Here is a 72,089-nt window from a genome sequence, read left to right as displayed (position 1 = left end):
GACGGTGCAGGGGAGGCCTTTGAAATTGACCTTGAAGGGGCCGACATCCCCTACGAGGATATCATAGCCACTGAGATCTGAGGGGCCTCCTGGGAGAGGGAGACCCTGGGACCTGACATTGGGAGGCAGGGGTACAGAGCCTGTCAAGGAGGGGTCCTCTTCCCACTACCCTGCTCAATAACTCATGTCTCCGAGAGAAGCCTTCCCCAAGGCACAGACCTGGGACCCAACAGGGGAGGAGAGAGAAGGAGAAGGACTGCTACATGACTTTTCCAACCCTTGCCCACATTCCAGCATTTACCATCCCTCCAGCCCACCAGACCTCTAGCTTTCCCAACAGATGCATCCAGGGATCTCCATCATTTGGTTAATAGATCCCTAAACCTTGTCCTTTGTTTAAAAATATTTAGACCCTCTCCCAGGGATGATGGTGACTGCCATATTGGCCAATGGCCACCCCATGACAGAAACTCCATTCTGTGTGTTCCCACAACTACCTTTCTGCCCCTGGACACATTGGGATGCCTTGGAAATAGAAAGAAGCCATCTGTGACCATAAGCCTTGGATCCTGACCTGTTTATAACCTGAGCTATTCTCCTGTGGTCTCCGAATTGTAGGGCTTGTAGTCAGGTGTGGGGAACCTTGCTTAGCAACATCAGAGCTGTCCCAATTCTGGACAGCCACAGACAGGAGGGGAAAGCTGGGGCAGCCCAGGAATGTCTAGAGTCAGCAAAGCCCAGAGAAGGTTAGAGGGAGAAGCCAGGCAGTAATGACCAGACCCTGCTGGGCCCTGCTAACTGGAGGTGAGCAGCCTTAGACAACTGGTAGCCCAAATTTGACTTCAGTGACCACTCTTCTTAAAGCCATAGACACTGAGGCCCTGGGGAGGGGGAGATTAAAAGCACCTGACACAGGGTGGGTGTGGCTTATAGGTCAGGAGCAGTCCCCAGAGCCCCAGGCAGAGAGAAGAGGCACAAATACAGTCTTAATGAACAGCCCCAGGGCCACTGGCTAGCCTCCCTCCACCTGGGCCCCATAGGAGCCCCCAGCTGTAAAGAAACCAGAGGGCTTCAGCTTTCTGGGGGCTGGGCCAGTACCTGGCAGGGGAAGGCAGAGCGGGGAGGGGGTGCTGGTGTTTCTCTTCTAAAGATGTGTAGAGCTGGGGGGAGAAGAGAATGGTAGAGTTTTTCAGTTGCTTGGTTCAGAGAAAAAAAAATTTTTTTGGTCTTCTTTCGTCTTTTTTTCTTTCTTGTCTTTTCAGAAGCAAGCCAGATCTAGCAGGCAGCCAGAACTGTTCCATGTTCTATTTTTGACTCAAGCTACAGCTGCTGTTCTTTCTTAGGACAGCCAAGCCTTGCTGGATTCCTGAGCTTCATGCCTGCTTGCTGAGAGGGGTTCACTGAGGTAGGAGGGATGAGAGTCTGGGTATTTAGCAATCTGAGACCAAACCCCTGGTTCTGCCTCCCTGACCACAGTCTTTTCAAGGACCCAGAGTGGGAGTGGGAGCTGCTTCTCATCACCCTCCCCCCACCCCAACTACAGCCCCCATTCCTCCAGAGCCACCACGTTTTTTCTGAGTTGGGCTGAGGGCAGGGCCACCTTCTCTGCAATTGGCTCTGCCTTCTAGTCCCTGAGGTTAAACTGTGCCTGTCCTGCTGCCTTCATGTGACAGAGAAGCTTTTCTGGAATTTCAAGCAATTGCTCTTAGTCATAGGCTAGATTTAAACCTGAAACGGATAGATAAAAGCCTCCTTCCTGCCTGGAGTGCAGTGCCCTCCATAGGGCACAGTGCAGACCCTCAGGTCAAAGATATCCCATTCCCTAAGCCACACTGTTAGAAAGTGGAACAGGGATGGTATACTATCTCCCAAACTGAGAAGGCACTTTGAGACCAGAAAACAAAGCAGGTGACTCCATTCAGTTTACACAGAATTTTATTCAGGGTAATGTACTGACAGAATAGGGTGGGGGATGATCCAGGCACTCTACACAGCTATTCTCCACAAAGTCTGGACCTTAGTCCACAGATTTTATACAGCCACGGAACACACAGAAGGGCATTATAGTAATATCAAAGGGTTTGCATGCACCTAATTGACAGCTAACCTTTAATTAGATCTTGTGGCACCACCTGTTCATCAGGAAGAGGAAAGACTGTGTTCTAACAGATTCATGGGAGGCTGAAACAAGCCTCCCCCAATACCAGCCTTGGAAGGCATGTCTAAGGTACGTATGTTAATCTCCGAGGGGCCCAGAACACGTATTCCCAAGAGAGGTCATCAAGTGAACACGAACAAGATGGAGGGCCAAAAATGGAGTCTATATTGTCAGCACTCCTACACACGGCCCTCATTCCCTCTATTTTCACCAGCCTGTGCCTTGTTTGAGTCCTTTTTCTCAGTGAGATTGCCACGAGATAAAGGGGCTGCTGTTTCCTTCCCAGGCTGGAGATACCCCACCACTCCCCACCCCCAAAAAGCAGCCAAAAGCCTGGCCGGCACTCTTCGCTCAAGACCTTGCCTGAGAAGAGGTGTGTGCTAAGCCCAGGGGAGGGAGCTCAGGGGCAAGGTTTGCACTCCACCATGGTGTGACACTGCCCTGCACTCTGCATCCTGACCTAAAGCCAAACCATGGATGCCCTACCTGGTCTGCCACCAGCCCAAGGCCCCAGAGTAGCCCAAAGTGGCACCAGAGTGCAACAGTGTAACATAGCGACCTCACTGCCATGTGGTTTTTCTTCCCTTCCCCATGCCAAACTCAGCCTTTCTGGAAGGAGGCTCTGAACAACAGAGGCTGAGCAGGGACTGGGAAGTCAGATGACAGGGCTTCAGAGCAGAGGGTCTGGCCCAGGGCCAGCCAGCAGGAGCTGGCTGCCCTTTGCTCTGAACACTCCTGCTGGCATACTTGCTCATTCAGTCAGATCCACTGGCTCTGCTCTTCCAAAGGATGCTTGGTCTGAAAATGCTCTGGCTGCCTACAAAGAGATAGCAAGCAGCATCCAGCACCACTTCACCAAGAAGGGGACTCTGCCTCCGGGCCTTGCAATGACCAGACTCTCTCAGGGTTCCCCTGGGGGTATTTCTTCTGGCTGCTGTGTCCTGCTGGCTGCACTCTGGCCTCCACAGGCACTGAACTCTACAGGGACCGGGGAGAGCTAGCTCTCCCCTGAGAAGCACTTGCTGAGCCTCTGCTCCTTGCCCTGCTCTTGCCCCGGCCCAGCTGAGAGGGATACCCAGGGGAAGGCAGGCTGGGGCAAGCAGCTTTGGGGGAGGGCTTTCCCCATGGATCCTGAGTTCTCCTGAGCCAGAGCTGCTGTGGCAGGAAGCTGTGAACCCTGTACAGTGGATGCTTCCCTCACCTGTTGTGTGGTCGGTCTTGTGCTGAGTCCACAGGCAGAGCTAGAACCTCCAGTCAAGGCTGGCTTTGGACAGACTGGCATTTGGAAGAATATGCACATAGTTATTTTTCTCTAGGTGGTTTCTTGTTATTTTGTTTGTTTGATTGATTTGCTTTTGACAGCTTTGTTTTATTTTTGATGCCCAAAAATGGCCATGTAAACTATTTCTGATAATTTTATGTTTCTATTTATGAATAAAGAATGCCATTTCTCATGCCCTCTAGAACCACTTCTGTCTACTCAAGCTACCCTGCTTTTCCAGGCTGTGGCATGGCAGCTCCTTGGGGCTTCTCCACCTGGAACAGGAAAGGTGACATCTCAACCTACCAGTGAGAGAGGTGCAGACAGCCTTGATGAAGGCAGTGTTGGCTGGTGGCAAAGCACGGGCCTTGGCATCATGTGGACTTCCAGCCAGTCTCTACTACTCTCCAACCCTGTGATTTTATCTATGAACAGACCCTGGACTGATCCTGAGGAAGGAGAAAAGGAGACTAAGGGACATGGTTGTCTGCAAGGCACAGGGTCCTCTCCAAAAGAGAACCCCTCCACCAACCCTAACCTCGGCCTCCCCTTTCTTATGTTCTAGCTGCTCACCTCACCAGCCAATTCCTTGGCCTATTGAATCCAGCCTCTTTGGCAGGAGACCAGGGTGGCTCTTGTTGCTACTACCTCAGAGTCTCCCAGCTGGGAAGGTGCAGTCACCACAGTGGCCATCTGTCTAGCCTTCTCCAAGCCAACCTGCCTATTTCACCTTGGCAAGCATTCCCAGCTTCTCTGGACTCAAATCCTACACTCAAAGGGCTTCTACTCAGATGGCAGGAGACAGAAGGGACATGTAAAAAGAAAATTGAAAACACAAGGTAGCCTGTGGAATGCATGAGGGGTAGATAGCAATGCCTCAGAGAGGGGACAGATCAGGGTGTCTGGGAAAGGAGGCAGGCAGGAGAGTGCCTGGAGAGCAACCATGGGACATAAGAGGCACAAGCAGAAAGGGAAAGACAGGAAGCACATCCCAGGACAGGTGTTCACACTTGCCTGTCTATACAGGTGACAGGAGCAACACTGAAGGTTGGAGAGGCAGGAGGCCAGGGTTCAGTAAGCCTCCAAAGCCAAGGAAGGTCAGGCAGCTGAGAAGTGACCAAGCCAGGATGGGAGCCTACATCTATCTAATTTCAAGGCCCAGTACTGGAACAAAGGGGTCATCTCAGGCCTGGAGTAACGCGTCTTGTTCTTCCTCCTAGATCTGACTCATGTTGGGTAGGCTATTGCATTGGTGACAGCCACTGCAATATGCCTTCCCCTAATCACACCCTGGTGGGGCCCCTCCCCTTTAGTTCTGGAAGGCCCTGGGACTCACTTTAACCAATTAAAGTCAGCAGAAGGGATGCCCAACCCATTCTAGCCTAAGCTTCAAAAGCAACCTAAGCTTGGAAGCTTCCAAATGTATATTCCTGGGGGCCCTGAGCTGCCAAGTAAAAAGCCCCTCTGGTATGCTGGAGAGATCATCAGACTGGGTCAGTCATCATCCATTGAGCAGGAGTAATCCTGTTGTCCCAGCTAGGCTCCAGCTAAGTGCAGCTGATCCAGCAGACCCCCCCTTTGAACAGGGGTTTGCTTCCCCCCATCCTGCCCTTCCAGAATCCTGACCTCAGGACCATGAGCACATTAAATGGCAGTGTTTTTAAGCCACTAAATTCATGGTGATTTCTTATGTGGCATAGAAATAGCCATTCTCTAGCAACCCCATTACTTGCTGCTCCAACAAGCCTCTCTCTGTCCAACAGGCTAGGAGTAATAGAAAAGCAGGACTCTTCGAAATGTGTGGGGCTAAAGACTGCTTTAGCTGTAGGAGGGGCAGCAAAGTAGAAAGCAAAGCCTTCTTCCTGCCCATCTTCCCCTGAAGTGCTGTTGAGGACACAAGCCTTTTCTTAAGCCCCCAGACCTACTTATTATTTTAGAAAAAGGGGGGGGGGGTGAGAGAGAGAAAGAAAAAGAGAGAGGGGCTCCTCCTCTCCAGAAAACAAGCAGCTGGAGCCTCAGCCTGTCCAGTACTAGGAGCACAGTCTCAGGGTCCTCATAAAACCAGGAACATAGTGTGCACACTTGCGCCTGTGAGGTGGGAGGCAGAGCGGCCACTGTCCCCAGGCAGCCTCTGCATCAGGTGCTTTCTGAATTATATGAAGAAGGTCACACTGCCTCCAAACTTCTCCCCAACCCAGGCATCGCAAGTCCTGAAATTTCATCATTTCATTCATTCATGTTAACATACATGTATTTATTCAACACACATTTATTAAGTTCTACTTTATGCCAAGCCCTGTTCTAGATACCAGAAATACAGAAGTGAACAAAAATAGTGAAGGGCCTTTCTCCTTATGGAGCTTATACTCTGGAAGTAAATCAGATGATTTTCAATTTAGATAAGTGCCATGAAGGAAATTAACAGGGTGATAACAGGCATTGGTGGTACTGTATGGAAAGGCAGCACGGGGGAAACTGGCATAGGAAAAGGACGGTTGGAAAAACAAACTGTCCTCTTATGTCAATATTTTGGGAGACTGGGTCATCGTTTCCTAACTTGGACCTCCCATGCCCACCCCAGTTCCCTCTCCTAGGAATCTCCCCTTTCCTGGGGGCCTCCGCAGACACCTTAACAGGGGACTTACAGTGCTTCTCCCACCTCACCTTCTCTCTTACTGCCCCAAACATCTCCTACAACAGCCCTCACCTTCCTCTCTGTCAGAAACAGTTCCTCCCATCACTTCCAATGAAGATCACCAAAAAGCCTGAAACATCAAATGTCCTTCCACACATGAAAATTATAAAGGAAATTTTGGGTCAGGGCGCCTGGATTGCTCAGTTGGTTGAGTGTCTGACTTCAGCTCAGGTCATGATCTTGCGGTCTGTGGGTGCAAGCCTCACATAGTTGGATAAGTTACTTAACTTCCCTGTGCTTCAGACAGTTGTTTTTGACAATTAAATGAGATAATGCCCACTGAAAGTTAAAGTATTGCTATTATTTTTATTAATACTATAATTTATTGCTATCATTATTTGTTAGTATAATGTCACTGCTTCCAGCTATGCTGAACTACACTGATGCCCAAGACTCTTAGCAGCCTCAGCAAAACCCCACCCCTTGAAGAACAGCTGTCTCCCCCACCCTCAGCTTTTCTCCCCAGCTCTCAACTCCAGAAAGCTGGCTTGTGGGGTAAAACCCCTGGGAGAGACAGAGGGCACAGCTGGGAGAAGAAAGGAACAAAGAGGGAATTGCTAGGGGGTGTGGTGGAGCAGGTCTGTGCTGGAGCCAGCCTGTGACACTGACCAAAACCCCATGCCCAGGGTACTCAGTTACAATCCTATTCACCACCCCACTAAGGGCAGCCTCTCCAGTGCCAGCACCAGCACACATTTATGAACACACCCCAAGTCCCCATTGTATTCTCCCTTCAGGGCCCGCCACCCCCTACCACCTCAATAAGGGCTAATTGAGTTGTAAGTAGACTTAAGATGGTGTTTGTAATCAGTGACAGGTGAGACAAATTAAATTCCTTAAACCAAAAGTAACAGGACAGTTTGAGCCATCAAGACCCATCAGCTGCTGGCACTCTCTTGGCCAGTGGAGGCCCAGAGCCAGGCAGTACACATATAGCCTGAGTGTTCAAGGTCCAAAGTTCCCTTTGCTTGACCAGTTCTTCCAGGCAAGAAGACAGAGGTACAATAGAGCAGGCTAGGGGGGTTAGGGCAAGGGGGTGCTGCCCATGTTAAGCAGAAGGGAAGTTAACCTTTACTGGGCTGGGGGCTAGATGGCTTCTCAAGCTAGCATCTGCATTTACCACTTATAACAACCCTGTATTTTACATATGATAGAATGGTGGCCCCCAGTGTGTGGGACCTAATTGTAGCCACAACACAAGCTCTCACTTTTTTTAAAAAAAATGTTTGTTTTTGAGAGACAGAGCATGAATGGGGGAGGGGCAGAGAGAGAGGAAGACCACAGAATCCAAAGCAAGCTCCAGGCTCTACACTGTCAGTACAGAGCCCAATGTGGGGCTTGAACTCATGAACTGTGAGATCATGACACAAAGTCTTTACTCAACTCCCTCACCTCCATCCTAGTCATCACCTGGGGCCCCCTTAGAAGAGGTGTGGCTATGGGCTAGGAAGCTATCTGGAGCCAAGAGCAAATCTCAGAGAGGGACTCAGCTGACAGTTGCAGCCACTACACTCCCAGCAGGTGGGAAATTATCTTCCTAGAGGGGGGTATCTAGGCCATCCACCATGGTCTACATGTTCCCTACTCTGTCTTCTCCCTCTCTTCCCTATACCCTTATTATTGCCACCCACCCTCCCACAACACTGCACCACAAGCAAAAGCATTATGGATGGCGTGATATCCATCCTAGTTCTAACCGTCCCACCCTCCAAGCCCTCATGGATGACACCAAGACCAAGCTAAGAGTGCTGTGTAAAGCTGAAATACAGGCTACCTTCACAACTCCCTTCTTCCTGATTCCAAAATAAAATTGTAGAGATGCTCAGTAATGCTTACTGCCAAGAACCAAACTTGTTTATGAAGTTGGACAAATTACAGAGGAGAAAAGGAACATATGTTAAATATCTCCAGTGTGCCTAGCTGACATACACTTTTTATTTTTTTTATTTTTTTTAACTTTTATTTATTTTTGAGACAGAGAGAGACAGAGCATGAACGGGGGAGGGTCAGAGAGAGGGAGACACAGAATCTGAAACAGGCTCCAGGCTCTGAGCTGTCAGCACAGAGCCCAACGCGGGGCTCGAACTCACAGACCACGAGATCATGACTTGAGCCGAAGTCGGCCCGCTTAACCGACTGAGCCACCCAGGCGCCCCCTGACATACACTTTTTAAAGATCCCTGGATGTCTCCAGCAATTCTCCAGTGGTGGAACTTTAGGCATATGCAGGGCAGCTGGTCCAGCCAGAGTTAGGGTTGGCAAGGGAAGGAGGTCTAAGGGGGATTGTGCTGTGTTGTGTCGTGTTGTGTTGGGTTGCATAGAGCCAGGCTGACAGTTCACCTGTGGTTAACCTCTGAGCAGTGGCCTCACAAGCTGGCCCAGCAGCAACATGGCCACAGTGGATGTGGCCTGGATGGGGAGTCAGACTTCCCATGGGTCTCCATTGCCAGTTCCCCCAAATGACCTTGTGCAAATGTCTTAACTCCAAGGACCCTGGCTTTCTGTACCCACATGGTCCTGGAGATCTGGAGGGTACATGGCAAGTCTCTTACCCTATGGCTACCTGGTAAAGCCATCCCAGGTAGTAAATGACAGGAAGTAGACATTTCCAGACTATTGTGCTCTACACAGAGGAAAGGAAAAAGGTGTAGAGACAAATGACTGTGACAGTGGGGAGGCTGGTCTGGGGAGAGCTAAGGGCTCTCCACCCAACAGCCTAATTAGGCAAGCAGAAATCATTAAGGCTGCTTCAGCATCCTAGAAAGAAGGCTGGAGCAGGACTGGGCTGGGGAAGGATCTCCTGCTTTGTGTTCCAAAAAGGGCAGGCATAGTAACTGTCCCTCCTTTCTCTCAGAGTCACAGAGATGAGGGAGCCCAGCAGCTCTGAAGCCTGTGAGGAAAAGCACATTGGCTTACGTGGCTTCAGGTCCATGTCCCACAGGAGCCATGGCAGCTGTGATATATGGTATCCCCATTTCACAGGCATACTGAATGACGGGGACACCGCAGAGGTCCCCCACATGGCTAATGACCTTTGGAACAATACTTTCTCCTGGTTCCCCCTTGGTTGTCTCTCTCCCTCTTGTGCTCTAATCTGTATCTCCTGAGCTTACCCAAACTGGCTTCCTTCCCTGGAATGCTAGTGGCCAAAATTTCTGAAAGGAAACTTCGATGAGGGCTGTTCCACAGTAACTAAGGGGGCCTGGGTTGTGGGTGGGGAGGATGTCACTCCCCTACCCCTTGGATCCCAGCACCCTCACTCTGACCTATTAGGACACCCATAGCAGTGGGGTTGAGGGGTCTTACAGTAGTCATATTACAGCCTGCAAAGACCCTCATGCCCCAGGTCGGCAGTGCTCTTACTGCCCCATTTCCTAGAGGCCATAAGAAGACAGCCACATTTCAGCAGCGGGGACAGAAATGACCTCAGGGTCTGTGCTCTGGGCCAGGACATGTCTTGGTACTGCTGCCTTCCTGCTGCTCACGAGCCTGGAAGGAGTCAAAATACATCTTCCTTCCTGGTCTCCTTCAGACTGTAAGCTCCTTGAGGGTGCTAATAGCTTTCAAATCCAAACCACACCCTGCATAAGAGATGAAGTCCGTTAGCATTTACTGAGTGGAGAAAGAGCAGGGGAAGAGAGGGAGGCAGCTTCTGCACTCAGGGCCAATGTTAGGCTGAGGAGACTGACACAGGAGTAATCATGGGGCCGACTTCACAAACAGCTGGGGTAGGGGGGATCCTGGGAAAAAGGAGATTGATCTGTCTAGTCTTTCCATTTCATCATGTGGTTTCAGTGCCCTGGTCACACCTTAATTCCCATGGGGTTAGTCATGGTGGTGGGGGTTGTGGAGGTGGCACCAGGGCTGGTCTCCTCTAGTCACAACAGACTGCTCTGGGCTTATAGGGAGGTCCTTGTGAAACTATGCCTAGAAGAGTGGTATGTGAACAACAGAGGCCACACAACTTCAGCTTTGGTCCCCCAGGGAAGTCCACAAAGTCATGGTAACTCTCCAGCTTGTTTCCTGCTTAAATAGGGATAATGCCACCCACCTTTTAGGGGTCTATTACTGTACTAGGGCTGCCTAACAAGCACCCCGAACTGGATGTCCTAAAGGAAAGGAAATTTATTTTCTCACAGTTCTGGAGGCCAGAAGCCCGAAATCAAGGTGTTAGCAAGGCTTCACTCCCTGTGAAGCCTCCAGGGGAGGATCCTTCCTTTTTTCTTCCAGCTTCTGCAGGCCCCAGGTGTTCCTTAGCTTGAGGCAGCATCACACCAATCTCTGCTGGCATCTTCCCCTGGCCTCCTCCCCTGTGCCTTCCTGTCTGCACATGTCACTCTCAGTGTCTCTCTCCTCTTGAGGACACAAGTCATATTGGATTAGGGGTTACCTCACCTTAACCAATTACATCTGCAATGATCCTATTTCCAAATAAGTCACATTCTAAGATACTGGGGGTTAGGACATTAGGACGTCAATATCTCTCTTTGGGAGACACAATCCAACGCATAACAAGAGGTGTTGGGAGGACTGCGATCAAGGGCATTAATACGGGGTGGGGGTGGGGGGGTAGCTAATCACCACAGCCCTTCATGCCCAGCGAAGACCGAAACAGACCCCAACCAAGAAGAGCTGCAAGACAGAGGAGGAGGGTTCTGGGGAGTGTTTAGGGAGTGCGCTTTAACTCCGGGTGTTTAAAACCGCCCTCCCATTAGGAAGGGGGTGGGCCCCAATGGCTAACTCACTCAAAGCAACTTGATTTTCCCCAGAACAGACACAAGTCCCAAGAGTGGGGAACTGGGGCCTGTCCCTCTTTGAAGTGCAAATGCAGGCCCCACTGTGCAACCCCTGCCCTGAATAATCAGTGCCTAGCATCTGCCACAGCCGGTTCTGCCCCTGCCGGAAGTGCGCCCCGGCCAGCTGCTCCTGTACTCCCGGGTGCCCCACTGACCGAAGTCAGGTGGCTGGAAGGATCAGCCCCCAGGCAGTCCGGGTAATCACCACTTAGTGGGAGAGGGAATTAAAAAAACAGCATTTAATGTGCTGGGCGGCAGCTGCGGTCCTGTTTCACCATTTGCTTAGATACCTGCTGCCCCCGCAGGACTGTGGTGACGGGGGAGGGGAGGAAGGGCTCAAGGGACTCTTTGTTTAACGGGCAGTTTACTTCCAGGCAGACTTGGTGGCATCTGAGCTAATTTATAAGATGGGGACAGGATATTTGATGGTTTTGATAAGAACCAATGCGTGAACTTGGGGATAAGAAGGCACAGGGGGCCCTTTGGCAGAAGGGGCGCTCTAGGGACACCATTTGGCTCCACCTCAAACCCCAGGGCCAAAGTCAGCACCCAAGATAAGTCAGGGTTCTGCTCCAAAAGCCTGGGACTGGGAATCCGCACAAATATGGTGACCGTTGTTGGTACTCAGCTTCTGTGGAGCTTTGGTCATGGTTAATTCATTTGGGCCTCAGTTTTCTCATCTGTAAAATAGGAATCAATGCCTACTGATCGATCATGAGAAAGCATATATAACACAGTGCCCATCAATAATAACATTTAACAGACTTTTTCCCCCTAGGACAAAGGTTTAAGCCCCAGAACCACTGTTGCAGGATTCTTTACCTCAAAACCTGGGGTTCCTTGTCTTGCCACTTCGAAGAATGAGGAGGTGGACACAATGAGCAGTAGGCCGAAGTTTATTAGAGTATAAACTCAGAAAGTAAGAATAATAGGAAAGCTCTCCTTAGAGAGAGGGGGCGTTCGAAAGTGAAGGCCCGTGACTGTAGGTAAGTGTCTTTGTTTTATAAGGTTCCGATCAGCACCCCTTCCCTTCTCCCTCATTCCTTCTCAGGTTCTAGCCTTACTGGCAGGATAACTCCAGGTGCTGGATTATCCATTCCTGATTGGCTCTATTCCATTGTGTGAGGAGTCAGACTAGTCATACTGTCCTTCTTATAAGTTTTATGGTTTACCTTTTTTAGCTAGGTATTCTGATTGAATTCCTGAGGGGATCCTGAGTGGGAGTAGGTAGTGTCTGTTACATTCTGAAGAGGGACCTTATGCCTGAAGGTTTGGCTGTAGTTAAACGCTCCCAGCATTGTTCCAAAAATATGTTTTTCCCCACCCAGGGACCTCAGGTCCTAACCTTTCCCTCTCTGTTTTATCCTATCTTTCCCTATTATACCACCCCTGGAAGGTGGGCTAAATAAAGTGTGAGGAAAACATGAGGCAGTATAAGGCTCAGGCTTGGTGCTGAGACATGCAGGAGACATGATTGTTCCCTTCCTTCTTTCTCCTTCCATCCCCTTCATCTGTTCTTTCTCTACCCTGGTCACTTTACTACTGCCACTACAGATGGCAGGGTCACTTGCCTCTTTCAGGGTCATCTGTCTTGGCTGAGGTTAACAGGGCATGGTCCCCTAACAGCTCCCAACCTGAGGGTGAACCAGGCATTACCTGAAATGCAGGGCCCACCCAATATTTTACATATTTGATGATCAAACCATGAGCAGTAGTGGCTGGGCTTGTGGTCTAAGGACCCGGCCAGAGCTCGGAAGAGGACTCCCTCTCTTAGGCTGTCCAACTGCTGCCTAGGGCTGGGCCAAGGCTGTCTTCTGAGAACTTCTTCTTGGGGAAGGGCACCCTCTCTTGGAAGGGACAGTGCTGTGTCACTGAAACTCTCTGGAGCCTATAGTGTAAAGCCTTCTTGGAGCTGATGATACGTGCTTCTGTGCCTTCCTGAGCCCCTCAGGAGCCACAGGATCCTGTCTTGCCTTGAGGTTATGAGGATTCCCTAGTCACTGCCACCTCTGCCTGCTGAGCCCTGGTCCTCAGTGGGTATCACTAGCAGAAATGAGAGGTTTTCTTGGTCAGTGGGATAGTTGGACCTCCCTGGTCCCACACAGCCACCCCCATGGCAGCTCTCTTGAGGTTTCTCTGCTGTGGTGGTGGGTGGGGAGAGAAGGCAGTACTGAGTCACTATGCTTTGCTATTTTGTTTTCCTCTTTTGCAAAAAGTTGCCAGTCCTGACCCCTCTTCCCTTAAACAGTTTTATTTAGGAATGCAATCCTAAACAAGCCCACTTAGAAACTTGCATGACTCACCTTTATGGCTATAGGTCTCATTTTTCTAATAAGACTTAAGGTCTTATTCATGACCTTCTTACCAAAAAAACCATTGTCTTTGGAGAACAAACTGTGAATTAAACCCAGGTCAATTGTGTACTATCTATGTGACCTTGGGCAAGTTACTTAATATCTAGCTTCAGTGCTGACATTAATAAAAATGGAAAGTATCTCACCAGCCATACAAGAGATGTATTAGCTTCCCCTGAACACTTAAGGCTTAAGATCACAAATTCTTTTAAGAAACATGGAGTCTTAATATTTCTACATTGTTTTGAGATCATGCACTAGAAAGTAGTTTTCATTTACTTTTGATTTCTATCACCACATGATGGTTGTAGGGATGGCCCTGCTCAGATTGATGTACAGTTGAGGAAGCTAAAAGTAATTGATTTAGTCATTGAGGTGTGGGCATTCAATTTCTCCATAGCTGTGAATCATTTGATCATGAAAAAAATGTTTTCCTTTCCTTTCCTTCTTTCCTTTCCTTTCCTTTCCTTTCCTTTTCAAGTTTATTTATTTATTTTGACAGAGAGAGAGAGAGAGCGAGAGAGAGAGCACATGCACACACGAGTAAGTAGGGAGGGGACAGAGAGAGAGAGGGAGAGAGAGGATCTCAAACAGGCTCTGGGCTGTTATCTGACTTGGGGCTCAATCCCATGAACCATGAGATCATGGCCTGAGCTGAAACCAAGAGTCAGACACTCAACCATCTGAGCCACCCAGGTGCCCCTTTTCTTTTCTTTTTTAAATAAAAGATGTATTACTATAGACATAGAAATGAAGGGACAGAGATAAAACAGTATTTCAATCAGTAAGAAAGGCGCACAGCCAGGATTCAAACCTAGATATTCTGCTAGGTATTTGGGGGTGTTTTCACTTAATCCAATAGTTTAGAGTAGGTATCATCCCCATTTATATGATAAACAGGGTCAAAGATGGTAAATGACTTGCCTAAATTCTTGTAATTTTGTGGTAGAACATAGATTTCCTCTTAGGCCTGTTGTTCTCCAAAGTCCATGATTATCCACACTAGGATGCCAGAGTCTGAGGACTCCTAACCATAGCAGAGGTACAGAATGACAGAAAGTCACTCAACTAGATTTCAGGATCCATGAGTTCCTGTTCTACCAGCAAATCCAAGTAATTGTTTAACTTGCTTGCTTCCTGGATAAAAGGGAATAATGTTATCCTGCCCTATCTTGGGATGGTTGTAAAGACCAATATGATATGGTGGGTTTAAGTGGGCTTGAAGGATAGTGCTAAAAACAGCAATATACTTAGATCTTCCAAGAATTTCTGAGGAAATCCCTATTTCTTATTCCTTCTCTTTACATGGCAGCAGCAGAGAAATGCTCCAGTCTCCTGAATTTTTGGTGACATCATTTGTGGTATGTTAATTCTTGGGTGTCAGTGTAAGAGGAAGACCAGGAAACAGAACAGATAAGGCAGGGCTGGAGAAAAATGCCTGATCTTCTGAGAAAAGTATCCTATGTTCTCAGACCTGGGAAAATAGTTCTTCCATTCCAGGCTTGTGCCCAGGTCTGTGGGGAAAGAGCAATGGCTTCCTAAGATACTTACTCCATCCTATTTTAGAAAGGAGTCACCACTTATAGAAAAGTTGATCAGGGGTAGATCCATGAGTTTAGCGGTGGTCTTATCTTGGGTAAAATGTTTCATTCATGTGAAAATTCTATTTCTGGCTTAGAATCCTGGAGTGGTATCCTCTGGAGATTGGCTTGATGATGTATGAGGGGCATCATTACCTAAGCAAGATGATAAGAAAGTCCCAGTGGATTCCCAGGAGGGATACGGGACATTAAGAAGCATGGCACACTGACCCAGGTCAAATCTGAGATCCTGGGATTTAGAAATGATATGGCTGCGTTGTTTCCCACCCAAGGTTTGAACTGAAAATAAGGAAATCTATCTTTGCAAAGTATAGGACCTAGATTTCTGAAAGAAACACAAATGGCTAAAAAGGTTAGGGATTTGTGGTAACTTGATTTATTATAATATACATTTTATATGAATTAAATTAGCATAGCTTCCCCACACTCTCTCCATGGTATTAGAAGTTAGGATAGTGGTTTTCCTGGGGAGTGAGTGGGGAATGGTTGGGTCACTGGAAAGGAGCATGATGGTAATTTCTCAGGTGCTAGAAATGTCCAGTCCATGGAGTTGCGTCTGGTTATATAGGTGTGTTCACTTTGTGAAAATTCATCAAGCTATACATTAATGATTTATGTAATTGTCTATATGTTACCTTAATAGAATTTTTTTTCTTAAAATCAAGATGCTGTTTTTGATTATATTTAACAAGGAAAAACACTCAGGTGAGTGTGGGCAAAATGAAATGAACACTCATACACTGATGGTGGGACCATAAGTTGTCATAAATATGTTTTAAAAGCAGTTTGCCAGTATAAGTCAAGAGCTTTAGTAGTGTTTGTACTCTTTTTACTATACTTTTGGAAATCTCTTAAGTAAATAGCTCACAATACAATTATTTATATACCAACAAATGCATCACAGCATAAGTGAGAGTTAAAACTATCTCAAGTGTTAAACAATAGAGGAAATATGGTCTATTTATGATAAAATATTATACAGTCATTAAACTGTCTGAATGCTTGATAAGTGCAGCTTCACAGGCAATTAAGTAAAAAGGCAGGCTGCAACATTCATATATCTTCAATTTCAACTGTATTTAAGCAGTTGGTCTCATAGTAAATAAAGGTCTAATTTTAAAAATGGCATTAAATACATCTTTAAAAGCACAGTAAGTAAGATTTCTAGAAGTTACTCGCTTCTCAAGCAAAACGTTCTTTGGTATTAAAAATCCCACCCTCACACACTGCTGGTGGAAATGTAAACTGATGCAGTTGCTTCGGAAACAGTTGTGTAGTTCCTCAAAAGATTAAACAGAATTACCATGTGACCCAGTAATGCTACTTCTAGGTTTATACTCAAGAGAAATGACATATATGTCTACATAAAGGCTTGTACATGAATGTTCATAGCAGTATTATTTAGAAGAGTCACAAAGTGGAAACAACCCAGATGTTTATCAACCGATGAATGGATAAATCAAAATTAGTATATCCATACAATGGAGTATTATTCAGTAATAAAAAGAAGCACGATACATGCTTAGACATGGATAACCTTAAAAACATTAGGTTAAGTGAAAGAAGCAGTTATAAAAGATTACATATTACATAATTCCATTTATGTAAAATGTCCAGAATAGGCAAATCCATACAGACTGATAGGGTCTGGGGAAAATAGGGAGTGCCTTCTCATTGGTACAGGATTTTGGGGGGGGAAATATCAGAATGTTATAAAATTGATTGTGGTGATGGTTGCACAACTCTGTGACTATACCTAAGAACACTGAATGGCAAGTATTCTAAGTAGGTGAATTGTATGGTATGTAAACTCTATCTCAGTACAGCTGCTATTAAAACACACACACACACACACACACACACACACACACACACACACAAGTAACCATTGTCCTGCATGACCTACAACCGCATGACCTGCAACAGTCCAGGGCACATTGAGTGCTTCAGGTAATGATCTGTCAAAGCAGATTCTCCTATAAACCATGGCATGCAGCCTGAACCTGTGATTAAATTTCTCCACACCAGCCCTTATTGGCTTAAAACACCTTTCATACTTGTGTTTTTTATCTTTCAGAATGCTTGGCAAAACATACAAGTAACTGCCTGGCATTATTGAAGTACTCAGGGGTACATTTCAAGGGCCAAGTCCCTCTCTGGATGGCCCAGAAATGAGCATACAAACTTTCAGGTTTTACCCTGCCCCTACCCCTGACTTCAAGTAGAGTGGGGGCTTCTAGCTTTACTGGAACCTCAGCCTGCTTTCCTTCTCCACCCTCCCACAGGGTTCAGCCTGACCACCCTGGTTTCTGAGGTCTCATGATAGGAAAGGGGAAGAGAGCATAGAAAGCAGCATAATGAGGGGCTGTCTGGGTGGCTCAGTTAAGTGTCTGACTTTGACTCAAGTCATGATCTCACAGTTTGTGGGTTCAAGCCCCATGTTGGGCTCTGTGCTGAGAGCTCAGAGCCTGGAACCTGCTTCAGATTTGGCGTCTCCCTCTCTCTCTGCTCCTCTCCTGCTCATGCTCCGTCTCTCAAAAATAAACATTAAAAAAAAAATTTAGAAAGCAGCATAATGGAAAAGTTTCCTCAGACCTGACTGTGGCCTTGATCAAAGCCACTGAAGGAGATAGAAGTAGTGGACCAATAAGAAGGGGCTTTTAAGAAGTACTGTGTTCATGGTAGTTGAAGAAATCTAAACAAAAGAACTTTATTTTGAAATTATTTTTGTTTTACGTGCCGTGTTATTTTAACCACTCAATTAAAATACATAGCTGTTTTGTAAGTGTATGTATTAAGAGTTTGTAGTTTAAACTTCCATAATCTGGTATACATAGTATCTAGGGAAAGAAGCCATAATTGTTAAGGGATTCTATATGACAAACTGTAAATAGTTTCTTCTGAGTGGTAGGATTATAGGATTCTTATTTCTTTTTACTTACCTGTACTTTTTGAGTCTTATCTGTACAATGAGTATCTATTAGGTAAACCATTAATGAAATTCCCTAGTGCTTGGGTTCCACCTGAGTGCTACTGAATAAGCAGATCCTGGGGGAAAGTACAATAGAACCAGAGAACAGAATGTCTTAGTTCAGAGCATATTGAGATTTCCAGTAGCCTAAGCTTGAATCAGCATCCTAGCCTCAATGGGAGTTAGTCCCAAAAATCATGTTTAGTGTTTTCATGATTTCAGTTCCAGAGACTACTTGATTCTCATGGGCTGAGCCTCTTGAAGAAACTTCTTATTCTGGGGACAACATAAAGCTTAGAACAGAAGTACAAAGATTCCCGTTCTAGAAGATCAGATGTGGATCCTATTAAGTTACTGAAAAATTCCATCACCCATAAAGTGAGGGGTCAACTAGAAAAATTTGACTGAAGACGACTTAAAATTGGCAACTATCTTCAGAGCAGTGTAGGGTTATCACATGGAAGAGCCCTGGTGGACAGGCCAAGATTTAAAAAAAGAAAAGGTAAAGTTATCCAGAGGCAGTTTACCTTGACTTGGGTGCATCCCAATCATCAGAGAGGCTAATCCTTGAAGTAGACTGCCTCCTGAGACAGTTCCATGTTCACCGGAACCGGGGTTTCCATGTTTCCGATGCTTGAAAGGGCCCTCAATTATCAGGAGAGAGTTGGACCATATAGGCTCTGCAATCTTTCTAATCTAGAACTTCTGAGTCCAGTCAGAAGTTGCTCTTTGCACCAATTTTGGTTTTGGTTTATTTTTATTACAGCATGTTTCCTTGTAGCCCCCAGGCTTAGGTGTAGCCCCCAAAACACCATTTGATTCAATGAGTCATTGATTGTCCTGCTGCTGCAGGTGAAGTGTCCCCATTTCTGGGGCTCAGTGTTTAGCCAGAGCATGGCTGTTGAAGAGCTGTTGCCCTCTTGTGGAAGTGAAGAATATAACTGGTCAAAAGTAATGAAGATGGACTTGAGGTTCTTGTCAGCTCCTACAACCCCGTCTCACCTCCCCTCAAAAAGCTTAACTTTTGGTGTAAGCCCTGAAATTCCTAACTCTAGCCCTTCAGGGCCACTCCTGCTGAGGATACAAAGCTCTGTGAGTGATTAGTCACTGAAAGAGATTTCTCATTATTTCTAAACACAGAGTCACCTCCTCAACTGTTGCAGGGCTTCATATAGAGGATGAAGACACCACACAGTTCGCTTAAGCACTAGGTAGGTGTTCAGACCCAACTTGGTAAAAGGATATGGAATAAATTGGTAGTAAGTCACATAACTTTCATTTTTAAAACCTAACACACAATGCTTTGTTGACCTCAGACATTTGAAAATAAAACAGCTTAGTGAGGTATTTATTAGTCTGAAAACATCTTTTTACTTCCATGAAATCTCGCAAAGCGAAATGACAATCAACTAAAAGCAATGTTTAATTTAGAGTCATCTAGTTAGCCTGGCCTTTGAAAATACTTTTTCTCTTCCCAGAAGTCGACTGAAATATTTCCTTTTTTAAATTACATAATCACAAGGGTCCATGTTAAAGTCTCATTTTTAACTGGTCCTTTAATTAGGTCTTATCACTGGCACAAAAAGGTACGTTAAGGGGCACCTGACTGGCTCAGTCAGAAAAGCATACGACTCTTGATGTTGAGGTGGCGAGTTCAAGCCCGTGTTGGGTGTGATTATCTAATTAAACTTAAAAAAAGGTACATTAATGTTTCCACTAAAAAGTAAGTAACAAGAGTTGTACTAAGTCAATGTTTCCTAAGTATTATGTAAGAATACTCAGTCAAATCTGCCTCAGTAAGAGTTTGTTAATAAAAGTGGTCTACAACGAGTGCCTATCAGGGACCGGGCACCAGCCATAGTCCTTTTAACAACCCTAAAAGGAACACAGAGTCAAAATTTTTAAAGACTAAACAAGGTCCCATGAATACTGGCAGAACCAGAATTAGAACACAGGTCTACCTAGTTCTTGCATGATTGGGTCCCTTCCTCCTCTATTATCTCCTAACAACTGCTTTGAAGAAGGGAGAGAAATGGAAGCCTCCATGATGCCACACCTTTGTCCTTAACCACCATGTTTTCTTTATATTCTGGATGTCTATTTAAGGTATTATTTGAAGCAAGTTTTGGCATGCTTCAATATGTGTTTCATTTTCTATTTATCATCCTCTTTCATCCATTGCAGATAGGTTCTAGAGGTCTTGAAAAATGTTTTAACAATGCTGTAAAACACTTGTAGTAACTCTCAAGCTTGAATCAAAACACAGTATGTTGGAAGATATATTACTGTAGAAAGAGCTTGGAAGGTAGAAAGGTCAGCCTGAAGACAGAAGGATATAAAACATGGGCCATATCCCTATAACACAGGATGCTGGTGCACAACACTAGTTATGATGTTCAAAACTAAATCAGAGAGGTGATTATATATTATATATCCACTTGTTATTATTGTTTTTCTGATTAGAAGATACAGAGTCACTCTAGGTAACTTCCATTTAACATTTATTTTCATTTTATATCCAGATGTCACATTTTCTACATTAAAATATAATCATGCTGACTCCCCCCACCCCTACACCCTCAGAGAAAAAAGAACTTTACACAACTTGAAAGATGGAATGCACAGAGAAGTTGCTATTGCACCCAAGTAACAAAGAACACAAAGAGACTAAACAGTAGACATGGCAAAAGTGCATAGAAGACAGCTCAGGGCTCACAATAGGAAGGAGCGAGAATTAAAAGGCGAAAGCTTTTAAATGCTATCACTTGTATCACAAGATTAACCTGAAAAGGCAGAGATGGGTCAGAAAACAGGACCAAATAGGGGGTCTTCCAAAGGCGGCTGTCAACAGAGTTTAAAATATCCATACACAGAAAAGCTTTCTCTTCCCCACCTTGCCCTCAGCGTCTGGTAAACACTTTAGAAACTTAAGCCACTGTCAGCATGTCAGAATGTAGAATGAATATGGGTTTTTCCTTCTTCTTTTATTATACCCCAACTCTTTCCAAGCAACAGTTCTATTAGTTATTTTAATTATGATTCCTCTGCAGGGAAACCCAGTAAGGATCATTAAGACAAGGCATCTCACTACTATCAGAGTGATGCCAGCTGTGCAAAAGCTGCAGGATTCTGTGTCACTCAGAGGGAGGGAGAACAGTAAAACACAGGATTCCCAACTCATATGGACTAAAGAGAAAAAGGAAACTCCTTTTCTAATCTAGTCATTAAGTAGGAAAAAGCAGGTGGACAGTTAAACCATCTGCTTAGAGCAGCAGCACATACCTACGAGCACAGCAACAATCCAAAAACAAATGCTCAGGGAAAAGGCTCTTGGCTCTTCAGACAGGAGGCTTCTTTTAGACCTGATCCTGGCCCTAACTTGGAGATCAAAGCGTTATAATTTCAGACAGTGATACTCTTGAGGGGGCTGAGAGATAAGGTAGAGGAGACCCAAATAATGAAGACATTATTAGGCAACTAACTGTACCACTATGTACAAACACACATCAGTAAGAAAAATTCACCTCCATCCCTGAAGCTACTTTAAAAAGAGCACTGATGACCTGGGTTTTCTCAACAGGGGATATTTTAAAGTCTGTTAGAAGTTTAAAACATTGCAACACTGGCACAGCATGTTACTATTCTTTGTTTTTAATTACAGGGTAACAAGGCAAACTCCAACACAGAGATGGGGGATTAGGGAGTGCAAAAGGAATAAAGAAAACAGAACACTATTTCACAAGTGTATCGAGCCAGCGATAAAGTAGCAGCTAATGCTTTGCAGAATCTCGAGGATAAAATTCACTCAGGGTGCTCTGAGGGATTCTCTTCAGCATTTCTTTGGGGAAGATTCGGAGCAGTTGCCAGCCAATGTCCAAAGTCTCATAGACAGTGCGGTTTTCGTAAGGTCCTTAGAAAAAAATGAGATTGAATGAGTAACGGTAAACTACTTACCACTTATCAGTGTTATTCATTATTTATGGCACAGTAGGGCTGTGAGCATCGAGTATAAACAAACAAACAAACAAAAAAAACAGAAACAAAGCAGTTAGGTCTCCTAAGACTGAAAGCAACCGAATGTGTAAATGAGGATACAGTTAAGTACCATCAGGAATCAGAGAAAAGGGAGAGAGGCCTGCAGGTCAGAGAGGGCAGTCTGGTGTGTGGGGGGACAACTTTTTGGATAACTGGGTAGGATCCTAAATACCTGGAGCAATGGAAACTAGACCCAGTATTCTGTCCAGAGATTACAAGAAAGGCACTTTTCTAGAAACAGAGGATGAATTTGAGGGAGGGTTGTACACACTGAGAAACCCTAAATGTCAACTAAATACCCTGAATAGGTCAGTCATTTTCAAAGTTGTTACTAATTATTTTTAATAGCAGAATCACTCTTATCCTCAAATAAATTTCATTTCTTGCCTGAAGAATCAGAGTGGCTGAAATTCTGGGTTCTTTTCTCTACTAAAAGAACTTCATTTTAATCTTTTTAAGGTACTATGATTCTGCATTAAAAAATTATCCACATTTTTTTGGGTTTAATGTTAATAAAAAATGCATCACATACATAGAAGAGTGCACAGGTCCTAAGTGTATAGCGTGATGCATTATTCCAAAGAAAACACATTTGTTGTAAGTACCACTGAGGTCAAATATAGAGTATTAGCAGCATTAGCAGGTGGCAAAGGAGAGACCAATCAAAACAGCTTGAAAACCCTACATGTGCTATTTGATGAAAACCATTATAGAGCCTTTTTTACTAGAGGGACAATCAATAAAATTAGTAATAAATTTATTCTAGCAATGAGACGAAGAGAGTCAGGAAAAGTGATGAAAAAGCTGGCACTGATGACTAGGATGATGGGAAACGGGTATGGACTAGGCCTTAAGATGCAAAGTGTGGTCAGAGATCGGTAGCATCCACATTACCCAAGAAGTTGTCCAGATACAGAATCTCTAGCTCCATCTAGAACTACTGAATCAGAATGTCTAATTTAACAAGATCCCAGTTGATTCAAAAGTGTATTAAAATTTGAGAAACATTGGACTAATGTACTGTAATGGAAATGAAACCAGAATAGGATATCTTATTTATTGTTTATTTCCATTTATTTTGAAAGAACATGCACAAGCAGGGGAGGGGCAGAGAGAAAGGGAGAGAGAGAGAACTCCAAGCAGGCTCTGTGCTTAGGATATTTTAAATAAGAACACCACAAATTAATAAATATTTGGTCACTGGAGAATAAATGAATAAAAGTGAAGAATAATGCCCAATTACTGAGCTTGGGCTCAGTAGGACAATGCTCATGCAAGAGATAGATAAACTGAAAAGAGAACTGCTAGGCAGGTGTTCAGCAAAAAAACAAAAAACCCCAAAAAACTCTGGGTTCTGACCATGCTAAGCCTGAGGAGATGGCAGCATAAACAAAAGTATCCTAGTTGGTGATGTGGGATTAGAGCTTTAGAAAGAGGATGAGGATTCTACATAGCAATTTAGTCAACAGCATAAGAAAAAAGTTAAATCTAGAGGGAAAAAATAGCTCAGAAAGAACAGGAAGCTAAGCCTCTGAGAAGGAAGAGGAAGATAAGATATCAGAAAAGGAGATGAAAATAAGTGAATCAGAAAAGCCCCAAACCCCCAAAGCAAGAGGAGATCATTGCAGAGGGGTTAAGAGGAAGGAGAACCAGCAGTGGAGGCAGCAGAGCAGAAAGCCAGGTGAAAGAGAAGGAAAAATTCAGATGGGAGCTGAATGGATAATGGAGTTGAAGGCAAAGGGGAAGGAGCTTGAGGGCTAAGTGCAAAAAGACATGATAGACAATTGGAAGAACCTCTTCTCTACTCAGAAGGAAAATCATGTAGAGACCAATGTAAATTGTCCAGACTGGGAAAGAAGTCTTCAAAACTATATATGAGGTTTTTATATTTGTGAGAAAACAGTCATCTTACCCTGAGCAATAAAGTTCCTCTCAAACTTCTGCAGAAATTCCAAGTAAAGAAGATCATCTGAGGTAAGGGCTTCTTCTCCAACTACGGCTTTCATGGCTTGTACATCCTTACCAATAGCATAACATGCATACTAAAGAGAAGAAATGCTTATATGAATAGGGATAAGATTTTATAAATGTTAACAGTAATCTGGGCTATATATTTAGGAGTATTTCTATACCTATCTTCATGTAAGAGACCACAGAAGGAATTTCACATTATTTACAAACATAATTCACATAAAGTTCATATGAAAGTATAAGAAAAATTTTATTATAGTCTCACTGAGAAAGGAGTCTTCTGGCATGCAGTCCATAGGCACTACTAATATTCTCTAAAACATACACTTCCTCAACATTCAATGAGCTTACATTTTAATAGCATGTGAAGTCAGAACTCATACCACAAAGAAATCCATCTCAAAGTTCAGAAAAACTATTTGCGGTATGAGGTTTGCTTTTTTTTTTTTTAAAGTTCACTTATTTATTTTGAGAGAGAAAGTGTGATCAGAGGAAAGGAAGAGAGAGAGAAGTCCAAGCAGGATCCATGCTGTCAGCACAGAGCCCAATGTGGGGCCCGAACCCACAAACCATGAGATCATGACCTGAGCCAAAATCAAGAATCAGATGCTCAACTGGATGAGTCACCCAGGTGCTCCTAGGCTTACCATTTCTACTTTAAGGTCAAAAGTATTTTTCTTTATGGTGCTTGGTGTACAATCTCATACAACTACAAAAACCAAGGACTTCACAGAATATACAAAGCTGTATCCCTTAGTGTTCTGGTGATTGCTTAAGATCTTAAGTAAGAAATTACAGTATCATTCAGGAATACTCTGGGGGAAAAAAAAAGACTTGGTTCTAATGAATGATTATATATTCTACACATGCAACCTTTATTAAAGTTCTACTTGGATTGGGAGATAAGTACAGTGATATGGGAGAAAGACAAGAGGCGTAAGACAGCAAATGGACAAAGAAAGGTATTCATTTCTTTAAACCCCATCCTTAAGATGACATACATACCAGCTGGTTAGATACATCAGCATGATCCTTTCTGGTCATACCTTCTCCAATAGCAGACTTCATTAACCGTGATAAAGAGGGCAGCACATTAATAGGCGGGTAAATCTTGCACAGAACATGAGGAAAAAAAGTACATTTAAATACAAAATTCAAGATTTACTGGTAGTAAAGAAGCATTTTGAAACTCATTATTATCCCTTAAATTATATAAAACTGCATTATTTGTTTCCTAGTTAAGTTCTAATATCTTTTCCTAGCAAGAAAAGGAAGTGAGACTTTACGGCATAGTATTTCTTTTGAGAATCAAACTCAAAATGAAACCTACAAAAAAAAGTACAAGAGCATATTGAAAAACTAGAATTTTCAACATCTGCCTACAGTATCAAATCTAAATAGCCTTCTGAGCTCTATGTGATTCATATAATCACATATGAAATAAAAAGATTAACTAACAGTAAGTAATTCCACCCAAAAGCTGGTATTAGAAGCCACATCTATTACAAAACCATCAATCTTTTTTTGATTATTCAGCCATTAAAAAAAAATCTTGCCATTTACAACATGGATGGGCCTTGAAGGCATTATGCTAAGTGAAATAAGTCAGGCAGAAAAAGATAAATACTTTTATGTTCTCACTTATATGTGGAACCTAAAAAATCCAAACCCAAAAAACTGTGAGCTTACAGATATAGGAAGGAGACTGGTGGCTGCCTGAGATGGGCGCTGGGTGAAGGGAGTCAAAAGGTACAAATTTCCAGTTATAAAACAAGTAAGTCATAAAGATGTAATCTAGAGCGTGGTGACTACAGTGTGTATAATACTGCATTGCATATTTGAAAGTAGCCAGGTGGGTGGATTTGAAAGTTCTCATCATAAAGAAAAAGTGTTTTGTAACTATATGTATTGATGGATGGTAACTGGATTTACTGTCATCACCCTGCAATACATGTAAGTATCAAGTCATTACTTGGCACACCTAAAACTAATAAAATGTAGTCACTGATACTGCAATAAAAAATAGAAAAATATATTTTTTTGTATTAATAATAAGACTGGTAGATTATACTATTATGGAATAGAATACCCAAGAAAGTTCTTTGAGAACTCTGACTCCATTTTAAGAAAAGTGGAAACTTCATTCTTAGTATTGGCATTCTTGTCCACAATAGGACTTAAGTATAGAGAAATGACAATTTTATAGCTGTATTATAAACAATTCAAGTTGACATTTTCTGACAAAATAATTCCTAAAAGCAAAGTCAAAGTCACTAAAGAGAAACTGAAGAATAGATTTGTAAGATTGACAACACTGCTCAAATGTCAAATACCTGTCTATTGTGCAGCTGTCTGTCCACATAGATCTGTCCCTCTGTAATATATCCAGTCAAGTCAGGGATGGGGTGAGTGATATCTACCAGAGGAAAACATCTGACATTAAAGTGTCCATATCATATGAACAAACCCACAAGAAGTGAGAGTACATTACCTATAGCATTACATAAAATGGTGCTCTTTAGAATAATTTTCTGTGATAGAAAAGTTCTGTATCTGTGCTGTCCAATATGGTAGTCACCAGCCTAATGTGGCTACTGAGCACTTGAACTGTGGCTAATGTAAGCAAAAAACTTGATTTCAAATTTTACCTAATTTTAATTAACTTTAGAGTTTAAGCAGCCAAATGTAGCTAGAGGTTATCATATTGGTTGGCGTTATTTAGAGTTGCAGCACAGTTAGACATGTATTGGGCATTTAAGGTCAATTAGCTGCATTCAGAAAAAGTACCATGTCTCCTAGTTATTTCTCTCCAAAATATAAATAAAATTCCATTTTAAACACAAAGTTCCCTGGCAGAAGTTTACCAATTTAATATATACTGAGAGAACATGCTTCGTTCATAAGCTATTTCAAGTGGATATGCACCATTTCAACACAGAAAGTATAGGAATGTTAGACAAGCAAACGACCACTATGCAGGCAGCACCAATAAAGTTCCACAAAGCAAGACGTTTTTAAGTTGGTTAAATGCATAAAGTAATTTTGTAGGTACTTTCTTGGAACAAGTATTTTCATGTGAGAGGCAGTATAGTGTGAATTATAAATTCAGACTGTCTAGGTTCTAAAGCTATCACTTCTTAACTTTAATAGGTTACTTTACCTCCCTGTGCCTCAGAGTAGAACATTTATCTCAAAACTGCTATGAGGATCAAATGAGGTAATACTTATAAAACACTGAAAACAGTGCTTACAGTGAGTTATTACTGATTCTGAAAATATTTTGTAAAAGTGCTTTTTAAGCATGGAGGTAAGGACAAAAAGGCAGTAACAGAAGAGGACTACTGAATGGTTTCACTCCCGAGCATACACTCACACAGGCATTGCACTGTGTACTTTCACAAAATAAGAGTCCTTTTTTTAATATTTAAATTCTAGTTAGTTAACATATAGTGTGGTATTGGTTTCAGGAGTAGAATTTAGTGATTTATCACTTACATATAACACCCAGTGTTCATCCTAACAAGTGCCCTCTTTAATGTTCATCACCCATCTACTCTGTCCCCTCACCCACCTCCCTTCCATTAAGAGTCTCCTATGGTTTGCCTCCCCCTCTAAAACAGAGTCATTTTTAAGCAGCCTTTGGTGATCACTCTGTCTCTAAAGTCTTGTGGCATTTCTTATTTGTGCTCTTCATTTGGCACTTAAGCTACCTTACTAGTACACATACATAAAAAATATCCAACTAGGTCAAGTAACTTACATTAAAGAGAGACTGAATTAAAAACACAAAAGGAATTCCTTATATCTAGATCTGTGTCCCCAATAATAGCAGTCACCCAGTAGTAATTTAATAAATGAAAATTGAAAATTTTAATTATAAAGAAAATTGTTTTTCTTCTTCCACAAAAGGATGATTATTATAGGCAGTTATCAAATGAAAAATTTTATTTAGAAACAAATCACTAAACTCTTGAAGGATAAACTCTCAAAAGGATTTCAACTCCAAAACAAATGAACACAGGGGAAAAAGGCTAACCAAGAAACAAACTCTTAACTATAGAAAACAAACTGATGGTTATGGGAGGGGAGGTGGGGAGTGGGGGGAAATGGGTAAATTCTACACCTGAAAGTAATATTGCACTGTATGTTAACTAGCTGGAATTTAAATAAAAACTTTTTTGGGGGGGGGGGGGGCAGAATTTCAACTCAAAAAGGTAAATGTTCTTCTGTCTTAGAATCAAGTTCTTACAGTGATTAGGTGTGCTATAATTCAAAGACCAAAAGCTTACCATCATTAGGCATGGTGAGAATAGGGATTTGAGTAATGGAGCCATTTCTACCTTCCACTCGACCAGCACGTTCATATATTGTGGCTAAATCGGTGTACATGTAACCTGGGAAACCTCTTCGACCAGGAACTTCTTCCCTGGCTGCTGAAACCTGACAGTAAGTCAAGAAGGAGAATATCACACACCAGAATATGAAAAGTAAACTTAGTTAGAACATGTTTTCTTAAACATGCCCAATTACAATGTGGGAAGTATCCTCTTTTAATTTTAAATAGTCTCTAGAAGATGACTTAAAAACCTAGCAACACAAGTTCAGATTATTCTGTAACAAATATGTTGAAGGGGGGGGGGCAGAAGTTTTTCTTTTTTCTTGCTACAATCATATCACCATAATGCAAATCTTCAAATATGTTGCTAGAAAAAATCTATAAATCAATCTATAAATTCTATAAATCAAAGGAAGTTATTTTAAAACTAAGAGAACATTCTTAGTTCACAAGATTTATTTCATGCCACGGATCTTGCCATATTTATGTAAGCTAACTAATGCTGAAAAGGTCAAAAGGAAAGGAAATACATACCAGGGATCATTTGATGCAGCTTACATATTTAATTTAATCCTCACAACAATCCTGTGAGGAAGGTAATGCTGTTAACTCCAGCTTACAGTTGGAATCAAGGGTTGGCTAAATAATTTCCCAAGATAACAGAGCCAGGAGTCCATTCATTACACAAAATAAGAATAGTTATAGTCTTTCTCTCAGAGACATGCACACTACAATATAGGCATATATATTAACCTACAACCACCAAGAATTCTAAAGTATTAAGCCCAACTTTTAGGTGTTACTTTGGCACCTCCAAAAGAGTGTGCTACAGTAGTGGTACTCAAAGCATGGTCTGCAGACCAGCTTTTATCAATGTGTAATGAGATAACACAGAAAGTAGAATAAGTATTTAAAAAACTGATGGCAATCTGACATCTGTTGAATCTAGTAAAAGTAAAATTCCAGGCTTGTAAGTTTATACCTTCTTTAAAATTTGCTAATAACTCATTTTAACTGTGCTTTAAAAAAGTACTGGTCTGTGATGGGTGGAAAAAAAAAAACTCCTATGCTGAAAAAGCACTGCAATAGAATGAGATATGGTGATGGATCATAGGGAGTTTTAAGAAGCTGGGTATTTATACAGCATGTCTCTTCAGAAGTCCTTTTTCCCTTTTTACATGTTTAAAAGAGTAACTTACTCAAAATTTCAGTAACTTGTATTAGAACAAACACCCCAAACTTCTGGGTGGTAACTACGAAAATCTTAACATTGTTCCTAAAAAAACACTGAGTTTTCTGAAGGAAAAAGTTCTAAAGAGGGTGCTATCAGAGTATGCTGTTTTATTTAAATACTAACATTATTAAGAATGAAATTCTGAAAAGGGTTAAAAATTGACAATCTGGACAAAGAACATCCTAGGAGAATAACTGAATAAACAACTTGCATCATTTGCTCTCTTTTAGAATCAAGTCTTAAATGCATGGAGCTGGTTACAGTACGATAACTAGGCTAATAATTTAAATCTTATCCTATAATAATTTCAACTAGGTTAACAAAAAAAAAAGTTGTGTTTTCCTTTCCAATTAAGGTATTTTACTAATATGTGAGTGATGAAGCTTAAAAAAAATGATTAAAGAAAAATAAAAACTTGTAAAGAGACAAGATAACTCTGAAAAATAATCCATTTTTAGAAAAAAGTTACCTCTCGAAGTGCTTCAGCATAAGAACTCATATCTGTTAGGATAACCAATACATGTTTTTCACATTGATAGGCCAGAAATTCAGCTGTGGTTAGAGCCAAGCGAGGAGTGATAATTCGCTCAATACTGAAATGGAACATTAAGTCCTTTGTTACTCAAATTAAAAGGCCAAAGACTAAACAACATGATTCTGGAAATAACAGTACAGTTTCCCTTCAAAGTTTTAAATAGATTGCAGAGGATAAAGCAATTATTACTTTAAAAGTTCTAAAGTAAGCAGTTATTTTATATATTTTTATAGTAAGAATTACTTAATGCTACAAAGTTAGATTATTTTAGAAACGGGCCCCTAATTTCTCAGAACTACATTGTTCTTAAAACAGAGAGAAACAGGGAGGGAAGAAATAGGCAAGGGCTAGGTTTCTCAAGTAAGAGGAAAAGATCACTTACTAGGTACTAGGTAATTTACATGTATTATCTCACTTAAAATGCACAACAGTATAAGACAAGTATTATTTGTCACATTTTATGAGAGAGACAACTGAACTTCAGAGCCAAGGTGATTAGCCCAAAGCCAATTAGCCAGCAAGAAGAGCTGAATTTAATTAAACACAGCTCTGCCATTCCTATCCCCATGTTGCTTTCACTGTAACGTTTTACTTCCCTTGGCTTAGTAACATTTTTGATCTAAAGCCTGAATGAGCAGAAAGAAATAGCTCTATTTACTTACGTTGGGTCATTAGCCAAGTTCAAAAAGAGGCAGACATTGTCCATTGAGCCATTTTCTTCAAAGTCAGATTTGAAGAACCGTGCAGTTTCCATGTTTACCTAAATAACAATGACTTCATCAGTGCAGGGAGAAGAAAAATTCTCAGTATTTATTTCTGATGAAGGCTAAGCTATGGATCTACACTGTTCCTTCTTTTAAAGTTTCAAGTACTCCCCAAAATTTCACAAAAGCCAACAGAGTAAAAACAGCCTGCTTTGGGTATAGAGAAAATTATTCTTAAATTTTGCAGTCAAGTGCTAAATTTTAATCCTGAGTTTACCCCAAAATGCCAAATTGCAACTTCTCTACCTAGAAATAAATCCAACAATGTATGTGTTGTTTCTGCACTGTTTTAATAACATAAACAATTAATTTTATATGTCATATTAAAACAAAAAAATTATACTTACACCCATAGCAGCAAATACAATTGCAAAATTTTCCTCACTGTAGTCCACTACACCTTTGGATTTCTTTACCAAACCAGCCTGGCGACAGATTTGAGCTGCAATCTGATGACAAGTATAAACGAACTGAGTTGAAATCTAAAATTTTTACAACAAAATCGTTTTTATCCTAAACTTTTTGAAATTGGAATTATAAATGAAACGATGTTCTAAAGGACTTTACCCAAAAAAGTTTTTGTACTTTTTGCAAAGATTTGTAAGAGTAAGCAAGATAAACCTCATGCATGAAAAACACAATACTGTTGAAATGGGCAATGGGTACAAGTGAGTATTGCTGTAAACCCTTTATTTGGTTTCCTACTAACAGTGAAGCATTTGGAAATTCTCCCTTGTGATGAAGCGCCTGGGTAGCTCAGTTGGTTGAGTGTTCAGTTCGGGTCATGATCTCATAGTTTGTAGGATCGAGCCCCGCATTGGGCTCTGCACTGACAGTGTGGATAGATCCTGTTTGCGATTCTCTTTCTTCCCCTCTGCTGTTCCCCCCACTCGCAATAACAAGCTCTCAAAATAAATAAAACATTAAAAAAAAAATCTCCCTTGTTAAATTTCACACAAAACAGATCCTAGTTCTCACCTCATTGTGTGGTAAGCCAGCAGCAGAGAAGATTGGAATTTTCTGCCCCCTAGCAATACTGTTCATGCCATCTATGGCTGAAATGCCAGTTTGAATCATCTCCTCTGGGTAGATTCGACACTGAGGATTGATAGGCTGGCCTAAAGTAGTTCCAAAAGATAACATTTAATACATTAAGACTATAGCCATATAAATAATTTCTTTCTACTCTTAAAGAATCAGTTATTTTTAAAAATCTGAAATTGTTTAAGTAACTTTTCCATTAAGTAACATTTCCAGTCTTTTGTAGACACAAAATATATGGTAGCAGAACTCAAGTTCCTAAAACAAAATAAATAAGAGAGAAATCCTAATTTCAAAATCCTTTACATTTCAAAGCTATTTATATTTCAGATATACCCTAGTGATATTTTATAATACCTTAAAATATTTTATATAAAATTTTAAGATTTCTAGAAAAAAATTAAATAATACAATTAATATGTATCACATTGTCTACTTAAAATATCAAAAAAAATCACTCTCTGACAAAGATATTATAAAATAGAGGCTATTTTCTTCAAAACACAGAAATCCATTTATTGCTCCTACCCATGATGTCAAGGAAGTCTTCAGCCAGTACAACAGGACCTCTATCGATAGGTTTTCCTGATCCATTGAATACCCTACCTGTAAAACAGTAACAAGACAGTACAGAGTGGACTATGACTCAAACAGTCATAATTTTTAAGAAAGACTCCATGGAAATATGTTTAAAAGAAAACAGATCTCTGCTCACAACGCATAACATCCATTTACCAAGCATATCCTCGGACACTGGTGTTCGGAGAATATCCCCAGTAAACTCACAAGATGTTTTTTTGGCATCTATACCTGAAGTCCCTTCAAATACCTATTGAGAAAGAAAAAGTAATCAGAAGAGTAAAAGGGATTTAGATCATAAGTACTTAAATATTATTTTTGTCTGTTAAACAGCCTATATAAAGTAAAATACATCAATGCATACTATTTTCATAATAAACAGAGAAATGTCCCTGGTGATGAACCAAACTGCCAACCTCTAAACCAAGGATTGTGCCTCTAGGCCAACTCCATCAAGCTAAGAATGTTGTTTACATTTTTAAAGTGTTTAAAAACAAAAAAAAGGAAAAGAAAGGAAGAGTAAGAATATGCATCACAGACCTTAGGTGGCCCCACAAAGCCTAAAAATTTACTATGTAGTCCTTTACAAAAATTTTGCTGATCCTTGCTCTATAGTACTTTTTAGAGGAACATGTTATTTGAGAAAACTGGCATTTCTCATAATTGGTAACATTAAAAACTAGGTATTATACAAGACAATGAAATAAACAAACTCAGATCTTGTTTTGGTTTCATCCCATAAGCTATAAATTCTGTCTTTTCATCTTTCTCTTTCCATGTGATTATCTGCTTTGTTTTATTTAAAAAAAAAAAAAAAGCCATTTATCAGTGGAGCTATTGGGCTAGAATGAATATAGATGCTGACATTTGGCAAGACAACAAGAAAAAATTTTTTCTACCAATAGCCAGTAATCAAGATATACTTACTCAATAATTGCTAGAAAAGACAAGACGTGTCCTTTAATGTTTTTGTTCAACTGGCCAGGTTTTGAAAATGATGCTTACCTGAACCACTGCTTTGGAACCACTAACTTCTAGAACTTGCCCACTTCTCTTCGTGCCATCCGGTAATGTCAAGTGGACAATCTCAGCGTATCTGGGAAACTGTATAAGAAAAAATAAAAGATCAATAACCAACTTTTAAAAGCTCCCCAAATTCCTCTGTATGCTCTATCTCCATCATAGCATGTATGCATGTAAAATCTCCCCCAAAGGTATATACTGAGAGTTTATAACATCGTCAGGTAGTTTACATTCTTTAAACACTTAGCACCTGGTACATATACTGGTAAACACAGCATAAGGTACAGAGAAAGGTCTTAAATCCATAAAAACACAGCAATTAAATTTTTCTTCTCTGTGTATATGTCTTAAACTTTGAAACTAAAGAAAGGCACAAAACTTACAAATGACCACATTCCCAGTACTCAGAACTGACGTTTATTTCTGGGTTGTGTGTGTACTCACCCTTATACTTTGTGGGGAGGGGATAAAAATGCCAACTGAAAATAAGAAGATAAATGTTCCCCCTCAAACTCTCCTAACCAAGTATGTATGCCTCTTCCGTTTTTAATATTTTATTTTTTTTAAGTTAATTTTTGAGAGATAGAAAGAATGCATGCATGAGTAGGGGGCATAGAGAGAGGGAGAGAGACAATCCCAAGCAGGCTCCGCATTGTCAGCATAGAGCCACAGAGCCTGCTAAAGGACTCCAACTCATGAACTGAGATCATAACCTGAACCAAAACGAAGAGTCAGATGCTTAACCAACTGAGTCACCCAGGCACCCCCCACCACTTTTAATATTTTAAAATGCAGATTTCCCAGAAATATATTTTAGTGTTTTGTTTACATAAATGGCAACGTATTATATATATCATCCTGAAGCTTTTCTTTTTCTTCACTTGATCTTATGTTTTAGATCTGTCATGGTAATACTTACCTCTTTTATCAACACAATCTATTGCAAAGTGCATCGCTCCCTGTGTGATGTGAAGGAAAACATCTCTCCATTAAACAATGGTGCATCACTGATTTTAAAACACTCTTTTAAAAATTTTATTTATTTTAATGTTTTTATTTTTGAGAGAGAAGAGAGAGCACATGCGAGTGGGGGGACAGAGAGAGAAGGAGGCAGAGGATCTGAAGCGAGCTCTGCGCTGAGAGCAGAGCCTGATATGGGGCTTGAACTCACAACCCATGAGATTATGACCTAAGCCCAACTTAGACACTTAACTGACTGAGCCACGCAGGTACCCATAAGACACCTGGGGATGCTAACATGTGAATAAATGGGCATCCCAAAATTAATGTTAAAACAAAACAAATGTAGTTAAAATCAAATGACACCACATTTTATTCAAGGTTATTCTAAATTTACACTATTACAAATATGCTACAAGAGCATTCTTGCACGCAGCTCCTCATGCAAGTGGGTTTTCCATAAGGTATTTGGCTACCAAGTGATGGGCTAGAGGCTGTGCCCATTTTCTCTAAATTTTCATACTACTCTACAAAGGAACTGTATTTTTTTAAGATCTCCCTAGCAGTATACAAAACTATCTTTTCCCTGTATTTGTGCCAATCTTTTATTATTTGAACTTTAATTTTTGCCATTTTAATGAAGTAAAAAATAGCATCTTTTCAATATGTATTTTCCAGATTCTCCTAATATGGAACAGCTTTTCATTTCCATTGACAATTAAGACTTCATTACCTATGATTGGCTTATATCTCTTCTTCACTTTTCAAATGGATCTGTTTTTTCTTTGATTTGTAGGAGTCTTATAGGTACTGGATATTAATCCTTCTGTAAGTATGTGGTTCTACTGTTTCTTGTCTTTTAATTTTCTTTATGGTATCATATCAAAACTTTTTATGTAAGAAAATAACTTGTCTTCCTTTATGTTGGTGCCTTTTGTGTCTGGTTTAGGAAAGAAAATCATCTAATCTAAGTCGTACAAATAGTCTTCAATTTTGTCTTCTAGTAAGTTTTTCAGGTTTAATCCAATTGCCTTTGTTTGTGGTATCCATTTTTTTTCTCATTTTTATTCTTTTTTCACATAGAAAGCCAATTACCCCAAAAATATTTATGCAGCACAAAATGTCCCCCATTGACTTGCAATGCTGCTTTTATCATTTACCAAGTCACAATCTGCACTGTGACAAGAGTTGGTTTGAGGGAGCTTAATTTTGCTCCATTGATAACAATTGCTTATGCCTGCACCAAATCTTTATTTGTAATTTCTCTCTGATTCTGTTGCCTGAGAAGAATCAGTATCTTGCCTATTCTGAGTCTTTTCATTAATGAACATGGAATCTCCACTTATTTTAAGTCTTCCTTTTTGTCTTCCAACAAAGTTTTAAGGTTTTCTGTAAATAAGGAGTTCTGCCACATACAACACTCCTGATTTCTATAGACTGATTCTTGTATCCAGCAACTCTGTTACACCATTGTTTCTAGTAGTTTGCCTACTGAATGACTTGGGTTTTAGTTAATGGTATTATCAAGAAATAATGACACCTGTGCCTTTCCTCTAATACCTTTATACTCTTCTTTCTTTTAGCCACAGCACTGGTCAGGTTCCAAGTACAAAGATAGAAAATGGTGCATCAACTAGGCATCCTCAGCTTTTTCCTGATTTAAATGGGAATGTTATTCGAGTCTCTCCTTAAGTATGTTGTTTGCTGTAGGTTATGGTAAATATCCTTTAAGAGGTTAAAACCTTTTGTTTTTGTGGAAATGAGTAATTTTATCACCTTTTCTTTATTAATTTAGAGGAGCACAAGCACTTTCTAGTTTGATCCATAAATGAGCTGAATTAAGCTAAATGACTGATATATTTCCTAACATTAAATTATCTTTGTATTAATGGGACAAACTCTACTTTGTCACAATTCTATGGATTTTTTACATACTCATTTTTGCTAATCTCCAATACATGACTATTAAAAATTTATTAAAAATTTTGGAATCCGTATTTATAAGCGAGGATAGTTGTCTTTTTTTCTTTTCCACTACTACCCTTTGTCTGGTATGGAAACCAAAGATGTGCCAGTTTCATAAAATGAATTGAGCAGTCTCCATCTTCTTCTTTTCTGACACAATTTGCATAAAATTATCTGTTCCTTAACCTTTAAATTCTAAAAGCTACTCTAAATGTGGTGTTATAAAGCCATTTCTACAACTACATATATTTACCAGTTTTTCCTCAGCTGGAGCAAACATCAATGAAACTTTTTGATCACTCTTAAAATTACTTCCTGAAAGATATTTTCTGAAGTCCTTCTCAGGGCACCTGGGTGGCTCAGTCACTTAAGCATCTGACTCAATTTCGACTCAGGTCCTATCTCACAGTTCGTGAGATCGAATCCCAAGTCAGGCTCTATGCTGACAGTGGCGTCTGCTTGGGATTTTCTCTCTCCATCTGTCTCTGCCTCTCCTCAGCTTGTGTACGTACATGTGCTCTCTCTCAAAATAAATACACTTAAAAATAAAAATCCTTTTTGTTACCGACTCTTATAGCATCCCACACTTAGCCTTCATAGCAATACTAACTAGATATTTATATATATATATGTATTATATTTGCTTCTCCACTACATGATGCTCCACGGGGGAGGGCCCATTGTTCACCATCATATCTTCTGTTCTGAGCTCAGCGCTTAACATAATTGAAATGTGAATATTTTTAATTGTTTTCAATAACATTTATAATGAGTCAAAAATGTTATCTAACATAGAAAAAAAAAGGAGAAATAAAGGATTTAAAAAAAAGAAAGAAAGCATCCAATCTTTTCCTCAAAAATAAAAGTGTAGGCTCCACTTCACAAAACATTAATGGGCACCTGCCTACACCCTGCACAAACTGAGTGCAATAAATTAAGGCTTTAAATCAAATTGCAGACTAGCATGAGACTGTGGCCAGAAGATGCGTTTGTTATGCTTAATCTTAAGGTTAAAATTTGTAAAGGAACCTTGTCATGCATAAAAATATAATCTTAGTGATAAAGCTGAAGAGACAATGCACTTTGCCCTTTCTTTGAGGAAACGTTTTCCGATTTATTTTCTGCTTCCAGAGAGGTCACATGTCAAACATATTTCCACCATTACTTCTCCCAACAAACTAATAATTGTGTGCTTCTCCCCTAATCCACCCCAACACCAACCAATACAGAATTATTGTTCTAGAGAGCATACTACATAAATTATTTTCTTGGAAAATATTTTGATCATACAGCTCAGGTAGGAGGCTTTCCCTAGGATATTCAATTATAGTCTATATCCTATGCCTCTTTTTCTATAATAACAGTAATAGTGTTTTTAATTCTTAAGCATAGGTGTAGCTAAATAACCAATATGTAACTAAAGATCCTTACAACAGACTGAGTAAGTAAAAACTGTTCTTTAGAGTTTCAGTCACTGCTGAGATAACCTGTTCTTGTTTATCATTACTTGAAAACCAGTGTCAGGCCCTCAAAGATAAAAGTAACTTTGTTTATTCACTCAAAGACCTTAAAATTTAGTAAAGAAGACAAATACTATTAACAAATAAGTATAACACATGGCAGTCTATGACAACAGCCAAAAGATATCACATAGCTAATAATAATCTATAGGTTATAAAACACATTCATAGATTACTGTTGTTTTTCCTCAATAAACCTATGAGGTAGGATTGACACCGCTCCCCAATTTTCTCTTTCTTCTTTTTTTTTTAATTTTGCAAATGAGGAATTCTAGGCCATAAACAGAATCCACAGTAGATCCACTACTGGAATCCAATATTCTGTCTTTTGATTTTAAAACTAGTCTCCTAGATAGCACTGACATTCAGACCAAAGAATGGCTTAAAAACAGTAACACAAAATTTAAAGTGTGCTGAACAGGACTTAATGCCATGTCTTTAATTACATAAATGTTTAAATGATAATCATAGTGGTATTACCTTAACATGATCTAAGATCACTAGTGGACCATTGACTCCTGATACTGTCTTGTACGCTGGAAAGAAACACAGAAGAGTCAGCTTTAGTCAAAGAGGACAACAACCCACAATTGTCTCTGTAGTATTACCAAAAAGCTCCTCTCTCTACTGCACCTATTATAATATGGAGCAGTGAAACAGTTAAAAACTTTTCATTGAATTTGTGAAATATGCCTGCGCCTGTACAACTTTTCATAATCCATCCTCATCCAAGCAAAAACATTTTGTGTTCTTACTGTAAGTCACTTTATTTTATGGACCCAGGACACAAAAACAAAGATGGCATAGAGGGGCAGAGCTCTTTCACAAGTTCCCAGTTTTATATGGAGAGGGGGGGAGAGTTAAGGGCTATAACAGACATAGAGGGTTTGTGGGAGCACAGGAAAAACCTAGCAGTTCTTACTTCAAAGAGAAAAGATAATGCTTTAAATAAGAGGTGGCACTTAACAAAGTAGATAAGGAAGGGAAAGGAAGTCCTCAACAACTTTAAACACAAATGACAAAACTCACAAAGGAAATCTGAGAAAATGTAATCTGTGAGGTAAAAAGCCATAATTAAATGATGTCATAAAAATTACAGGGAAAAGAACTTTAGGAAGTGGGGAGTAGGCAATGGAAGAGGTCAAATAAGATCTTTTTTTTTTTTTTTTCTTAGAAAAAGTAAAATGTTACTGTCAGTTTAGAGGCCTGTATTTTTCTACTGCAAATTATTCTCTAGGAATAAACTACCAGCCAATAAGGTACTACCCAAATCCTTCATTTCAGAAAGGAGCCAGCTATCCTACACCAACAAACATGTCAAATGTAACGCTATTTAGGTATAAAACAGAACACTCAGGAGACAATAATTCTAATCTCAGAATTAACTAAATTTCATAATCAGAACAGCTGAAAAAATGAAATAAATGAAGAAAACTTAATACAAGGCTTTAAATACATTTTAAGAAATTGTCATCTGAGAATTTTTCATTTGCTTCATTTCTTGTGAGGTCTTGGGATGGAGATTTTTGGCACAAATATAGACTTCCAAGAATGAGGAAACCATTTAATATAACTAGTCTGTCCACTCAAGGGGGTTAAAAACTTGAAAACAATTTCTTCAACCAGAAAGCAAGCACCCTGGGACAAATGCTGGAAGCAGGAAAGCACTATCAGGGGCATTTGTCTTTCATGCTCATAGGACATTTAAACCTGATACCAAATATTTGCTTGAATATCTGTAATTGTAATTATCTCAACAGAGGGCCCCAAATGACTTTTTTAACCTTGTATAATAAAAACCAAGTCACAAATTTAAAAAGCTAAGTTACTTGAATGGATGGTAATGTAAAACAATTAATCCAATTCCCTTTAAATTACAGAAACAGAAAAAAACAGAGGCTTTTTATGAAAATCCTCCCCACTATATGAAAATAATCTGATACTCTTAAAAATAATTCCTACTCCTAAAAAAAATTAATTTTTCTCATTTTGAGTGAACTTGAACATTCAGTTTTTCAATGACTTTCTAAAACTGCTATGTAGAAATGCAAAGGGAGCTACATCTGAAACATGTTTTCCTAGAACACAGCTTTTAAAAATATAGGAACAACACATTTTCAAAACCTTCACTTAGTCAGGGATAAGAGGAGGGTCTCAGCTGGTGGGCTGGGGGTGAGGATCTAGTTTTGAGATTTATAGGCAACTATGTTTTAACTTTATTTTTTTAATGTTTATTTGAGAGAGAGAGAGAGAGAGAGAGAGAGAGCAAGCAAGTGAGCACACAAGCAGGGCAGGGGCAGAGAGTCGGAGACACAGAATCCAAAGCAGGCTCAGGCTCCGTGCTGTCAGCGCAGAGCCCCAACGCAAGGCTAGAACCCAACAACTGTGAGATCATGACCTGAGCCAAAGTCAGAAAGAAGCTTAACCAACTGGGCCATCCAGGTGCTCCTAGAGGCAACTGTTTTGAATAAAATGTAACCAACAAAATTCTTCAGATTCTGAAAATTCTCTCTACTTTTTCACCAAGATTGGCATCTTCTCTGAACTTTTAGCCTCCGCAACCAGATCCTTCAGAATCTCACGTTTAAATTCAAGCTCATTTCAAATTATTAAGTTTTGCCAGTCACAAGCAAAAGCCTGACCAAGAAAAAGAAACACTAGTCATTGTTTTTGCTGGAAACAATGAATCAAGTTGACTTCTATTACAGAAAATTCTATTTCATCAAAAGCAGTCTCTAAATTTGCAACAATGTACATACTTTAAAAAGTCTATAAATAACCATTCAAATTAATTGTTTAATACCAACACCACCAATATACAGTTAATAAGTAATTGTCAGGAATTCTCACTTAATCTCCATTAACAGATCAGAGTTAACGAATATTATTCCAAGTTTTAGAAGAGAAAAAGGACTCTCAGATAAGTAGTCAAGTAACTTGACAAGGATCTGAACTTTTTTTTTTTTTTTTTTAAGTGTATTTAGTTTGAGAGAGGGGGAGAGAGAGATTAAATCCTAAGCAGGCTCTGTGCTAACAGTTCAGAGCTCGAACCCAGGATCCCTGAGATCATGAGCTGAAACGAAATCAAGAGTTGGATGCTTAACTGACTGAGCCACCCAGGTGCCCCAAGAATCTGAACTTATATATAGCCTGGACCCAGAGCCACTTGTTCTTTTAACTCTGTACTGCAGCTCAAATTCCAAAACTGAACTGGTTGTTTTCCGTGGTCTGGTACACTCTTGTAATTATTAGTAAGACTTAAGTAGCTATACCACTCAAAACAATTTCACAAGTCTGCAACTTTAGCTATGAAAAAGTAAGTTATTGTTGCTATTTAATGCACTGGACAATACTTCTCTTGTGTCTAAATTTTGTCACTACTGCTACACAGTCTTTCTACAATGGCATATAGCCACTGGCAGAGTGGGAGAATCTAATGGAGATGCTTACTTCTTTCCCCTCACTGGAAAGCTTAAAAAATGCAAGGAGACTACTTCAGATACAAATCAGAGCTTAAGCAACATCTTGATTTAAATTAAACTGACATATACAAACCGAACAAATAAAAGCTATAACCCAAACTAAATAAAAATATTACCAAACTTTACATTTAGAGAGTGTTTCACACTATACAGTGTGTCGTCAGAGAAGTTACCTCATTTCAGATTCACAAAATGCTGGGAGATCAGCAAGGCTGATAAAGCCACTCTACACTTAAACTAAGGCTCTGACAAATTTGTTACTAAATGTAAGAACCGGACTTAGAATTGGATTTTTGGTTTGTTTGGCTTTTTCTCCCAATTCTAAGGTTGGTATTCTATGACCCTGTATTTCTGAACTTAGTCTCCTATATAATTTAATAAATATAGAGGTGACACAATTCCTAGCATTTTGACTACAAACAGGTACTATAAGACAGTTTATATATACCAACTATAGCTCTTTTCCATAATAAAACTATTTTAAAAAAATACAAGCAGAGAAAATGATACCAAACACTACTTTTTACCTCTCAACAGTGTTTACCCAGCCTTCCTCACAATTACTATTAACAGCCCAAAGCAGAGAGAAAAGTTTAGAGTAAGGCTGCCAAAGACATCAAGCTGCTCTATGAAAAGTCAAAACCTATTCACAAATTATATAAACATTTGTATTTACCAAAATAATGACCACTCTTATGAAAATTCCCAGATGAGTAAGTTGAGTCTGCAGGGGATATTCAGAACTTCTGACAACATAGATACATGTTTACATTACATGTTGAACACATTACATCTTTGATCCTTAACTATCAAGCAAGTACTATCAAGTAATATTTATGGAGTAATATTTTAAAATCAAAATTTACAAAGGTTTTAAGAAGCACTTATTTTGTCAGATGACATCCTCTTCCTCCTGCAGGATATGATATTGTTCAACACTAGTAACACCACTTAATGATTGTGAAATTTTCAGAGAAAATTAGACAGTCATTGCATAATACCAGATCCAGTGCTCTAGCCTCCACTTTATTAGCAAAACAAAAACCCCAAGCAATCATCTTCTATTATGCAAGAATAGTAGAGACCCACACCCTGACAGGTGGGTACTGAGAGGTTCTAAAAAAAGGCAAACTGATAATTCCTTCACTTGACTTTTCACTGAGGCTAACTCTGCTCTATGAAATAGGAAACATAAGGTTAGTTCTGAGGCTAACTCTGCACCATGAAATAATAAACTTAAGGTTAGCTCTGATCTAAGTAAGGTCTTAAGAACAATAGAGATTATCTAATTCAAACTGTTCAGTGTATAAAAGTTCTATATGTATTACTGAATTTTGCTCACAATTTAAAAGAAAATTAAGTTTTCTTTCCTTGTGATTAGAAATTCAACTAAAATGCTCATGATTACTTCAAGGCTGTATATCTCATTTTCCATTTCTCGTTAACAGACCCATAATTGTGATGCTGTTTTAAAACAGGATCGAATTTTTACAGTGGAACTGCCAAATTAGTTCCACTCCTTTATTCAAAAAGCACACATTAAATTACTATAATAACATATCACCTAAGGTGGTATAATCAATCTTTAGAAAAATTAAGAAGTTAATCAATATTTACTCAGAAGCAATTAAAACTGTGGGACTAGAATCAAGAATATGGCAATATAAGAAAAGGATGATATTCAAATATAGTTAACTGTTAGCCTAAATTCAGTATCATTTATGCTTTTTCAGAATAACCCAGACACAGAAGGGCAACTCAAATAAGTGTCCCAACTCCCTACTCTGATTCCACCCACATTAAGAATCTCCTAAACTATTAAAACAAGGGGTTTAAATGCAGGTTATCAAACAATTACAAGACACCTCCTATGTGTCAAGCACCTTGCTACACTGAGGATACAAAAAGGATTCCTGAGGTTCAGTTTTAAGCATTATATTGTAACAATTCTGTCAGGAGGCATCTCCTCTGGAGTTCTTTAGCGCTGGCTAAGCACACAAAGAATAGTGAAAAACCATACTCATCTCTCTTAAGGATTAACAACCATGTTTTAAACAATTTTATTATTTCAGTTGATACTCTCTGAATTAACACTGAAAGAAAAATTATATGGAAACTATTGCACCCTTATAATCTTTTCCTACAAGTCACTAATGTTTACCTGCTCTACCCAGAAAAGCAAAGCATGCAAATGCAATTCATAAAATAAAATGTGTAATTGTTGAGTATAAATTTATTGTCAAAATCTATATAAGAATGCAATATCTGTCAATTTCTTGAAACATTAATTTATATAAATCTCCAACAGGCATTTTCTAATGCAGATAATTCTCAATGTAAAAAGCACATTTTAGTAAACCATGGAATCAACTGTGTTTTCCCTCTTCCACTCACTGCAGTGCTGTCATATGACCTAGTGATAGATCAGGATAGGATTAGTCAGACTGGAGAGCCCTAGACTGGAACCCTTCATTTGAAATTTTTTTTAACCAAAGAGCCACCCACAAACAGGCATTCTGGCAATTAACCAGTGCAAACATTGTCTCACCACCTGGGGAAACATCAGGTGCTTCCCCAGGTTTTAAAAAGAGTCAATTTCCAGGGCTGATCCCTAATTCCTAAGGAAGCTGTGAAGACATCTGATGCTACACAACTGTACTGTTTAGTAATATAAATAAATAAATAAATAAACATTTCTTTTGGTAGTCCACTTAAAACATGGTTTATTAAGGCAGGTTTTTTTTACAGTCACAACAACACTTAAACATGCATATGTATGATATGCTTTGCACATAGACTATATAATACGGGCAAAGCTGCTTGGCTTCCCCAGGATATCCTTGCACTCAATCGTGTTAGGTTTAACTCATCAGTAAATGAAGAGACAATGGTAGAAAAGGGCCCAGAGAAAATTAAGAAACGGAATTTTAATTCCTGCTTTGCCAATCATTTAAGCATTTAAAGTCTGGAAGTCGTGTACTTCCCAGACTGTAAGCTTCACACTGTAAAATGAGAGCGTTAGACTAGATGACCTGCAGAATACTTTTCAGCTGTAGCATTCTCTGATATCAAGGTGTCCTCCCGTGGAGCAGCCCTTCCACAAAACATCTCCCTCTGGCTGTGGGCCTGACCTCCATCAAGTAAAAGCCAGACCACGTCAACGATGGCATTACAGAGTCTCCCTAGGCAGGAACTCCAGACTACCCCTAAAGGTCTATACCAGAGGGAGGAGAGGGTACATATCCAAATGATATGGGGCAGGGGCAGCTGAAGACTGAAGTCACAAGAAGCGGCCTTGCCTCAGAAACAGGAAGCAAGTGCCTGATTAAGCTCCAGTCTAGGGAAGTTGGAGAGGGCGGGGTAAATAGCCCGGAGCCCACCACCCCCAGGAAAAAGTTCCTGGCGGTTCTCTTGCCCTTGGCCTACCTATGTTACGAAAACGTTAGGTACACTCATATCTCCTTCTAAGAACAGACTTTTGGGTCAGGGTAGGGGCGGTGAGAGAGGAAAAAATAAATCCCCCCTCCCCCGCTAAGCAGGTGAATGAGAGCACGGGACTGGGTAAGGAGCAAAAACAAGATTCGTCTTATTCTCTGATACTCACTGAGGCGAGGCTGGGAAAGGTAGTTCCGGCTAACTGCCAGCGCTTGCTCCCGAGATCCCACCACCGGCCTGCTGGTGGGCATGGGTAGCTCGGGTGCGGCCCCGTTCACGATTCCCCGCATCGCCCGCAGCGCCATCTTGTCTCCTCCGTCCCTACTGGCCCCGCAGCTGCCCAGCGCAGGCGCACATATAGCAAGGGCGGACGGTGTGCCTGGCTCCGCCCACGCGCGCTGCGGAGCCGGGGCGCCCCGGCCTCGCCCCGCCCGCTAAGCCTCCTGCTTCGTAGCTCACCGCCGGCAGACTCGTGACTCCGGCTCCGTGTGGGCGGGTGTGAGTCCGCCTACCAGCAAGAGGAGCTGACCAGCGTGCTGTGAGGGAAGGCGCCGGGCCAGGGAGAGGGAAGGAGAAGCGGAAGTGGGTCCCAGAAAGAAAGGCTAGATTTAAGAGAGAGAGAAGAAATGAAGACGAAAGGGATCCACATGAAGGGAAGGAGGGGGAAGAGAGGCGAGCATGTACAAGAAAAGGTCACCCATTTTCATGACACTGAATGAGGAAAACTCAAGTTCTGAAAAAGCACTTTGAAAAACGGAAAAGATATTAAACCTATTCCGTGATTAACATAGGGCACTATGTGCCATTATTTATTGCACTTTACTGTCTTCCTGTCCGATTTATTCCCTCATGTATCTATTTAAAAAAACATTTGGTGGAATGTTTAGGGTGGTGATAGCAGTGTGAGACACGTGTAACATATTCCAGTACTATTTCAGAAATAGAAGGTCCCTGACTCGGTTGGTTAAAAGTTATACTTTGGCTTGGGTCATGATCTCACAATTCCTGAGTTCCAGTCCTGTGTCTAGCTCTGTGCTGAGACCTCAGAGCCTGGAGGCTACTTTGAATTCTGTGTCTCCCTCTCTCTCTCTCCGACCCCCACCCCCACCCCGATCTCTCTCTCAAAAATCAGTAAACATTTTTTAAAAATTAAAAGATAGAACTGATACAAGAACGACTAGCTAGTTGTAGGAGGTGACCGTTGAGGCTTAGGGTCTGAGCGATTGAATTGATTGTGGTGCTGTTTATAGTTCAGAGAATAGAGAAGAAAGTGTGGAACTTTGCAGATGGTGGTGAAGGAAAAGATAAAAGCTAATTTGGGGATCTGTTTAGTTGTTTCCAGTGGAATATTCGGAATGAGATTTCTATTGAATTGCATAGGTAAATATCCCACAAGAATATATACAGGCTGAATTGAGATAAAAATTTGTGGCATCACCATGTAGGTAATATGGAAATAAAAGAAGTAAGTCAGTGTGTGTACTGTGGGGAGATGCTAAAGACCAACTTTAAGGGTTCACTACGATTAGGGGATGAACAAACAAAGAATATCTTGCAATCAAATTTGGAATGATATTAGAGTTGGAGAAAACATAAAGCACATGTCTTAGAAGGAAAAGGAAGAGAAAATCTTTAGGAAGGATTATTGTATAATACCAAAAACTGAAGAGAAGGCAAAGGATAGAAGTACTACAAATATACATTGTATGTAGCCTCTAGAAAACCATTGTGATATAATGAGAGATAGATACTTAACGGAGAACAATAAACTTTTTCACATATGTGAAAATTTTAGAGTTTGAACTACATACCTGATCATATATTACAAATTAAGTGAACATTACTTGGTTATTTAGTCTATTTTAGGTGAATCATTTCCATGCCTTTGGTATAAATACCCACAGCTCTTTCGAACTATAACACTGAAGCAAGCATTCCTTAATTTTGAGTGAGATTGAGTATCATTTAGTATGTCTTAATAATTAAAGAAAAGAAAGGGAAAACAATATGAGACACCATTTTGTTTTAATTTGTGAGAATGACAGCAATTTTGAACTAATGTCCAAAGTTGGTAAGAGCATAAGGAAACAAGAATTTTCATATTCTATTGCTAAAAGCATAATTGGTATGATATCTAGAAAAGCAATTTGGTGGTGTCAGACTCATCTATTTATCTTTCTGTATATCTATCTATCTATCATCTATCTATCTCAGTATATGTGATAAATATTTTAAATTGCATATATACATCATGTATATTATTATATGATATGTAATCTATATTGATCTATATGTATGTACATGGATATATACAGACATATTCATTGAAACATTTTGAAATAGGAAAAATCTAGAAATAATCTAGATGCCCATTCCTAAATTACAGCCTACCCAGTCAAAGGTATTCCTTAACCTTTGAAGAATTCAGTATAGCCTTAAGTGTTAAGAAATCCTTCAAAATAAATTATAAGATTTTTAAAAGCAATTACAAAATGGTATGTAGAGTGGATTAATTTGTATACATTTTAAGTATACAAATATATAGTATTTTAAGTATATATGTATATATTTATATAAGTATAGATGTATGTATATATGTGTATATCTCCGTATATATGCATAAATACATATATAAAATGTATGCACATATGTGTGAGAAAATTCTACTTTTAATTTAATCTTTCTGTGTGATTTCAATCCTTTATTAGGTGTTTGCACTGATTTTTTTTTTTCAAAATACAATGTATGACAGCTTCTTTTTTTAATAAAAATTACAATTAGGTCTTCTCATGCTAATTTTTCACAATAGTAGGTACGTTTCAAATATGAATATCAGACTATTAGCTATTGCCATACCTGTTTTTCTTGTTTTCTAAAATTTATTTTCAATCAAACAAGTAATACAGTAATTTATTCTCGTTTCATGTTTTTTCCTGTTTTGTTTTTTTAATGTGCACAATACAAATATGTCAAAAGTTCCTCTTGATTCCCACCCAGTTCCACCCAGGGGGAGCCACTTTTGTCAATTTGATAGGTATCTGTCTAGATTTGGGGCAAGTGTGTGTGTATTTAATATGAATAAGATCATGTTGTGCATACCATTCTGTGTTCTGTAACTTGCTCTTTTCATTTAATAATAAATCCTGGGCATCATTCTATATCAATAAATAAAACTTTATTTCATTGTTTTGAAACTTTACACAATATTTCCATAGTAGAATCTACAGTAGTTGATTTAGCATCTCCTATTAATGGACATTTAGGCTGACTCTACATTTTGAATAACAAAAAAAAATACATGTGAATTAATATAATTACACTTTTTTTTTTCTTTTTATCTTAGGAGTAGTTTAAAATTTTTACTTTTTTTTCCAGTTTATTCATTTATTTCGAGAGAGAGACAGTGCAAGTAGAGTAGGGGCAGAGAGAAAAGGGAGAGAGAATCCCAAACAGGCTCTGTGCTGTCAGTGCAGAACCTGACATGGGGCTCAAACTCACAAACCGTGAGATATGACCTGAGCTGAGATCAAGAGTTGGACACTTAACCGACTGAGCCACCCAGGCACTCCTCAAATTTTTACTTTTTAAAAAGTTTTCTTTTATTGTTTATGTGCAAGACTCAATTATGGTCTACAGTGCATGAACAAAGTATTAACCTAAACACTTATTTAACAAATATTTGAACAATTTATCATCTGTACTGGATACTGTTCTAAGCTCTAGAGATACACCAGTGAATAAGCAAAGTCTCTGTCTTCATGGCACTTATAAGAGTGAGAAAATCAGAAAACAAACAACACATTAATGAAGTGCTTAGTAACAAGTGTGATGAAAAAATAGCAAAACAGGGTGAAGGACAGATTTGAAGTAGTGTGGTCAGGATCTCAGCCACCTGAGGCCTAAATAAAGAGAGAAAGATAGTCATGGTCAGAAGATGTGTGATACAGGCAGAGACAAAAGTAAGTGGAAAGTCCTGAGGCAGAATTAAAGTGGAGCTAGAATGAATTAAGCTAAGCAGACAGCAGTAGGAGAAAGGGCTGGGCCAGATCAGATAGAGCCTTGAAGATATGAATAGGGGGTTTGAATTTTATTAGTGTGAGTAGAGAGGTTTTTGAAGGAATAATGTGATCTGGTTATGCTTTAAAAAGACATCTTATTCTACCAGGCAAAAAATGAACTGAAACAGAAGGCAAGAGCAAAAAATGAACTGAGACAGAAAGCAAGAGAGAAATTGAGAGATCAGTTAGGGTGCTGTTGTAATTGGGTGAGCAATGATAGCTTGTGGCTCTCCTCCAACACCTCCACAGTTCTCTGGCCTTATCTCTGTCACAGAACTTAGTGCTGTAATGACAACACTGACAAGTGTCCATTTATATTTTTCTCCTCTACCGTTCCTCTCTGTAACCTCATACAGAACAAGGGGATTGGCAGGAGGATGTAGATAAGAGCATAGTTAGGAATATTTTGAAGGGAAAAATGATAGAGATAAGTCTAAGACTATTGTAAAACAGGTGTCATTATCTGGGAATACATGGAAATCTGTGAATCCTTATGCAAAAAGAATATTATGCATATGGGCATTTTCCAGGGAGATGACCAATAGAATTTTATCTGATTCTTAAAGAAAACTAAAACTCTTGTTTATAATTATTTATTTATTTATTTTGAGAGAAGAGAAAAAGCATGAGCAGGGGAAGGAGCAGAGAGAGAGGAGAGAGAATTCTAAGCACACTCCATGCTGTCAGTGCAGAGCCTGATGAGGGGCTTGATCTTACAAACTGTGAGATCATGACCTGAACCAAAATCAGAAGTTGGACACTCAATGGACTGAACTACCCAGGAACTCCAGAAAACCAAAACTCTTAAAGAAAATAAATAAGTAAGCATAACTGAGTAATTGGATAAATGGTATATCCATTTATAGAATCATAGGTGTTAAATCAAATTTCCATATGGTAGTGTCAGATAGTATTACTTGGCATCTTCTCTAATGTCTTGGACAATTATAATTATTTTTATTTTATAATTTATTAAGGTTTTATGATGATATCTCAAAATATGACTCGATCGAAATTGAACATGAGAGTTTCTCAGTTGCTTAGAGCATTAATATTTAAACACTTTAAACATGTTTTAAAAATATTTTTAAAATATTTTCTTTTTAAAAATTTATTTCTTTAAATTCAAGTTAGTTAACCCACAGTGTAGTATTGGTTTCAGGAGCAGAATAATTTTTTAATATATAAAAAGACAAAGGTTAAACAAATATTTTATGTATAGAAAAATGAAAGTAGGAAATTATGGAAAAATTTTAGTTTTCCTAATAATGAAAAAATTCTAACTGAGAAAACCATAAAGTTCTATTGCATCTGTTAAAATTAAGAAAACTAACCAAATGATTTTTTTTTAAGTATTGGCAGGATTAGGGACTAAGAAGTGCACCAAAACATTTCTCCTAGCTTTGTAAATTTACCAGTCCTATGGGTTAGGGATCACAAAACTGTTCATAGTGTGTGATCCAATAATTTGTCTTGGTAATCTCAAGAACAGGATTATTAACCAAAGGAATATGTTTATAGCTTGTTATAACAATACTACTATTCATCATAACAAAAATGAAGTAATAACCTAAATAATAGTAGTGAACTGGACAAGGAGTTTGTATCTGTATCTATATATGGCTTTTAACAATTTTATTTTTAACTTAATTTTTAAAAACTGAAGTATAGTTGACACACAGTGTTACATTAGTTTCAGGTGTACAACATTGAGATTTGACAATTTTGTACATTATGCTATGTTCACCACAAGTGTAGCTACCATCTGTCACCATACAATGCTATTACAGTACCATTGACTATATTCTCTATGCTGTAGCTTTCATCACCATCATTTATTCTTCCCATAACTGGAAACCTGTACCTCTCACTCCCTTTCACCCATTTTGATCATCCTTGAACCCCCTTTGCCTCTGGCAACCACCAGAGGGGTTTCTGGTTTTTTTTGTTTGTCTGTTTTGTCTTGTTTTGTTTTAGATTCCACATATAAATGAAATCATATGATATTTGTTTTCTCAGCCTGACTTAGTTCACTTAGCATAATACCCTCTAGGTCCACCCATATTGCAAGTGGATCTCATTCTTTTTTATGGTCGAGTAATATTCCATCACACACATACCACATCACATCACATCACATCACATCACATCACATCACATCACATCTCTATATCCATTCATTACTAATGGACACTTAGCCTGCTTCCATATCTTGGCTATCATATACAATGCTGCAATAACCATAGAGATGCATGTATCTTTTTGAATTAGTGGTTTTGTTTTCTTTGGGTAAATAAAATAGCCAGTAGTAGAATTACCAGATTGTATGGTATTTCTAGTTTTAATTTTTTTAAGAACTTACATATTGTTTTCCACAGTAGCTGTACCATTTATATTCCTACCAAGAATGCATAAGGTTTAGTTTTTCTCCATATCCTTACCAACACTTTGTTATTTCTTTTCTTCTTGATACTAGCTATTCTGACTGGTGTGAGGTGATACCTCATTATGGCTTTGATTTGCATTTCCCTGATGATCAGTAATGTTGAGTATCTTTTCATGTGTCTGTTGACCATCTGTATGCATTCTTTGAGAAAGTATCTATTCAGGTCCTCTGCCCATTTTTAATTGGATTATTTGGGGGTTTTTTGGTGTTGAGTTGTATAATTTCTTTGTATAGTTTGGATATTAACCCTTTGTTGGATATACCATTTGCAAATATCTTCTCCCAAGTTAGTAGATTGTCTTTTGTTTTCTTGATGGCTTCCTTTGCTGTGCAAAAGCTTTTTGTTTTCATGTAGTCCTAATAGTTTATTTTTGCTTTTGTTTCCCTTACCTCAAGAGACAGATCCATGAATATGCTGCTAAAGCTGCTGTCAAAGAGATGACGGCCTATGTTTTCTTCTAGGAATTTAATGGTTCCAACTTTCACATTTAGATCTTTAATCCTTTCAAGTTTATTTTTCTGCATGGTGTAAGAAAGTGATACAGTTTCATTCTTTTTCATATAGCTGTTCAGTTTTCCCAGCACTGTTTATTGAAAACACTGTCTTTCCCCCATTGGATATTCTTGCTTTCCTTGTTGTAGATTAATTGATCTCATAAGTGTGGGTTTGTTTTTGCACTCTCTATTTTGTTCTATTGATCTATGTGTCTATTTTTGTGTCAGCACCATACTATTTTGATTACTATAGTTTTGTAGTATATCTTGAAATCTGGGATTGTGATACTGCCATCTTTGTTCTTCTTTCTCAAGACTGCTTTGGTTATTTGGGTCTTTGTACCTCCCTACAAATTTTAGTATTATTTGTTCTAGTTCTGTGAAAAATGTTATTGGTATTTTTATAGGATTGCATTGAATCTGTAGATTGCTTTGGGTGGTATGGACATTTTAACAACATTAATTCTTCCAATCTATGAGCATAGGATATCTTTTCATTTGTTTGTGTTATTTTCAATTTTTTTCATCAGTGTCTTATAGTTTTTATTTTTTTTTTTATATTTTTTTTTAACGTTTATTTATTTTTGAGACAGAGAGAGACAGAACATGAACGGGGGAGGGTCAGAGAGAGGGAGACACAGCATCTGAAACAGGCTCCAGGCTCTGAGCTGTCAGCACAGAGCCCGATGCGGGGCTCGAACTCACGGACCGCGAGATCATGACCTGAGCCAAAGTCGGCCGCTTTACCGACTGAGCCACCCAGGCACCCCTCTTATAGTTTTTAAAGTACAGGTCTTTGACCTCTGTGGCTAAGTTTATTCCTGGGTACAGTTGTAAATAGAATTGTTTTCTTAAATTCTCTTTCTGCTACTTCATTATTAGTATATAGAAATGCAACAGATTTCTATATACTAATTTTATGCTCTAAATTTAGTGAATCCATTTATTACTTCTAATAGATTTTTGGTAGAAGGATTCTACATTTAATGGATATTGGTATGCATATAATATATAGCTAGTAGACTTTTTTAAAGTTTATTTATTTATTTTTAGAGAGAGAGAGAGAGTAAGGTAGGGGCTGAAAGAGAGGGAGAGAATCCCAAGTAAGGTTCCATGCTGTCAATGTGGAGCATGACACAGGGTTCAATCTCACAAACCATGAGATCAGGATCTGAGCCAAAATCAACAGTCTGATGCTTAACCAACTGAGTTATCCAGGGGCCCCTAGCTAGTGGATTTTAAGTATATGGAACTATTTGTACAAAATAATAGTGAGTAAAATGAGCTAAACACAGATATAGACCAATTGTAATAACATAAAACACCTTTGTACGTTTATAAAAAATCAGGAGACATTGTGCAGTGATATAAATAATTGATATTGCAATTTTTTAGGAGGTATCATTATTTTCTTTTTAAATGGACATTAATAATCCAAACTCACATACACTCACACAGACAGCTTGACCTGAGGAAAGGGGTGAAATTCAGTATTAGGGTTAAGAGGCTCTGGAGTTAGACACATTTAATTTAAATCCTGATTTTATTATTTCTATAACCTTGAACAAAAATTTGTTTATTTATTCTTTCTAGGTCTCATTTGCAAACTGAGAATCATAATACTACCTTCCTAATAAATACTCACCCTTATGCTGGTTATTGTCCTTTTCTTATTTGTTGAAATCCTGTCCTGACTTTACCCACAAGGAATGCAAGACCAACTGGCCCTAGCAGTAGGGAATGTGGTCAGAACATGAGACTCAGAGTCACCAGCCCCAGATTCAGTGTGGACTATCTCTTAACGCACAGTGTAACTGTGGGCTGATCCTCAATTCCTTTTGTCTCTGAGTCTCCATATGTCAGTTGGGAAGATTTTATGTGATAGTTCTCAAGGATTTAAAAAGAGAGCTTTTAGAAATCAACATCTCAGAAAAAAAGGCAAAAGCTTATTCTTTTATTACAAAAGATTATTGTGGAAGAAAATCAGAGAAGGGAAGTAAAAAAAAAAAAAAAAAGCTCATGCTAGTGACCTAATTTTCCCCATAGAAGGTGTTTCTCTTTTCATTTGCTGGAAAATTTTGATCAAGGAAAGCATTATAAAGACAAACCACAACAGAGTATAAAACAGAGCTGTACATTTCCAGGCAACAAGGCAAAAACTAGCATAAGATCATCAATATAGAATTTTGGGCATCAGATGGGAAATTAATTCCTGCATGTGTGTGTGTATTTTCTCTTTCTTGTTGTTAATGTTGGTTATTTTGTAATTCTGACCGTCAGATGCAAAGTGAGCTTTATAGGCTGAAAACTGTATTGACTTCCTGAAAACAGATCTCTGGTTCTATTCTATATTATTTTCATTGTCACTAAGATCACTGATGTGTTGTGGAAAGAGAGGGAACAATAGAGGGCCCCCTACAATCAGAATAATGACTAATGAGCAAATGGTGCAAATATTTAAACTTACAAATCCGAGACAAAGACAATGGTTGGAAGTTCCTTTATCAGGTGCTGCTTGTATCATTGCTTAGCAGTGTGAAATGGGAAGAGGTTTGAAACTCCAGGTAACTTTTGTCAAAGCCTTTCTTTTGTTGCCAGATCAAAACGGCCTTTTCTCATCCCAAATGTATCCATACGTTTATCCATCAGTTGGATAAATGCTGACGTGTCTATTTGATGGAGTATTATTCAGACACCAAGGCAGATAGAAAAATATTTTAAGCATGGGAAATTTTTCACAATACAGTATTAAGTCAAAATTCTATATGAAATGGCATATACAGTATAATGTCTATTATCTGTATGTGAATACATACCCTCAGAGAAAATATTGGAAAGGAATACATACACATATTAACAGTGACAATCTCTGAGTTATGGAAGGTTCTGTATTCTGTCAATATACGGTATATATATACATATATATACTATATGTATATACTATATATACTATATATATAGTATATACTATATATATACTATATATACACATATGTGTATATATATACACATATATACATATATATACAGTATATATATATAGCATAAGCCTCCATTGCATTTTTTAATCTGCAATAAAATTAAGAATGTTAAGATGCTTCTGTTTAAAATGGTACAGTTTTTGTTTTAACAGGCAGATTTGACTAGTGGTAAATAAGCATACAATCAGGCAAATGAAAAGTTTTATATTATAGAGATTTGAGAGGAAGCTGGGTCAAAGAAAGTAGTGACAGATGACACAGAGTCAGCATTTGATGAGAACTCATTGTTTCACCTCAAAGACTAGAGGTCTTGGGATAGACCTTACAAATCAACCAGACTTAACTCTCTAATTTACAGGCTAAGAAACTCAGGGAAGTAAAGTGATTTTTCCAAGTTCCAGAAGCAAGGTTGTAGAAGGGCTAAGACCTTCTACTTCACTAGACTTTAGATCTTAGAACTTCCTAGACCTTAGGTCATCCTTTTTGGTTTGTTTGTTTGTTTTTGCTCCATAGCTTCCATAGCTTCCCAGTTCTGGCTCTATCACCTGTGTATACATTTCTTTTAAGTCTGGCAGATTCCTTCTGATGCAGGGCAAATATAGGGTCTGTTCTATCCCTATTTAGGAGACTTTTGGAAGACCAAATTAATTCTAAGAGAGGTGGGGGTTTCTGATTCTTTGAAATAAGAATCCAAGGCCCAGGCACTGACCTGGTGTCTGTCTGAAACCTCTACTCTGGTTGCAAAGATGACCTGGGGACAAGCTACACTTAGAACATCTGGGATTCTCAGGAAAAAACCTAGGGACTTATTCTGCTCTGGATCAACTCTAATTTACCAATAGTTGTCATGGCAGTGTGCCTGTACTATCTCAATGTCTGAATCTGACCATCACTAGGAAGGCCTTATGTCCCAGCTTACTTGCAACATACTTATTAGAGAAGTACGGTTAAAACTTGAATGATATTTTCTATCAACAAGTGCATAAGTGAATACTGATAATGAACTCAGCATGGTTCTAGGCACTGGGAAACCTTGGAAACACTGAAGGACATGTTTCTGCTCCCAAGTGGTAAGTGTATTGGACTGAGCTTTGTGCTTTTAGCCAAACAGTTTCTCTAATCCTGTAACAAATTGTTAAAGCAAAGGTGACATATTTGTGAAATGTTATTTATAAGAATCTAAAGGTTAAATTGTGGAGACAAGATTAACACACTTGATCCAACAAAAACAACATGCAAAACAGCATGAAATGTCATGCTGATTGTCTAACTAGTAAGAGAAAAGTCAGCTAAGATTTGCTTAGGTTAGGGTGGTCTCCACAGAAAGGCAGATCTTTGAGAGGATTTGGATTAGAAGAATGTTAATCAGGTGTCTGATGTGAGTCTTGAGCAAGGCACATAAATTCTCATGGTAAGCAAGAAGTAATAGCTCTGAAGCAGTTCATGGTAGATATTCAATTTAGAACAGAAATTTATTTTAGGGAACTTAATGTTTGTAAATTCCATCCCAAAACAGAGTTTAGTTGAAGCAAAGTCAATGTTTTACTGTTTCTTTGATAAATAAATTCATGGAATCTAATATTATGTGTCTACTATGTGACAGGCACTCTTACAGGCACTTATTGCTAATCTACTCATTGAACCTCCACCACAAACTCTATAAGTTGGCAAACCAAGGCACAAAAAAAAAAAAAAAAAAAAACAGGTAGTTTGTGCAAAGTCTTATAGCTAGTGAATAGCAGAACCAGGACCCAAACCTTGCTAATTCAGGTGCTTCTTTTCTTTTCTTTTCTTTTCTTTTTAATTTTTTTAATGTTTTTATTTATTTTTGAGAGAGAGAAGGACAGGCAGAGAGCACAAACTGGAGAGGGGGCAGAGAGAGGGAGACACAGAATCTGAAGCAGGTTCCAGACTCTGAGCTGTCAGCACAGAGCCCGATGTGGGGGTCGAACTCACAAACCGTGAGATCATAACCTGAGCTAAAGTCAGATGCTTAACTGAGTAAGCCACCCAGGTGCCCCACAGGTGATTCTTTTAGACTTCCTGGTGTTTATAGAAAGATATTTACAGAAAATATGGCCCTTGTTTTTAAGATAGTACCACTGGCCTTTCATACCCTTCTGAAGTCATGGATATTTCTACAGACTCTCTGATCCAGTGCAATGGTGCATGAGATAATAGATTTTCCATCTCTGGTCTATGAATTAAAGTTAATAAGGAACCAATGCTAAGGCCAAGATCCCAAGGGTCAATGGTGGATTTCAAAACTCTCACCTCTGCTTGCTGAATTCTGCTCACACAGTCAAGATGGGTGGGAGCTGAATTCCATATAGAAGGTGGAATTTTCTTATTATGTTTACACACACACACACACACACACACACACACATTTTTTTCTTTTTTCTTTTTCTTTTTTTTTTTTTTTTTTGAGAGAAAGCTGGGGAGAGGCAGAAAGGAAAAGAGAAATCCCCAGCAGGTGTCAGCACAGAATCACACATGGAGATTGAACTCATGAACCTTGAGATCATGACTAGAGTGGAAACCAAGAGTCAGATGCTTAACAGCTTAACCAACAGAGATACCCAGGCACCCCTCCTTATTCCCATTCTTAAGCAACGAGGCTCTGGGAAGTGCAAGTGTCCTTCAGGGTATCTAATACCTTGCCAGTCTTATGTGATGCTCAGTGAAGCAAAAAAGTTCATCAGCATCTCATCATCATTATCACCAACAGCAACAACACAGAGTTATATTGAGTACTTCAACTGGGGAATATGCCAAATGCTATGTAGAATGCAAAGATAAGGAAGATAAACCCCTGTCCTTAAGTAGTATACGTTCTAGGAGCAGATAATTGCAATGCAAAGAAAAATGCCACAGGTGGAATAAAGTATTATATCTCTGCTTCTGGCTTTTGGCCAGTCTTGTTCTTAACCAATTCTTGCATGGCAGCGGGCACTAAAGAAAAGGAGATGGAAAAGTGCTCACTGGTAACTGTACTGGGGCTTCATTTCCTAAGCATGGTGGGTCACACTGGGCTTGAGTCACACTGGGCAGAGATGATACACACTGATAATTTGGGGGAAACACCCAGGCTGAAACTTGATAACAAGGGAGGATTTTTGAAGTGACATACTGAGAGGCAATAAAAAACTAGAAAGAAGGGAGGGACTTCACCAGGTTAAGTTAGAAGAATGCAGAAAGTATAAGATAGACAGTCATGTAGATAAAAGAGGCTTAGGTCTCTACCAAGGAAACAAAGGACTGAGGTAGCAGGTGAGAAGCAACAGCCAGAAAAGCCTCTTAAGGACAAATTCTACGAAGACAATCTACCACTTAGTTTTGCCTTGTAATAGGACAGATGCAGGCTTCTCCTGGTAGCCCTGTCTAAAGGAAATCCAGACTGAGTTTGAAGGCACCTGGCTCTAAAGATGAGAAGGCTGGTTTCACAGAGGCAGATTTTATACCTTCTTTGGTTTTAAACATTTCTAAGTCTGCCATCTCTACAGGCAAGGCTATCTTCTCAAGAGCACTAGGGATCAAGAGATGTTGGTTGCGAGTGGGGGAGTGCTGCATTTCCCTAGCTCCAGTGTACTTATTTATTTACTATCCAGTTTGTCACCAGGGTCCCTACAATACAGTTATTCAATGAAGTTCCAGGTTGTTTTAGGTTTGGTTTTAAACCACCTTATGTCCCTTGATCTGAAACAAACTCTTTCCTCACTTTACCAGGCATAGCAATTCCCTATAGTTTTGGACACAAATCCACCCCTACAGGGTCTACAATGCCAGGTAGATCATAGCCATAAAGTAACATCTTCCTGGCCTTCTTTTCAGAAGCCTATGACCGAAACCAAAAGCTTCTAGTTTGAGGCTGGAACTCTGACATATACTTGGTATAAGAGGAAGTCTGAACTGATTGTTAAGTATTTCAACAGCAAGAAAAACAGGAAGCAATGAAAAACAAAAGCACCCTCTAGGTCTGAGCTAGAGGACTATCTGCTCTGGCAGGCCATGTCAGTCACAATTAAAGGTAAGTATAATTAGGTTATGCATGTTATTTGTCTGGAGAAAGAGCTGTCTTTTCTGATGCTGCTGTGTGCTAGCCACTTTAACTGGAGTGATAACCACTCTCAAAGAGCCTCAAACGTTCATTTCCATCCCAAATTGCTCTCAATAACCTGCTCTGGCTAGAAATCATTAGTTTGTATCAAGGATTCAGAGTTCACCAGCTCAAATGCATATAGACTGGTGACTTTTTATCTTTACATTTTCTATTATAATTTAGATAATAAATAATCACCCATAATTTGCCACTTAGCATAACCACTAATATAATTTAAATATATTTATCCTATGATATGGAGTTTTTATAGGTATATAATTACAATATACATAAAATTTTGAACACCTTTTGGTCATGGCAAAATATGCATAAAATTTATTATCTTAACATTTTTTGGACATGCAGTTCAGTAGTATTAAGTATACTCACATTGTTGTGCAACCAATCTTATGTTTCATCTTGTAAAACTGAAACTCTATATATAAATTAAACACCAATTCCTCATTTCCTCCTCTTCCCCAGACCCTGGAAACTACCATTCTACTTTCTGTTTTTATGAATTTTCACACTCTAGATACCTCCTATAAGTGGAGTCATACAGTATATGTCTTTTTGTGACTGGCTTATTTTACTTGTTAGCATAAGGTCCTCAAGATTCACCCTTAAGATTAGCGTGTGTCAGAATTGTCTTCCTTTTAAAGGGTGAATAATAGCCCACTATATAGATATACCATATATGTTTATCCATTCACACATCAGTGAATATTGGGGTTACGCCTACCTTTTGGAAATTGTGCATAATTCTGTTATGAATTTACATAAAGTGTTATGTCCTACCTTTCACTTCCCATTATATCTAGGTATAAACATAGATAAATTTTTCTAGATTGATATATATAGTTTTCATAATAATCTTTTCTTCTCTGTTTTAATAGCAACATGATAGTTCTTCAATCCCATGTACTTAAACATCTAAATTTTTTTTTAACATTTATTTATTTTTGAGAGACAGAGACAGAGTGCTAGTGGGGTACAGGCAGAGAGAGAGGGAGGGAGACACAGACCCTGAAGCCAGCTCCAGCCAGCCCAGAGCCCAAAACGGGGCTCAAACCCACCAGCTGTGAGATCATGACCTGAGCCAAAGCTGGATGTTTAACCAACTGAGCTACCCAGATGGCCCTTAAGCATTTTTTATAGTTGAATATTTGATGTTTGACATGCCCAATTTTCCCCTAAATGCTATGGTAAAAGTTTTGTAGTTATCATGTTCTTTCCATATTTTAGCTTATGTTTTTTAGAATAGATTTCTTAGAAGTGAAATTTTGGGTCAAAAGATATGAATATTTTATGACTTAAATGGCAAAAGTTAGAAACCCACATTGCTTTCTAAAGAACTGTATCTGTTTGCATAGCTTCTAATAGTATATATGAATTTCTATTTCATTATACACACATCAGCTTTATTTTTTTTACATTAAGAAATTAAACAGGAGAATTAAAAAATACTTGAAGTGATAAATTAATTCAGTAAAGTCACAGGATACAAAATCAATGTACAGAAATCCATTTAATTTCTATACACTAATAATGTAGCAACAGAAAGAGAAATTAAGTGAATAATTCCATTTACAATTGCACCAAAAATAATATATCTAGAAATAAACTTAACCAAAGAGGTGAAAGACCTGTACTTTGAAAACTATGAAACACTGGTGAAAGAAATTGAAGATGACACAAAGAAAAAGAAAGACATTCCATGCTCATGGATCAGAAAAACAAGTATTGTTAAAATGTCTATACTACCCAAAGCAATCTACACATTTAACGCAATTCTTATCAAATTACCAACAGCTTTTTACACAGTACTAAAACAAACAATCCTAAAATTTGTATGGAACCACAAAAGACTCTGAATAGTCAAAGCAATCTTGAAAACAAAACAAAACAAATAAAACCTAGAGGTAAAACAATTCCAGACTTCAAGTTACATTACAAAGCTATAGTGATCAAAACAGTATGGTACAATCACAAAAACAGAGACCTAGATAAATAGAACAAAATAGAAAACCCCAAAATAAACCTACAATTATAAGGTCAATTAATCTTTGACAAAGGAGGCAAGAATATGCAATAGGAAAAAGACAGTCTCTTCAACAAATGGTAGTGGAAAACTGGACAGCTACATGTAAAAGAGTGAACCTGGACCACTTTTTATTCCATACACAAAAATAAACTCAAAATGGGTTGAGGACCTAAAATGTGAGACCTGAAACCACAAAAATTCTAGAAGAGAGCATAGGCAGTAAATTCTCTGACATTGGTTGTAGCAACATCCTTCTAGATATGTCTCTTGAGGCAGGGGAAACAAAAGCAAAAACACACTATTGGGACTACATTAAAATAAAAAACTTCTGCACAGTGAAGAAAACAATCATTAAAATTAAAAGGGAACATACTGGATGGGGGAAAATATTTGCAAGTCAGAGACAGACAAACACCACATGATTTCAGTTAAATGGGGAATTTAAGAAACAAAAAAATGAACAAAGAAAAAAAATGACACAAACCAAAAAAAAAAAAAAAAAAAAAAAAAAAGAAAGAAAGAAAAAGAAAAGAAAAATAGACTCTTAAGTATAGAGAACAAAATGATGGTTACCAAAGGGCAGATGGGTGGGGAATGGGTGAAATAAGTTAAAGGGGATTAAGAGTATATTGTCTTGATGAGCACTGAGTAATGTATGGAATTTTTGAATCACTATATTGTACACATGAAACTAATATAACACTGTATGTTATCTACATTGGAATTAAAATGAATAAAATTAAACAGGAGGAAGATAAAAGCTCATTCCTATTTACTAGACAAAACTCTGACTGTTAACAGTGATGAGTCTTTGTGAAAATACCCCAGATTTGGCTAGCCTGTAAATGCTAATATGGTCACAGTCAATCTATATAAATATAAACATATATATGTATTAGAAACATGACTTACATAATGGGTGCTCAATAAATGGTAGCTATTATTATTGTCGCTGTTGTTTCTATTAATGCCCCAAGTATGATGATTTTCAGTCTGTATCTGGTCTCTCAGGCCCTCAGCTCCTGTAAACCATAGTTTTCTGGTTATGTGGGGCATTCCCAGTTCTAAAGTATCTCAGAACAGCTTTTTCTTCCTGCAAAGATGCTTCATCTGAGCCCTCTGCTGTTGGTGCTCACTACTAGTCATAGCTTTGCTTTGCTGGTGGTTTCCCTAAGCTCCCAGAGTTCCAGAACCACACTAAGGGTAGACAGCATGATGACAGAAGTGTCACCTGGGCTTCAAATAGGACATCACCTTATGAGTGTCTATATTAATAAGGTTCCTCCATCTTTTGGCCCCAACCCCCTCTCTTCACAAAGGCTCAGGTCACAGGGTATGTAAGGGGGGAAGTACATCATGCTCCCTGCAGTAGGCAGAATAATGCCTCCGGAGATGTCCACATTCTAATCCTGGAACTTGTGAATATGTTACCTTACATGGTAAAGAGCCTTTATGGATGTGATTAAATTCAGGATCTTGAGATGGAGGAAATTATTTTGGATTATCTGGATGGGCTTAGTGCAATTACATGAGTTCTTAAAAGTTAAGGGAATAGACAGAAGCTAAGAATTGAGAGAGAGAGAGAGAGAGAGAGAGAGAGAGAGTTAAATGAGTTAGTGCCTTGTTGCTGACTTTGAAGGTGGAAAGGAGCCGCAAGCCAAGAAACTCAGGCCATCTCTAGAAGCTAAAAAAGTCAAAGGAACAGAGCTTCTCCTAAAGCTTCAAGAAGAAATGCATTTCTGCCAACACCTCGATTTTTAACCCAGTAAAGCCTGTTTTGAAGTTTTGACCTTTATATCTCTAAGATAATAAATATGTGTTGTTTTAAGTCATTAAATTTGTGGTTATTTGTTATAGCAGCAACAGGAAACTCATATGCTCCCTTAAATATCCTTGCCTCTTCACCTTATTTCTCTTTCTAGATTTCCTTTAAAGCTCTTTCCTTATTTTTTTCCCCTAAATTGAAAGTCTTCAAGTTATTTAAAACAATTAGGAGAAACCATAAGGTGGAAACTACTGTTGCTACTCTTGCTCTTTTGTAAACTGTTAATGTTCTTTGACCCACTGATGACTCTTAGTGTCAGAAAAATATAAATCTGTAGTGCCACTCCAAGACCCCACAGTGAGTCACACTCTCTCATGTAGCCATTCATTCAGTCATCCATCCAAGAAATATTTACTGAAGGCCAATATGGGCTTGGCAATCAGCTAGCACCTTTATGCAAAAAATGGCAGCATGAACTATGTCTTTACAGAAGCCATAGAAGTTGGATTTTTACGATTTGAGAACAACTTGCATAGTTTTTTTTTGTTTGTTTGTTTTGATCCTGTGGGTGTTCCAGGATTTGTTTCTTTCCAGAAAGCAATTGGGGTATATGGAGTCTCTTTGACTAGGTAGCAAGGGACAGGAGCTGTACTGTGGCTTCATTCTATCTTCCAATTTACATTCAGATCCAGGCAAGAGTTAATTAGTTCAATGATAGATAAGCACAGAGGAAAAACAACACAGCCCAGTCCATCTTCGCATAGGATAATTTCCCCTTCACTTTATCCTCTCTAGTCCTGCCTTCCTGCTTCTGACTGCAGGGAACAAAGGGTCTGAATGAAACCTGTTGGAGGTTCCAATTAAATCTTTGTGGACAAAGGGCTCACATGACATCCTCAGATAACAGGTGGCAATAAATACATCAGCACATCTACTCAGAGAACAGAGTCCCTGCTGAACAGCAAACAGCTGTCAATAACTCATTGAGTACCTCACAAAAGATGGGCTTTAAGGTAAGATGTTTCTCTTCCTGAACACATTTAATCCTTCCTTATAATTTGGGTCCTCAACAAAGAATTTTGACTAAAATTCCCTAGTAAACTAAGTTTACTACGATTGGTTGGCAAATTCTTGATTTGGTTTTGTTGGTTTTGTTATATATTTTTTGATCTGTCTATATAGTACTTATTCCATTTTACATGTAGTTTTCTATTGCTTTTTTTTCTTAGTCTCTTATTTTCTTCCTTATGTATCCCAGGTTAAATTTGTATTTAGAAATACCTTATTTATATAGAGAAATGAAGGATCTTAAATGATTGCATGCATTTTCTGGTTAAAACTTATCTGGGAATTTGGATCAGTGGGGGAACCTCTTGGTCAATTAGAACTGTCATATGGATGATGTTTTTCTCTCAGCTCTGGTCTTAGAACAGAACAGAGTAGCTCAGTACTTAGGATACTCCCAACATTGGAGGCCCACTGTTGAACTCCAGTGATAATCATTTAAATTATTTACTTCTTATATTATGAAAATAGTTTAAAATATTTAGAAATTATAGAAAAGCAAAAACAAAATGATTTAAGCAGTGATTATAATAGCTGACACTGGGTGTATATCTTTCTAATCTTTCAAAATATGCACATTTTTTATTTTTTATGTGCTTAAGATCAAGCTGCAAATACAGTTTGTTTTTTAACTGTATTTCTAAGTCATTAAAATCATTTGAAAAAAAATGATTTTAAGAGCTGTTTATATTCCACCATTAAAATGTTTTATTTTTTCACTGATATCAATAATTTGGCAATTAATAATTTTAAACATAAATCTTTGGGTGCACTTTTGATCTTTTCTTTAAGATTGGCTCTTAGAAGTGGGGTTACCAAATCAAAGGTTACATAATTTTAGAGCCTGATATATTTCATGACAGTAATATATTTTAAAATTTATATAATTGTCATTGTTGATACCACAACAGAAGCCACACACACAAAAATAAAAGTATTCCCAGAAACTGTTATTACCTGAAGTTTAAAAAAAATACTGTGACTTAATGCTGATTAATGATATGAAATCCTAAGGAGAGAACTAGCCATGACAGTATTTTATTTACACATAGTAACACACCTTTCTGAGCAGACAAAATAGAAGTGCTTCAAGTACCACAGAGCAAGGGAAGATGGTGGAATATAATCCTGCAAGTTAAAAAGCTTGGAGCATTATTACAGTTTAATACTAATTGTGTCACCTGAGACAGATGTCCTAACTTCCTGAGTCTCAGATTTCTCATCTGTGAGATGACAGTGTTGGTCTAGGTCAGGTTGAGGCACATGAGATATTTTGGGGTGGTACAGACCATAGGCTATAATTTTGGGTTGGTACATAGGCATAAACTATATATTTTTTCAAATGTTTATTTTTGAGAGAGAAAGAGAGAGAGAGAGAGAGAGAGAGAGAGAAGGATAGAGGATCCAAAGTGGGCTCTGTCCTGCCAGCAGAAAGCCCTATGTGGAGCTCAAACCCACAAACAGTGAGATTATGACCTGAGTCGAAGTCTGATGCTTAACTGACTGAGCCACCCAGGAACCCCACCATACTTTTTTCTTTTCTTTTGTATGGCATATTTATTTCTTAAAACAACAGTATTTTGATTTTTAAAAAGAGTTGATTTAGAGAAAAAGATTAAACAAGTGATAATACAAGTAGTCCTCAGATATTAACATAAACCATTGAAGTGATAGGCAAATGTCTGACATGTGACAAAGAGAGTTAGGTGAATAGAGCTAGAGTCTGCTTAATGTGCTAGGTAGAATTCCAAACAAATGAAGCAACAAAAAAAAGAAATCAAGTAATTGATACCATTAACAATTGCACCCCAAACCATAAGATACCTAGGAATAAACCTATCTGAAGAAGGAAAAGATTTGTACTCTGAAAACTATAGAACACTTATGAAAGAAGTTGAAGCGGATACAAAGAAATGGAACAAATTCTGAGCTCATGGATTGGAAGGACAAACATGTTAAAATGTATATACTACTCCAAGTAATCTATTTAATGAAATTCCTATCCTAAAATTTATGTGGAAACAAGACTCTGACTAGCCAAAGCAACGCTGAAAAAGAAAAGCAAAGCTGGAGGCATCGTGATTCTGGATTTCTAGTTATGTTACAAAGCTGTAGTCATCAAGACAACATGGTACTGGCACAAAAACACATAGATCAATGCAACATAAGAAAACCCAGAAATAGACCCACAACCACATGGTCAACTAATATTCAACAGGTAGGAAAGAATATCCAACGGAAAAAAGTCAGTCTGTTTGACAAATGATGTTGGAAAAACTGGACGGTGAAGTGCAGAAGAATGACACTGGACCACTTTCTTACAGCATACACAAAAGTAAATTCAAAATGGATGAACGACCTAAATGTGAGACAGGAAACCATCAAAATCCTAGAGAAGAGCACAGGCAACAACCTCTCTGACCTCAGCCATGGCAACTGCTTACTAGACATGTCTCCAGAGACAAGGGAAACAAAAGCAAAAATGAATTGCTGGAACTTAAGATAAAAAGCTTCTGCAAAGCAAAAAGAAATAATCAACAAAACTAAAAGGTAGCCTATGGAATGAGAGAGGATATTTGCAAATGACATATGTGATAAAGGGTTAGTATCCAAAATCTATAAAGAACTTCTCAAACTCAACACCCAAAAAACAAAAATCCAATTAGAAATTGGGCAGAGACATGAATAGACATTTTTCCATAGAAGATATCCAGATAGCTAACAGACACATGAAAAGATGTTCAATGTCACTCATCATCAGGGAAATGCAAATCAAAACCATGATGAGATACCACCTCACACCTATCAGAATGCCTAAAATTAATAACACAAGAAGCAATAGGTGTTTGTGAGGCTATCGGGAAAGAGGAACCCTCTTGCATTTTTGGCAGGAATGCAAACTGGTGCAGCCATTCTGGAAAACAGTATGGAAGTTCCTCAAAATTTAAAAACAGAACTACCCTATGATCCAGCAATTGCAGTACTAGGTATTTATCCAAAGGATATAAAAATACAGATTCAAAGGGGGCACATGCACCCTGATGTTTATAGCAGCATTATCAATAGTAGCCAAACTATGGAAAGAGCCCAAATGTCCATAAACTGATAAATGGATAAAGAAGATGTGATACACACACGCTTACACACGCACACACACACACACACACACACACACACACTGGATTATTACACAGAATTCAAAGAGAATGAAATCTTGGGGCACCTGGGTGGCTCAGTCTGACATTTGGTTAAGCGTTTGACTTTGGCTCAGGTCATGATCTCACAGTTTGTGAGTTCGAGCCCTGCATCAGGCTCTGCCCTGGTGTTGCACTGGTAGTGCAGAGACTGCTGGGGATTCTCTCTCTCCATCTCTCTCTGTCTCTCCTCTGCTTGTGGTCTCTCCCTCAAAATAAATAAATAAACCTAAAAAATTTTTAAAAAAGAATTAAATCTTGCCATTTGCAACAACATGGATGGGGCTAGAAGGTATTATGCTAAGTGAAATAAGTCAGTCAGAGAAAGACAAATACCATGATTTCACTCATCCGTGGAATTTAAGAAACAAAAAAGATGAACATACGGGAAAGGGGAAAAAGGGAGGGGGGATGAACCATAACAGATTCTTTCTCATAGAGAACAAACTGAGAGTTGATGGAAGGAGGTGGGTGGGGGATGAGCTAGAAGGATGATGGGTATTAAGAAGGGCACTTGTTATGATGAGCACTGGGTGTTGTATGTAAGTGATGAACCACTGGATTGTACTCCTGAAACCAACATTGCACTGTAGTTAGTGCAACTAAATAGAATTTAAATAAAATAATATTTATATTTTTAATATATTATATATTTAAATATGTATATATATGTATATATATAAAGAATTCAAATAAAAATTTGAAAAAAAGAAAAAAAATATGCTAGGTAGAATTCCAGATATAAAAAGGTGGTAAGCAGTGCTTTCTTATAAGGCATTCCAGGAACCCAGTAGAATTGTTGAGATGTATAAGTGAACAGAGACACAGGCATGGAAATGGTTCAAATACCATTCTAGTATCTGCAACTATTTGCACTTTTTTATTTTAATAGTGAGTTCCACTTGTCTGGGCAGGATTTCTCCCCTCTTCTGTAAAGGCTGCAGAAGACCTATAGCTGTAAGAGGACCTTCCATAAGAAACTGGAGAAGACACCTTCAGCCCAGCTCTCACCATGCTCAGGATAGTTTGGGATGCTCCTCAGCAGTTGCTAAAGGAGAGGAGAGAGTCCCGGAAGCTGGTACTGGTGGTGGTGTTTGTTGCTCTGCTCCTGGACAACATGCTACTTACTGTAGTGGGTATGTTTGGATGTCTCTGCCCTGGGGGTTAATTTGGTCTGGGCTCCAGTAGGGAGCACACACCCTGCTAAAATTTAGCAGTGAGGGGACTTGAAAAACACAAAAGGTAAATGAGGTTCAGAAGTGTTCTGTGACTTCCCTACTAATAGATGCTAAGTTGGGGTTCAAGCTCTGTCCAACTGATCCCAGAGCTAGACCTTCTTGCACTATACTTCCCTGACCCTGCCATCTCCATTCTTTGCCATCTCTGTATGAAAGCTGAAACAGTAAGACAAAGCTTGCCTTGTTCAACCTCAGCTATGAAAGTGAGCATCTGGTGAGTTGAAAATTTCCCCACTCTCTGTATGTATGTTTGAGAAAAATTGTGAAAACTCCATAAATAATGATTTTGTGATTAAAAATAAATGTTAGTGAGTAGGTGATTGGCCCATACAGAATCCAGGAGTAATGCGACCAATTTTATGTTAGTTGGAATTTACTTAATCTAAAAGGATAATTTGGATGGCGCAGTCTTTTAGTAGGCTTCAAATCATGTCACACTGAGCATGATATAGAGCCTATAGTAATGCCTTTGAACCAATTAGCATTAAAAAGTATCCTTAGCCCTCATCACTTGTCCTTCTTGACTTTCAGTGCCCATTGTACCCAACTTCCTATATGCCACAGAGTTCAAAGAAATCAACACTCCTCTGCACCTTGGCACCACCACAGTTTCCCAGCATGTCCTTACTCCTCGTGCCTTTTCCACAATCTTCTCCTTCTTTGGAAATGACACCATGGCTATTAAAGAAAGTGCAACCAGTGGCACAGCATGGACAGATCGCACTTCTGGTACCATCCCTCCTCTAGTCACTGAAGCCATCCCAGCACAACAAAACAACTGCTTGCAAGGCACAGAGTTTTTGGAGGAAGAGAACATACGGGTTGGGGTTCTGTTTGCTTCAAAGGCTCTGATGCAACTTCTGGTCAACCCATTCGTGGGACCTTTCATCAACAGGTATCTCAATAAGTTCAGTGCTCTACATGGTACTCACTGGCTCAGAAGCAAGAGGATGGGCTGTGGTATCATAAAGGTAGTTAGAGGAAGAAAAGAACTCACTTGTCTATCTCTGCGGAGTCAGCTGTTTACCCAAAGGATAACATGGTATTGATGAAATGCCATGGAGCTCAAATTTTCTTAATGATGTACTGACTATTGAGTACCAAGAAAAGAACCAATGGTCAGAAGTATACTGTTGATGTTATTTCAGTGCTCTGGAACATATCTCAAAGGCAGGACTACTGCAATCTAGAACACTGGTTTGTTAGAAGTGTTTGGGATTACCCTGATGTTTCAAAGGGATATATACTCTGACTAGGGCATCCTTCCTGGAAAAAAAGATTTTGGCCCTGGTCTCTGGGTAAATTTGCATATTTGTTTATTTGCTTATACACATTCATATGTCATATTCATCTCTAAACTTGCATTCAGAGACATGTTTTCCATGTACTCAATAACTGCATTTATATTCCCAATTATAAGAAAAAAATATATAGTCCAAGTATATGGATGCCTATTGGGACTGTATCTTTTTCTTTTTAATTCTCTTTTAGGATTGGATATCACATCCCCATGTTTGTTGGCTTTGTTATCCTGTTTCTCTCCACAGTTAGTAAGTAATTTGCTTCATCTTTTATTTTATTCATTGATTACCTTTGATTTTATCACATGCACTACAATAAAGAGAGTAGGGTCAAGCTAGCTAGGTAGTATCTAAATAGCCTGACACTGATTTAAATACTTTTCTGCTTTTGATATAGGGACTAGAGCAGTAGTGGCAAATCATTCTACTTGGAATTTGTATATTCTGCTATAGAAGAAAAGACACTTTGCTTCCATCAGCTGGGGAAAATTGTAAATACTTTTTAAATAGGTGGGCTATAGTGTGTGTGTGTGTGTGTGTGTATGTGTGTGTGTGTGTGTATCAGTAGTCCCTTGAATGAGTTTAGTACAAACCTCCCATATTTGGAGAAAGTTTGTATTATTTTGATACACAAAGGTAAAGGGCCACCAGCAAAGAATCTAAATTGGACAATAGCAACTGGATAATACCAAAGAGTCTACTGCCTTCAAGTAAAGACATTAAAGGTTATAGTTTAGAGAAATAATTTTGTTTAAAAAAAAAGAAAAATAAAGACAGTCTATCCAGTATAATATAAATGTTCTAATAAAATAGAGATGGAATAAAAATAGTAAGTGAACAAATTATGTCTGGAAATTGACCCTGAGAATTAAAATAAGAAGGAATGAAGGGGGGTGGGAGGTTAATACAGGAGAAGGTAGCTTGCCTATGCTTACTCTGCTTCCAGTAACATTATTTCCTTCTCTCTCCTGTTTTTCTTATCACCTTTTTGTTACTTTTCTGCTTTTTCTATTGCCTTTCTTCAAGTTTTCTTCCCTTTCAGCATAGGGCTTAACTCTTATCAACCAATGCTTAACAGGAATTTGTTGCATTCAGGGTTGGAAAGCTGCAGAGAGCAGAAGCTTGATGTGTGAAGTTCTGAGAACTGCAGCTTACTTGTGAAAATTCTAGCTAAATAAAAGAAAGTGAGGAAATTCAAGTTAGAAATGTTTATTGAACTTGTAGAATCTCAGTCCATGCCACATAATAGATTAAAAATGAATAGGATTCTGTTTTACCAAATGAGACCATAATTCTCACCAAAAAACTTTGTAGAGCACACATATTATGTCTTGATGGCAAAAGCCATTGAGGGGAGTTAAAGAATGAAATGACATGGTTCCAGTCCAGAGGTTTATGATGTGTGTCTGGGGAGATAAAACAAGCACCCTGCAAAATAAGATAATGCTATAGTATCCCAAACTCTTTAGTATAAGGTCCTTGCTTGATTCTCTGCAATTAAATAATAATTATTGTTTCCATGCTATAACCAGTGTTGCTATACTGAATTGGCCTAATTCTAGCAAATGTTTGCTCTTTACAGAATTTTATGTGGCATCTCTTTAGGGTTTTTTAAATACTGAAAAGAGGTTGCTGATGCCCATTATTACCCTTAAGGGCCTCCAGCTGAGACCTATGCTTAATGTAATTAGGAGTGAAATGGCAGACCATGTTTGGGGGCAAAGTGAGAAAGAAATTGTTTTGGTTTTCCTACATAGGGTTATCAACCATTCTATTTTGCCTGAGATTCAGGGGCCTTCCAGAATGCAAAGTCTTTGGCAAACTGTAACAAGTTGGTAACTCCATTCTCAAAGAAAATAGGAATAGCCAACCTTGAACAGACTGAAAATCAGAAAGCTTAGGAGAAGGCATTAGAAAGCCAGCAAAGAGAAACCAAGTCCATGCATGTTTGAGAGACTATGATCATGTCAGGAAGTAATGGGAGAAAATTATAAGACAGCAAACAACCAAACACATCTGTAATGAAAGGGTAAATGGATTCAAATTCTGCTGATTCAAATACTTTGGGAGAGAGTCTTCTTTCTTTCAGGGACATTGTCCTGAAATGGAGGTGAGACATGTCTAGATTTACCAAGCTTACTACCAACACCCTGTAATTTAGTTTTTGATAATGTATTTCTATTTGGTACTCAGTTTTTTGTATGCTAGTCTTGAGTAGGCTGAACCTCTTAAAGGGCATGAACTGGATATTTTCTTTATTTCACATCTGCTACAGAGTCTGTATATGATAGCTGTGTGTTTGGTATTACTTAACACATACTCACTGATTTGATTTGGTTAAAAGATCTTCCAGGTAAAATAAGAGGAAATACCTGATTGGATCACAAGATATTATTTTCTACCCAATGCCAATGGTCCTTCAATTACACATAGCTTTTGTCCTCTCACTTTAGATGACCCAATGGAGCCCAACAATGGCAAAGGTCAAATGTGGGTGTTGAATATAAAGGATTGAGAAGTAGGATCTAAAGGCATTAAAGTTTTTGGGCAGCCATGATTCCAATGGACAGGATGTTGAGCTTTGGACAGGAAATGTGGAAATCCAGCCTTCCATCCACTGTGTGGTGAATTGGTTTATGTTTCTGTGGTTTCTCAGTTTTCATGTCAATGAAAATTAAATCCTA

The 72,089-nt window shown here is 38.9% G+C and overlaps 3 protein-coding genes across 5 annotated transcripts in view; 2 read left to right on the top strand and 1 right to left on the bottom strand.

The window, feature by feature from the left end:
* LZTS1 (leucine zipper tumor suppressor 1) overlaps positions 1 to 3,612 on the top strand; it is a 9,426-nt gene extending 5,814 nt beyond the window's left edge. Inside the window, exon 3 of the mRNA XM_049632497.1 lies at positions 1 to 3,612. This exon is cut by the window's left edge and continues 591 nt beyond it. Coding sequence (XP_049488454.1) covers positions 1 to 81 — 81 coding nt within the window. The 3' untranslated portion in view covers positions 82 to 3,612.
* Positions 3,613 to 20,328: 16,716 nt separating this feature from the next.
* ATP6V1B2 (ATPase H+ transporting V1 subunit B2) lies at positions 20,329 to 45,078 on the bottom strand. The gene is made up of 14 exons (XM_049632472.1): positions 44,886 to 45,078; positions 38,280 to 38,335; positions 33,337 to 33,435; positions 32,488 to 32,581; positions 32,281 to 32,358; positions 31,690 to 31,829; positions 31,059 to 31,160; positions 30,610 to 30,707; positions 29,882 to 30,005; positions 28,132 to 28,282; positions 26,176 to 26,258; positions 24,848 to 24,952; positions 23,784 to 23,913; positions 20,329 to 21,746 (listed from the first exon to the last, which is right to left on the bottom strand). Exons 1-14 carry the CDS (start codon positions 45,019 to 45,021, stop codon positions 21,607 to 21,609), a joined length of 1,536 nt encoding a protein of 511 aa, XP_049488429.1. The 5' UTR covers positions 45,022 to 45,078; the 3' UTR covers positions 20,329 to 21,606.
* A 22,800-nt stretch (positions 45,079 to 67,878) lies between these two features.
* SLC18A1 (solute carrier family 18 member A1) overlaps positions 67,879 to 72,089 on the top strand; it is a 21,351-nt gene continuing 17,140 nt past the window's right edge. For all 3 annotated transcript variants that reach the window (XM_049632481.1, XM_049632480.1, XM_049632482.1), the window contains exons 1-3: positions 67,879 to 68,002; positions 68,636 to 68,999; positions 69,596 to 69,654. In XM_049632481.1, coding sequence (XP_049488438.1) covers positions 67,879 to 68,002; positions 68,636 to 68,999; positions 69,596 to 69,654 — 547 coding nt within the window. The remainder of the gene's footprint in view (positions 68,003 to 68,635; positions 69,000 to 69,595; positions 69,655 to 72,089) is intronic.

This window comes from Panthera uncia, chromosome B1, assembly GCF_023721935.1.
Source record: "Panthera uncia isolate 11264 chromosome B1, Puncia_PCG_1.0, whole genome shotgun sequence".
In the NCBI taxonomy this organism is placed as follows: Eukaryota; Metazoa; Chordata; class Mammalia; order Carnivora; family Felidae; genus Panthera; species Panthera uncia.
Note: the sequence above shows the minus strand (reverse complement) of the source record. Positions and strands in the feature narration are given on the sequence as shown.

Coding starts and splice junctions, on each gene's coding strand:
- ATP6V1B2 (XM_049632472.1), bottom strand. CDS start 45,021: ATGGCGCTGCGGGCGATGCGGGGAATCGTGAACGGGGCCGCACCCGAG. Junction 38,336..44,885: donor CCTTTCCCAGCCTCGCCTCA/GTGAGTATCAGA, acceptor GTTTCTTTCCAG/CGTACAAGACAGTATCAGGA. Junction 33,436..38,279: donor TGATCTTAGATCATGTTAAG/GTAATACCACTA, acceptor TTTCTTATACAG/TTTCCCAGATACGCTGAGAT.